At 36.1% G+C, this 72,089-nt stretch overlaps 3 protein-coding genes and 1 long non-coding RNA gene across 10 annotated transcripts; 1 reads left to right on the forward strand and 3 right to left on the reverse strand.

Moving 5' to 3' along the window:
* Positions 1-29,938: 29,938 nt before the first annotated feature.
* LOC141641321 (ethylene-responsive transcription factor ERF021-like) lies at positions 29,939-30,541 on the forward strand. The gene has a single exon (XM_074449991.1). It carries the CDS (start codon positions 29,939-29,941, stop codon positions 30,539-30,541), a length of 603 nt encoding a protein of 200 aa, XP_074306092.1.
* Positions 30,542-31,085: 544 nt separating this feature from the next.
* On the reverse strand, positions 31,086-47,222 carry LOC141642995 (putative cytosolic oligopeptidase A). Its single transcript, XM_074452008.1, has 18 exons — positions 46,781-47,222; positions 46,496-46,663; positions 45,988-46,111; positions 45,557-45,633; positions 44,712-44,855; positions 43,965-44,195; positions 43,795-43,885; positions 40,006-40,127; positions 38,237-38,344; positions 37,911-38,156; positions 35,452-35,504; positions 35,187-35,279; positions 34,977-35,094; positions 33,529-33,688; positions 33,398-33,429; positions 32,791-32,856; positions 31,553-31,624; positions 31,086-31,449 (listed from the first exon to the last, which is right to left on the reverse strand). The coding sequence occupies exons 1-18, from the start codon at positions 47,207-47,209 to the stop codon at positions 31,363-31,365; spliced, it is 2,421 nt and encodes an 806-aa protein (XP_074308109.1). The 5' UTR covers positions 47,210-47,222; the 3' UTR covers positions 31,086-31,362.
* A 2,670-nt stretch (positions 47,223-49,892) lies between these two features.
* On the reverse strand, positions 49,893-51,301 carry LOC141642996 (GATA transcription factor 4-like). 6 transcript variants are annotated; one of them, XM_074452009.1, is made up of 4 exons: positions 51,167-51,301; positions 50,984-51,041; positions 50,724-50,869; positions 49,893-50,628 (listed from the first exon to the last, which is right to left on the reverse strand). In XM_074452009.1, the coding sequence occupies exons 2-4, from the start codon at positions 51,015-51,017 to the stop codon at positions 50,176-50,178; spliced, it is 633 nt and encodes a 210-aa protein (XP_074308110.1). In that variant the 5' UTR covers positions 51,018-51,041; positions 51,167-51,301; the 3' UTR covers positions 49,893-50,175. The 6 variants fall into 6 exon arrangements, with proteins under 6 accessions (XP_074308110.1, XP_074308113.1, XP_074308114.1 ...); XM_074452012.1 differs by having other exon boundaries at positions 50,990-51,041; positions 51,167-51,247; XM_074452013.1 differs by having other exon boundaries at positions 50,990-51,041; positions 51,160-51,242.
* A 16,230-nt stretch (positions 51,302-67,531) lies between these two features.
* Positions 67,532-71,178, reverse strand: LOC141642998 (uncharacterized). Of its 2 annotated transcripts, XR_012543575.1 has the most exons (8): positions 70,885-71,178; positions 70,395-70,536; positions 69,578-69,721; positions 69,071-69,162; positions 68,853-68,984; positions 68,691-68,759; positions 68,503-68,565; positions 67,532-67,724 (listed from the first exon to the last, which is right to left on the reverse strand). It is a non-coding gene; the product is annotated as an uncharacterized LOC141642998 (long non-coding RNA). The 2 variants fall into 2 exon arrangements; XR_012543576.1 differs by lacking the exon at positions 70,395-70,536 and having other exon boundaries at positions 70,885-71,174.
* Positions 71,179-72,089: the final 911 nt, after the last annotated feature.

A 72,089-nucleotide genomic window follows, 5' to 3' on the forward strand; every position in this document is an offset into this window, starting at 1 on the left:
CTTGGGGAGTAAGAAACATTATTTATGGGTTACATTTTGTTCTGGATAATATTGCCTTGAAATCGGGGATTGACTCAAATCTAAACGCCAGGAGTACAAGATGGGTTAATATAGGAATACCGGATCCGGCTAATGGTTTACTTGAGCCAGAATTTAACTTCATGAAAGATCTCCGGGTAAAGGACCTTTGTTATAATGGTGGCAGTTGGAATGAAGGGATGATCAATTTGGTCTTTAGTAAAGAAAGTGCAAATAAAATCTTGGCTATCCCTCTCAGAATCTCCCGGAAAAAGGATGAGTTCCTTTGGCCCTTTTAAAATGAAGGGAGTTATGCAGTAAAAAGTGGATATGGGGTGATTTTTGGGGACCTCTTTGAGGAAAAGGGGTTCATGAAGGATAAGGAAAGGTTAAATGAGAAGAAGAAACGGTTCTACAAAACAAAACTATGGAAGCTACCCGGGCCTCAATTTTGGAAGATCCTGGTATGGAATATCATCACGGGGTCTCTTCCGATTGTAAGTGAGTTTGCCAATCGAAACATAGGATGAGACTTATCCCGTCCCATGTGCCATAAGGAAAATGAGATACATGAGACTTTGGAGCATCTCTTTGTAGACTGCGAGATTATTTCGAGGATATGGTTTGGCTCCTTCTTAGGCATCAATCCGGGGCAGGCCACACACTTGGGGATCAGAGATTGGATTATAAATTAGATCCTTTACTTGAGTAATCTTGGGGATAGTAAGGCTTGTATCATGAAGTTCCTGGCACTTCTGAATAGCATCCGAACAATGCGCAATAACTCTATCTTCCGAGGAGAAGTGCTTATTCCGAAGGTTTTATTTAATCGCTGGTCGCAATTGGTTTTCTTGGCTATGAAGGACACAAGAAAGGAACAAGGGAATAGAGTGGAAACCCAAAATGATTCATAGGGGACTCAAGGACTCGACACAGAGATGAAGTTGCTTAAGGAATGAAGGCCATTCTTTATTATTGGTGGGTTTGGCTCATACCGGATGGTGAGAGTAACGGTGGACACAAGCTGGGAGGTTTCTGGTGCAGCAGCTTTTGGGTGGGTTGCTATTGGAGACTTAGAGTATTTGTGCTATGAAGGGAGTTTGAAAGGACGAGCTTAATCCCCACTACAAGCTGAGGCAATAGGGGTGATGAAGGTGCTTGAATGGGCTACGTGTAGGGGCATCCTGCACTTAGAAGTTTCATCTGATTGCCTTAATTTACTGACACAATGGGCGGGAAAGGAACGCAAGCATCATCACATTAAAGGCATCCTTGATGATATGACTACTTGATAAGTGCATAATTTACATACTTTTACCCCTTAGATTAGCTCCATTTTATATGTATTATGCACTACCTTTAGTGTTTATGAGCTAATATTTGCTTTCTAGTTCCATTTGTATGTTTTCTCATGCTTTGTAGGAAAATGAGATAAAATGAGCCCAATTCTACTCAAGTACAAATACTAGAAGCATGAGCTAAGCTAAAGAAGAGATGGTGGACTAACATGGAATATTTGCATGGACTTGCATGGATAAAATGATGGATTAATTTGAAGATTTACAAATGCAAAGTCAAGCCCATAATTCACAAGCCAACAAATGCCTGGGATGCTAAAATCACATAGAAATCCTTTCTAAGATGCCAAACATTGCATTTAACCGGGTGATTAAAGGAGCATTAAAACATGACCATGGGATTCTCTAGGCAATTACTCAAGCAATTAAAAGAAAATATTTGAGGTTGACCCCTTGTATTTGCTCTAATTTTCACCCCTCATTTCTTATATAAAAGGGTGTAGACTTCACCTTTTCCACACACCATTTTTCACACCATTCTCATACACAATTTCTCATAATTCTCTCTAAGTTTAGTAGTTAGATTAGTTTAGTTATTAGCTTAGCTTAGTTTAGATTTAATTTATGTTATAAACATTTCAATATAATTTTCATTCAAGTTATATTCCAAAGTTTCATTTCAAGTTATTTCATTACAAGCATTGTTCTTCCTTTTCTAGTTCGTTTCCATATTGCAAGGTAATTTCTATTTATATTTCCATTATGTTTATGTTTTAATTTATAATTAATTTAATTTACATTTCCACCATGCTAGAGTAGTTTTATTTGTCTAAGGACTAAGGGAAGCCATGCATGATTAAGTAATATGTCAATGTCAAAATGAGGATAAATTAATATTGTCTAATTGTTTCTATCACATGTTTGCACCTTAATGTTTAATCTATGTTTAAAAGGCCTTATTCATTGATTAAGTTTGTTCATTCGTTCTAAAAGTCGAGAGGCATGGAATTGAATTAGATTAAGCATGTGTAGTAGGACGAACTAGTCATGGATGAGAGTTTCTCTAGGACCCGGTCTATGATTGACACTAATATCGTAAGGTGGGTGTCTCTAAGCCTAAATATTTACCATAAAATCAACTTCCTAACTTGACATAAGCATTGACGTAATTAGCATGTGTGACCCGACCTCCCTAGATATTTTATTTATTATTGTTTTATCACTTCAACCCAATCAATCAATCGATAATCTACCAAGGTGAAATTAAATCCATAACAATTAATTAATAACTCCCGTCTCCTTTGGGTTCGACCCCTAAGTACTACATTCATTTGTTGTCTAGGGTATAAATATTATCTTTGTATAGGTGTGCGATAGTCTATCACTACTCTTTCTGCACATTTTCACTGTTTCTGTTTTAGTTTTGTGCGTAGGAACCTTAACAGAAGAGCTCATGACCTTGCTCAAAGGGCTATGAGTGATCACTAAGAATCTTCTTTTTCGGTTGCCAAAAAAAATCTACAAATTTACAATAACAAATACCCTTTATTCATATTTTGGTCCCACCTTTTTTCTACATTTATCAAAAAAAATGAGAGAAATACAAATTTCCCCAATCACAAACTCGAATACGACGTACACTTGACAATGCCCGATCATAGAACGATTGAGAACCTCCGTAATGATTAGCCTCAACTTCGCCATCTTTCTTTCCTCCCTTTTTATTGATCTTTGTTTGAGCCGACTTCTCCTTAAGTTCTTTGGTATATCTTTTGTTTATCCATTCTTGATATGTATTTCCTATAATCAATTTTTTTTAAAATATTAGCGACTAATTAAATAGATAAATTTTACGATAATTTGAACTAATTAAATACAACCATCCAAAGTAACTAAATACCTTGCATAAACTGAGGCGTTTTCTTCCTTCTAGCAATCTTATACATGTTATCTCTTAACCGCTTTTTATCGATTTCATTGTACCTCTCACAAACTGCACACTTTTGCTCCTTAGGCCAATGAAAGTTTTGCTACACAAAATAAAATTAAAGTTAGGTTACTAATTGAAATATACTAGTAATAACGTATACCTTATGTATGTGATCAAGTGTGGATGTGGTAGTGATGAATGAGTTTTGTCGTCAATGCTCACACCAAAAAAATTTATAAATACCCAATTAAAAACAAGTAGTAATCAGGTTCGAACGCAAGAATGGCGGGGATTTGTACTTGGTTGGTTGCAAATCTTATTCTAGTCTAATAAATGAGATGTAGATGTGATTAACTTAACTATAACTTCAATCAAAAGAGAGTAAGATTAATTAAAGTATGAAACGTAATCAATTGATGGAAAATAGGGTATTCGGGTTCACCCAAGCAAGGTAGACTAGAAACGGTGTTAATAAGTTATGGGCAATTAATGGTCTAGAATTAAGGGACTAATTTTTTAGCCTCTCCTAAAATTGAACACAAAATTTTCACATTGATTATCAACTCCTCACAAACACACTATCAAGCATCCCTAAGAACTCTCATTCAAGGAAATACTAAGCATATATTGATAAAATATGTAAAGTTTCACTCACACATTTCATCAAACACCTTCTATGCATTTTTATGAAGACCAATAAATCACCCAAAACATAAATGTTAACAACCCATTTACAACATCTAACCTTTACTTATGATCCCCCTAAATCCTAAGGAGTACTACTCACATATGCTAACAAGAGAAATGTAACCAATTGAAGAGAACATCATCATCATTGCAATAAACATTAAATGGATTCAAACAACAATTAAAGATAAAATAAAAATGTAAACAATTGAAAACTAAAGTAAACAAGGAAGGGAAATATACCAACACTTAAGAAAGATGGAAACTTTGGATTAATAAATTGAAGAATTTCTTCAAAATCTTCACTTATAAACCCAAGTAACAAAGGTAAACAATTAAACTAAACTAGATCTACACTAAAATGCTAAGTAATTAAAGTTTGATTAAGAAAAGATTAGTGCTTGATTATGGAAAGTTTAACATAAATTGGAAAATAATTAGTAGTCTAGGGTTATGTGTACAAGTGAGTTATGAGCGAGGGAGTATATATAGTCTTCCATAAAATTAGGTCACAAATGTGGGGTAGGTGCTGAAATGCGTATTGCTGCTCTGTAAAGGGCTGACCGCCTGCTGGCTGCGAGCCCTTTTCATTTTTTACTTCCTTTTGCCTTCAATTGTTTTCAAAACAAGTTTCAATTGCAAATTTATCGACCCTTTATTGGACACAAATACAACATTCTTTTCATTTTGTTTTTCATTTCATTTTTCTCTTTTCTATTTGATTTTCTTTCTTCCACTTTTCCTTACATGTAATCTTCTTGAATTTGCACAAATAACCAAAGTTTAGGCACAAATATCACTTGTGTGATACTACGATCATACTCCTTGACAAGAATCAAATTTCCAATCCAAATATACTCCACAAAATAAAATAAAAAAACCACAAAGACGAACTACTCAGCAAAGGTGAGTTGTTTATAATGGAATGTAGTTGTTTTATTTGCAAATGAAATGACAAGGCTAGGCTCAAAATGAGTTAACAAAAGGGAAAAAATGACTCAAGGGCACAACATAGTCTTATTTGGCTATTGTGAGGTTACTTTATTGAACAAAATCGTCTTAATATGCACTTCAACACTTCTACGGAATCAAGGAACGAGCTCCATACTTATGCGTTTTGTCATGACACACAACGTAAGAAGAACTACTCACAATACCTAACGGGACCAGTTTGATGGGCTGGCCATATGGAGGCTCTAACCTCACATTTGAGTAGCTATGTCGGTCCTAGGTCGAGTCTCGGGCCTAATACGGTCTCACAGGGTGGACGCAAATGGTTGTTAAGCTAGACTTCCGGGTTTTTGCAAGCAAGAACCCTAACCACGTGTCGTCGAAAGGCACAAGCTATTAAGAAGGGAATGACACGGGCAAAAAAATTATCATCGTTGGCGACATATACCCTCCACATTTAGACCATCTATGCAACTATTTACAAATAAAATGCAACGTGTATGAGATACAACTAAACATATCAACAAGCTACGTGAATGCAAGAGTGAACATATATACATATCTACTCTAAATGCACACAATATCTAGTCCCAACAGCACACCAACAACACACGCATATCCAAAAAGTTCCCAAAAGGAACATCCACACCAAATATCCCGTCCTCCTCCATTCTAATATATACAAGAAGAAAAGGAATGATAGAGGAGAAAGGTTAATATTTTGGAACCTTGTCTTGGATAGGTTATTATTTGGATCCGATGTGGCAAGGTGTTCAAGGTAATATATTATAAGGTGTTATAGAATACAATATAGTTCGTATTCTTTGGTTGGCGGAATGATGAGTAGAATGTTTAAGGCGAGTATTTGGTTAATATATAGCCAAGTTTGGTGGTAATAAAGATAATCATTGAGGGTCTTATTGCTTGTATGGTATTTGAGGTTACGAGGACGTAACCATTGTCTTAAGAAGGGCAGAATGTCACAATGCTGTTATAGTTTGCATATTGTCGTGTATTATAGTGATAGGGGTCGTGAAGCATGGAGAGTGTTGTGGTGTGATAGCATTAAAAGATTGACTCAGTGGATTTTTGTTGTGAATTTTGTATGGAGTTTGATGTGAGTTTTGTTAAGAACCTTTTGTGTTGGGAAGAACAAAGATTAGTTTTATGTTATTGGTTGGAGCAGCATTGTCTATGAATGTGGTGGAAAGTGTTGGGTATTTGGTTTAGCGAAGGGACTAAGAACTTTGGGGACGAAATTCATTTTAAGGGTGGTAGACTGTAATACTTCATTTTGGTAGTTGTCCTTGCATGGTGAATTGTATTGGTTGTGGATATGTTAGTGAGTAGTATGTTAGTGCACTACGTCAAATCTGACCATCAATAACAAGCGTATCACAACGGTTTCATGCATATAATAACGACACTTAGATTATCATTTTCCAAATATTGGCGGAAACCTAGACCGCGCTAATAAGAATAACGGTTTTCCTCGAAAACCGTTGTTATTATAATGTGACAACTGTTGTTTAACAAACCGTTATAAAACACATTTAACAGTTTCCAAAAACTCATTATAGAATCACTCTTATCAACGGTTGTTAGACAACCATTACCAGTTTAAGAAAAAGACATTTTGAAAATCGTTACTAAATTAACACCAGTAACGGTTTGTGGTACCCGTTGTTATGTTATAGCTATGGGTTCCTTGTAACCGTTATTATTTTCAATTATGAAAGAACGGTTTTTCAATTCAACCGTTGTCACTATTTGATTAGATTTCTCAGTTTGACCACTGCATGCAAAACTTTATCAGAACATTAATAAATATTCAATTTGACCAATAATATTCAATTTGACCAAAATAATTCTATAAATATGTCTTCATATGTTTTAGGTCAAAATCAAAATTATCAAACATTTACTCTTTAATTTCTCTCTAAATTTCTCTCCAAATAAAATATGGTTGGTGTATCGGAGCTATAATCACGTTCTCGTTACACACAGCCTTTCACTTGCATTCTCCATATTCTCCCGGTTCATTATGATGATAATGGAAAGGGTTTAAACCCTGATTTTGGGTGGTTGACGCAAATGCTTTATGACTCCGGTTTCACCGCGGTTAAAAAAGTGCACCTTGTGTCGACAAATAAGTAAGGTTTTGTAGGCTTCGATTTTATCAAGTTTGACGAAGCCAACTGTCATGATAATTTTCGTAAGGCAAGAAAATTAGGGCTATATTTGTGGGGGAAGATGCGGGGAAAGAGGACTTCTATTCGGATGATAGACAAAAAGGGCCTTATCTATGGGTTGTGACCCATCTTGATCATCATTTGCTGAGACATTACAGGAGGCATCACATTCTTGTCACCGTGCCTATGTCATGAGAGAAAGAGGCCATTCCACCTGCGCTGTCCGGTGATAATGAAGGGCCGCTCTACGACTTGCTCTATACCGAAATTCATGATGAGTATCCTAATACTTCATCAGATTCTAATAATTAAGTCTTTAATTATTATATGGCATTATAAGTTGTATTTGGATTATGGTGGTTCTTTGAATTAAAGTTTAATTATTTATGTTTTTTTGTTACCCTATCCTCTGGAATTCAGAGACAATATCACCAAAAATTTTTTTGTGTCTTGCGGGAGTACGATACTCCTTACACTCAAAGGCAATCCACCAAATAAAATATTATAATGACTTAGGTTATTAGGAGTACATTAAAAATATCTAACTTTTATAATGTTTGCAAATACGTAGCTAAAGATATTTATCGCATAAAACAAGCGTTGACAAACGTCAAAAAGCAAATGTGTAGTGGAGTTGAATGGAGAGAGTGTGTTTTTTGTTACCCCATCCTCCGGAATTTAGAGACAATATCACCATATATGTCTCTTTCACCTTCAGCCCAATCCACAGAGTTGTTTTCACATTCCAACGGCACTGTCCCCTGCTCGGCACTGCGGGCGGTGCAGAATCAGAAGTAGTAGGAGACGGTCAGATTCATTCGCAACCCATAAATATGGGCCTACCCGCTGATCATCGTGATCAAACCAGAGTCTAGAAGAGTCATTGTTATAGGATGCTTGCTCAAGTTTGCGAGCCTGACGAAAGCATACCCGCTCCCCACCCCTGCCAAACTCGATGAGGGCGCACCGCCCGAAGCCATCATGCGCATCATTGTCCGGGTAGATAGTTTGAACCAAATGCAATCCGGCTAACCGAATCAAACCTATTAACGAGTCAAGGGTATACGAGAGTATAGCCTTTTCATGCCCGTCCTCTGTGTACGGGAGATTATGAATGATGCACGTAAAGGGTTTATCGTACATAATTCTACTTGGGGGGTCCTGCAAAAGGTTTATATGATGCTTCATCATCATCATCAGCAGATGAATAATATGAACCACTATAAGTTGATGAATTTGACGACATAATCATGTGAAAAATTAATGGAGGACTAGTTATTTTTTTTTAAAGAGGGAGGGACTAACTTTCTACTTATAATAATAAAAAAGAATGAAAAAATGTATGTATATATAAATATATGTATATATATATATATATATATATATATATATATATATATATATATATATATATATATATATATATATATATATATATATAGAATCGGGATCCTGTACGAACTAAATTAAGATACAAACTGTACGAACTAAATATACACCATTGGATACAACAAATCTACGGTCAAACTAAAACTCCTAACTACTCTCCACTGTAAGAATATTACGCATACACCAAACCCAATCTTCAAACCCCTGACATATTCCACCCCTAACATATTCCTCTTATTTTCTCCCTCATCTCTCTTCCGCCATCTCCGACAAATCTCCTACAATTCTCAAGCCAACTCCGCCGTCAATTTCGCCGGAAAATATTCTCTCTCTCCTTCTTCTTCATTTTTCCCTCATTTTCTCCCCCAAACACCTTCCCTAACCTCAACCTCTTCGAACACTGTCACTGACCCTATAGGGTTGAATAATAACCACCTTTTTCATGTAGATCTTTAAACAATATGGAAATTTTGATAATTTATTTTGATAATTTATTAATCCGGCGAGTGTTGAGAAGCCGGCAATCAATACGGTGGTACACAATCTGAGAAATGAAAGGAGAGGTGGGAGAAGAGTCAATGGACGCGACATAGGCGACGACAACGACCATTCTATCACCGGTGTCGTTAGGTTTGTTCGGAGATGTGTAGATCTAGAAATTTTCGATTTGAAACTTGAAAAAAATAGATTGAGGGGGCGACATCGGTGCTCAGTTAGGTAAATAATGTGGTTGTCGGCTACGGTTCGTGGCGATGACGGAGGTTGGGTTAATGCAAGCCGCCGTTTATATTTGTTTCTGCTAGTGACGGCCAGCAATGGTGGTTAATCGTGGTCTAATTTTGTTTGTCCAGGCGGTGGCTGTTGATGTCATCACCGTCGTCGAGGGGTTATTAATGATGTCACCGGCGTGATTGGAGGGGTCTAGAACTGTGTATCTGGACTTGGTGTTTGTGTATTTGGATTGTGGTGAGACGTGGGGTGACGGATATGTATTGATATATAGAGTTTTGGTGAGTTTGAGGAATAGATTGAAAGGATTAGAGAGCTTGAAACGAATGTTGGACTTAAACTAGTGGCTTTAAGAGCTTGAATCGAGTTTGTGATCAGGATAATACAGTGTTCTTGCTACATTCTTTTGCTAAACTTGGTCATTTGATGATGATTGATTCTGCAAGGAGTCTTAGATTTTTTGGACTTTGGTTTTTTTATTTATCAAATGTTATTTGAGTTTTTACGATGATAAGCGAAATCAGTGACATTTTTAAATTTGTGGTGGTGGTGGCGACGACGGTATGCTAGTGGTGGTAGTGGCATTGGTGGCGGCAGTGGGTGTGGCGATGGAGGTGACAGTGGTGGCGGTGGTGGTGGTTGGAGGTGGGTCCATAAAGCAATGCTCCCAGATACACAACCTACTGTATCGAGATACACAAATATCCGGGTGTACGAACTTGTGTGGTGGTCGTGGTGGTAGTGATGGTAGTGGTGTGATGTTAGTTGGGATCAGCTCGGTGGTGACGGTGACGGTGACGGAGATGGTGGTGGTGGTGGTGGTGGTGGTGGTGATGGTGGTGGTGGGGGTAGTGGGGGTAGTGGGGATGGTGGTAGGCGCCAGTGGTGGTGGTTGTGGTAATAGTTGATACACAATATACCAGTTCGGATACATACGGTATTACAACCGGATACGCATGGTAATGGTGGTGACGGTAGTGGCAGCGGTGGTGGGGATGGTGGGGTAGTGCTGATGGCGGTGGGGGTGGTGGGGCAGTGCTGATGGCGGTGGTGGGCTGTGGTAGTATGGTAGGAGGGTGGATACACAAAATATCAACCCAGATACACACGGTATTAATACGGGATACATGTGTATCCGGTAGTATAACCATGTGTATCTGGTATTAATACGATGTGTATCCGGAAGTATGAACTTATGTATCAAGAAGTATTATAATGTGTATTTGGCTTTATTGTCATGTGTATCCGCAAAAAATATAAAATGTATCCGCAAAAAATATAAAACGTATCCGAGAGTTAGTGTTAAAACTTGTAACAATTTCCACAAAGTGTATCCGCTAATAATATAAAATGCACAAATAGTATAAAATGTATCTCGAAGTTAGTTTTAAAACTCTCAAAAAAAAGGTGTAAAAGTGCATCTAGAATTTTAGTGTGGAAAAAGTGTATCTACATGTGTTATAAAATATATCTAAATTAAGTGGTGTATTGGTAAGGAAATAAAGTGTACCAAAAAAAATGGTTTTAAGCTAGTTCGTACGTCAAGGTAGTTCGTACCTGAACCCGCCCCTATAGACACACACACACACACACACACACACACACACACACACACACACACACACACACACACACACACACACACACACACACATATATATATATATATGAGCTTGTGTTGTATTGGAAACGGTATAATAAGATAAAAATTGGAAACTTAACAAGTTAAGAATTGGAAAGTGAAAACGGTACAAGTTAAATAAGAATCGGTTCATTGTACCGTGTTAAACATATAATCTTACAATGGTTATCCAAAAAACCATTTTCCAATGAGTAAAAACACAATGGTTGGACAAAACCTGTTTTAAACTAAATTATCAAACAATGTCATCATATTATCAATTTAATTATTTGTGATTTTCCAGTGTTTGTGATTTGACTAATGCATGCCCTGTAATTTTTATTTTTCTTATTCAAAGTTGCATTATTGATTGTTTGACCATATGTATAACACAAAATGATAACGGTTCTTTGTTAAGCCGTTGTCATATCACACCAATAAACAACGGTCTTTCTTAAAACCATTATTGTAAACACAGATCCAATGTGAAAACTGAAAAGTTTGTGGTTTTACCAATGCATGCCCTATTATTATTGATTGTTTGACCATTATTCACCCCATGCATGCATGCACAATTAATACTAGTTTGAATGTAACGTATGGATGAAATTAATCTAGTTAATTATAGCTTTATACTATAAATAGCATCATATTTGCAGTAATAATAAGAATCACTTTATTATTACTAACATATCTACTTCACTTTTAAAATAATATATATACATACATATCATAATTAAAATGTCGTCGTCTTTATCATCCGCAGCCGCACCTCCTCAGCAATTGGTAACCCGCTATCGATCCGATTACGTGCATAATTCACAATCTCCCAGTCATACGCGATGCTGTTGGGAAGCCAGCTTTTAAGAGCCTTACCCCGTTGAGGGACATCCTTATTGAGAATGGGTTTTCAAATGTTAGGGCAATCCACCCGGCTTGGATTTCGAGTCGTGGGTTTCTTGGATATGCTCTGATCGAGTTTCGAGGGGATGGTCTTGACGATTTTCGCCAAGCAAAACAACTCGTTGCAAGGTATGCATCACATGACCATCAAAGGGACAAACGCGATTTTTATGCCGACGACGCTAAGGATTGTTATGTACACGTTGGGCCTTACTTATGGGTTGCCACTGCTGAAGACGCTCATCTGCTGAGAAGGTTTTTTGGTACAGTTTTATTACTGTACCGAAATCATGGGAAGACGAAGAAGTGCCTCATTTTGATCACCGTCTTTATGTCGATGTAGTAATCTTGATTTATAATCAAGTTTATCCTAATTACCCACCCCTTAGTCAAACTCCTATTAGGGTGTTTAATTAATTTACTTAGCAAGCTGTTTGTTTTTGTGGAGTTTTTTTTTATTGTGTTTTTTTTCCTTGTTGTACTGTTTTTTTTTTTTTTTTGCCATTGTATGATATACTCGTTTTAATATATAGTTCTATTCTTAATTACATGCAAATGCTTATTAACATAGATTTTAAATAACTTGCGAACAGACAAATGAATAAAATAACAATAATGATTTAGGTTACATGAATTACAATAACATATAAATATTCAATCAAAAATTAAACAATCAAAATAAACATTTTCATACTTTTATTAATGAGTTTATAAACAACTCTAATAACAAAAGGAAATCGAAAGATAAGGAGTATTAATAATATAATGACAACGGTTCTCATAAGAACTGTGTTAGAATATAAACACCTCTAAAAACAAATGGAAATTGGAAGATATTAATAATATAATTGCAACGATTCCTATAAGAACTGTGTTAGATTATGCAATTGCTGAATAGCTACTGGTTTATATATGGATCGTACTTGGATGATTGATGGTGAAATTGGTGATCCCATTTATAATGATGGAATTGCTGAATTTTACAATTCGTTAGTGAAAATTTTCATCTCCACTCATCAATCCCCTACCCTTGTAATAGATGTCGTAATATTAGGGTTTTGCCTATCCCAGATGTCAAAATACACTTAGAAAAGAATAGTTTCAGTAGAGATTATAGGCGTTGGATTTTTCATGGAGAATTAGAGGATGAGAATCGAGAATCTGATGTAGAGGCAAATAATCATACACCTAAAACTGCTAGTTTAGATATAGGGGATGAGGGATATTAGAGGCGTTGTATTTTTCATGGAGAAATGCCTACTGGTTTTCCTCCACTTTTTTCCCTCTTTTTGTTTCTCCCTTAAAAACTCTTTCTTTCCTCTTTATTAACCACAATTCTTTTTTTTCATTCACCCTTCTTTCTTTCTTTCTTTCTTTCTTTCTTTCTTTCTTTCTTTCTCTTATTACTCAAATTATGTCAAGTGGTAGCCTTCTTCCTCTATTTCAACATGGACATGTAATTGCTCAGTTCCAGCAGCATTGTGGACTTCTTGGACTTTGCAAAATCCGGGAATAAAGTTTCTTACTTGGAAATTCTATAGTCCCGAGACTAAAATGCGTGGATGCAATTAATTCAAGTGAGTTGATGAACCAATGACTGAGTGGCAGAGGAAGGTTATAAACAGGTTAGTGAATGAGAAAAAGAGCATGGATATCGAGATTACTCAAGTGAGAAGTATACTACATCAACTTGAAGAAGCGAAGCGGGGAAATGACAATGAAATATTGAAGGCAAAAGAGGCATTGCTATCGTAGAACTCAAAAATAATGAGGCATGGCTTAAGTTAATTGTCAAATTTCTTTTTCTAATTGTTATTTACCTAGTTTATTATGTATGGTGGTAGTTTGTACTCTTTATGTGCAAACTTGTAATCTTTTAAATTAATGGAAATAAACAAGATTTTCTGAGAAATATATTGTGATTAGCTGGCATATATCAAACTGTTGTTGTAAACTTTTTCTGCTGTTGCAGCAGGTTAGAGAAAAATCATACCATAATTCAAGTCAAAGGTGTAAAATACATATCTCAACAATGATGCTTTATTTCTTGGCGGTAAAATCAAATAAAATGAAATATAAAATACAACGGTTATACCTAAACCGTTGTTCAGAACGTATACAGTTAAAACGGTCCAGACCGTTGTTATCTATATAAAAATGATGCTTTATTTCTTGGCGGTAAAATCAAACAAAATGAAAAGCTTTAGGACAACGGTTATTTCTAACCCGTTGTAGATAATACTAATCAATTACGGTTTCAAACAAAACCGTTGTCTGTTTGGAAACAAAATACAACGGTTTTTCTTATATCGTGTTTATTACTTTCCGTTGAACAAGGTCTTGAAAGTGTTGTATTATTCATACATATATACTCTAATCTTCCCCTCCCCCACATAATATCCTCAAACAATGAGCTTCCGCTCAACCGCCAGCCTACTCCATCGTCGTCGCAGTCATCATCGTCATCGCTATTGTCGCCGCCAGATCAACCCGGATTCTCCTCTTTAAAGAAGTAATAAAACCTCCTCTCTAGAGATTCGTTTTTTATTATAAGTATGCATTGTTATTATTTGTTTATTAATTTCTGCTTTAGATATGGTCGAAAAGCGGAAAAGAAACAATGGAAATGCGTCAGGCGATGACTCAGGTGATGAGAATAATTTGGAACACACTGCGGGTCGAATGCGCCACAGGTTTCCCTAGAAGCAATAAATTCAAAGATACCTAATCCTTTACAATGGGATAAAGACACGGTGCTGCCATTTGGTGAGAATGCCGAGTATTTTGTGAGTTGAATTGGTTGTTGTGTAAGATAATATGTGCCTCTCGGTACACCGCGTATTAGTGAACTGAGTAAAATACGGAACACCATGCTAATTGATGAGTCATAATTATATGCATATTTATGTCTCCCCTTAATTACTTTTGATACGGTTTCGTGCTAATTTATATTAATTACATGTCTTTTATGTTAGAATGTTGTTACTTCCGCTATTTGACGTTTAATGCAGGAATGATGCATTTGAGGAGCAAAGGAATGAAATGGGCATCGCGGAGTGGGCATGAAGGAATAGACGAAGCATGGCACGGGAACCTAGAAGAATAAAGGAAGAGAAGTTAAGAAGACAACACGAAGAAAAGAGCTGAAACAGAGTGGATACTCGATCAATCCCACCTAGGCTCGATTGAGAAAGTAGTGTACTCGATCGAGTACAACTAGGCTCGATCGAGGATCCTATATTCTCAGGGATTTTCTGCAATTTCCATAAGTCGGTTTTGTTTTACTATAAATACCCAATTAGTACCCTATGTCTATTTACGCATTATTTTACCTAGATACGCTTTATATTACCCTAGAAACTCTCAAATACTCTTAGTTTTAGTGTTATTGTTATTGTTCGGATCTTCTAAGCTTGTTCTTCATTATTATTACGGTATTGTTTCTAATCTTTCCTCAATTATTAATAATTCAATTGCTTGTTCATCTTCTATGCTTTTAGTTACGTTTTCCTTTATTATTATTATTGTTGTTGTTGTTCCCTCTATTATGCGTAGCTAAACCTTTAATCTAGGGTGAATGGGGATCTAGGTTGTTAGAAGGGGGGTTATATTGATGAATCTATAAAATATTATTAAAAGGCTAGCCTAAAAATGCCACGTAGACAATGCCACATAAGATGAAAAAAAGCCACGTACACAATAGCGATGTGACTTGGCAAACTAATATGACATGGATTATCCAATTTATTATTATATTTCATTAATTTAATTCACTTATTTCCTTTAAAAATCCATCCATATTCCGTTAGCTTTAAATTGAATTAACTCAAAAAAAATACAAAAAAAAATTACGCATTAACTATAAGTTAATAATTTCAAGATATTTCATATGGAGTAGTATTATATGTATTCAAAATAAAAAAATAAAAAAACTGAATACTTAAGAAATTAAGAACGAAGAAGATTAAATGAAGTTGAAAACAAAAAAAATTGTATTGTCACTAATTCACTACTTTTCTTTTTTTTGAAAGTCATTAATTCACTATTGTTGTTACTATAACTTTGTTGTATATAGAAGTTGTTTTACAGAACTAATTAATGGACAAATGAGTATTAAAAATCATATAAAATATTTTCTTAGGAAAATATAAAATATATGGAAAAGAAAATATTTATTTAATTTAAGTAATTTACAAACAAATTCCGTAAATACTTAAGTGAAATTAAACACTAATAATAAATTTTAAAAGGGTAGTAATACCGTGTATTTAGTTCATGAAATTATTTCACGTAAAGGATAAGGTTTTGAAAAATATAAAATATATGGAAAAGAAAATATTTATTTAATTTACGTAATTTACAAATAAATTATGTAAATACTTAAGTAAATCTATACAATATAGTTAAAAGGCTAGATTAAAGCATTTAATTTAATTCCAAATGACATTAGCATTTAATATTTTATACCCCATTAAGTTCTATTAATTTCTATTGATTATTTAATTATTATTTATTAATTATTATTAGATTATTGGTTATTTGATATAATTCTTAAAAAAATGAATGATTACTAAAAGCCCTTACAAAAATGTCATTACATATTGTGTAACATACAAATAAAGAAAATTAAAAGACATCATTAATATTCTTAAATTAAATGTATATATTAAAGATTTGATGAGCTAAAAAAACCAAAAAAAAAGATGTAACTTACCAAAATTCACATAAAAGTTTCATAATTTACAATTATATTTCACATTTTAATTGAAATTTTGGAAGAGAACAAAGATGTTAGTGAATCGATTAAATTGTTTCATATTAACACAACTCATAAAATTAAAGTATACATTTATTTATTTCTTTAAAATCTATATAATAAATAGTATAAAAAGGCTAACATTGAGTACATTTTTAAATGACATGTGATATAACCACATAATTTCAAGAAGCCATATTACAAGTCTCATCATATCATAATTATTCTCTTTTATGTCCCCTAATATTTATTCTTACAATTACAATATTAGAAAAAATTAAAGAAGACAATAAACTTTTTATCTTCTTCCACTTCAATACTTTATTCAATTCACCACAAGCATTTAACCATACTTTTTATCTTCTTTCTCCATAACTCATTTCTCAAGTTCCTTTATAATGATTCATATTTTTAGTTTACCTTGAAACTTTTGATGATATTATGTTTTCTTAATTACTACTTTTTTTTTTCTTGAGATGATAATGTTTATTCCATGAACACAACAATAGACATACATTTTTATTATAATTTTTTATCAGCCTACAACTCATTCGTTTTTCTTATGTTCTCTTTTCCATTATAAGATTTTACTATATTGGTCAAACTCATTTGATAATATTTTAAATATACTCGGTATATCTTATGCAATTTTGTATTTCGTGTACAATTGATTTTGGCATAATACTAATTTGTACAATTGATTGAATTTTCAGGAGCATGATATACTTGGAGATCAATACGTTCAAATGACAATCGACAAGTATGTGGATTTTTTAAGAGGTAGTATGATGTTTCTCATTTTTTTCTTGGAATGTTTTTTTTTTGGGAGATTTATCTATTTTAATTATTAATACAAACTCATTTGGTAATATTTTACATATACTCGGTATATCTTATGCAATTTTGTATTTCGTGTACAATTGATTTTGGCATAATATTAATTTGTACAATTGATTGAATTTTCAGGACCATGACATACTTGGAGATCAATACGTGCAAATGACAATCGACAAGTATGTGGATTTTTTAAGAGATAGCATGATGTTTCTCATTTTTTTTCTTGGAATTTCTTTTTTTCGGGAGATTTTCCTATTTTAATTATTAATACATGACAATCAGTGAGTACAGAACACAATTAAGAATTATTAATTTTTTAATTTCAGATATTAGTTCAATATCAGTTAACACGATATTTGATGTTGGAGGATGTGTTCATATGGATGATCAAATCTGAAGCTCTTGAATGGAGTAATCACCATATTGAGGATGCATTTTTATGTCGTTGATCAATTTAATTGATATTAGCCTATCTATTTTTGTTCCAATAATTATGCTAAGGTTTTTAGCCTATTAGTTATTCTTGGCCTTTTAGTTGTAGTGATATCGACACAACATTGACGGATAATTCTTACAAGAGAAAAAAAACCATCAAATGATAATTAAATTTGAAATGAAGAGACACGTATTGTCGTATTCAATGTATTCAATTACTATATTAGTTTTACTTCATTCACTTTGTTAGGCTATTTTTCTTTTACCTATTGAAGGAGAAAAACTTGACCGCCTTTGATAAATTGGCGGTTAAGAAACTCCTCAATCTCCGGAGCACCAATGTCTTAAAGTTATATAATACATAACCCATGTATAAGTATTAATCATTGATTTCTATATAAACAACTTATGTCTATATACATGTAATTAGACTATTTAATTTGAGTATGATGAGTTGAGAATGCAAATCATTACTAATTTACGAGTTAACATAAATCATGAATCATCAAAGCAATGAGCAACGTCATACGTTCAACATATACATTCAAAAAAAACTATCTATTAAAAGCCTAAATCCCATTAATTTACTAGGTTGTTAATAGAGGAAAAGAAGAGTTACTCGTGATTAGATTTTTTTTTGTATCTTTTACAAAGACCAACATTTTAACGACAAATTCAATGCCTCTATTCCCCAATAATCTCATATTTATTATTATTGTTTATATTACCGTGTTATTATGTTCAATCTCATAATTTTCATCCTATCTTATCGTCTACAATGTTTCCCACAATATCTGTTTTATACAAGTAGTATTAAAAAAAAAAGAAAATTTGTATAGGACCCCTGATTTTTCACGGGTTTTAAAACTAGTTGATAGTTAAATTGCTCTTTTTTGTTGTTCAGTTTGTTGGTTTGAATCTAATTGATTAGCTTCTGCAGGGTTAATTAATTAGTATTGCATAAACTAGGATTTTCACCGACCGGGTTAAGACTAGTATAGGCCACGACAACTGAATAGAATTAACTTAATGATAGCAATCGCATGTTAAGTTAGATCTAAACGACATATTAGAATCGACCGATCTTATGACCCTAAACAACATAAGTTGCTCTATCAATGAATTAAATCACACCCCGAAAAACTACCTAGTGAACCTAATCCCTAGACCTTTTAATATTATTTGAATTTGTCTTTATTTACATCGCAATTAGTTATTAGAAATCAAACAATCAAACCCTATAAAACTGTTACCATTAAGAGGAACATAAATATAAACAAACTAGATTAATTAACTCGCCTCCCTGTGGATTCAACTCTTTCTTACTGCTAGCTACTAGTTAGTTGAGAATATGATTTATTTTAATATGCCAACGACTGAAATTAACGTTATCACTAATAAACAGAATACAGGTATGTATATACAATAATAAATGCTTTAGCTGAAATTAAGTTATTACTTGATATGTGTAGTAGCCGAAACAAACCAACTATGCTCATCATATATGCAGTTAGCTTAGGTTGTCCCTGAGAAGTATGATAAGTACCTTAATAAAAAGACAGGGGAAGCCCTCATATCTTGGAAGTTAAAGATTGCTGAGAACCACTTGTTCAACAAGGAAACCGGGGAGATGAACAAGAAACCACCAACAAAGAAGTATCCGCATGTCAGTTAGGACCATTGGGATAGTTATATCGTTTATAGAGAGTCTGACAAGTTTAAAGTAACTTAATAAGTAAAGAAGTATACTTAGTTTAGTGTTTGGTCATTCTTACGTTTCTCGATACAATTTATTTGATAAAGGTTATGAGTGAGAGGAACAAGCCGAACATTTCAAAGAAAAAGACCGTCTTTTACGGCTCCCGCGGTGGTTATAGATTGATTAAGACGAAACTTTTAAGTACATAATTCTTATAGTATTAGACTATTAGGTGTTTTAGTCGAATGTTATATATGTTCATAGTAATCATACATATTTTGAGAGGATATCAATGTGATGAATGAATTATAGGCAAAGCTTGGAAAATTCAGTTGTCACGACGCTTGGGTGGAAGGTCACACTCCTAAGAATGGAAAATGGAAACTGAATATGATAAGGACATCAAAGAGAAAATTGTAAGTTTGACTTAATATGTCACTCCTACCACTGGTGGTCGGAGTTATATAATTGTGAGTTTAAACAAAATTTATTTGTTTAATGGTTTTTTTGTGTATGTAGAGGATCTGTGAGAAGGAGGTATATAGGAAGGAAAATGGAAGCCTCAAGAACGTGATGACATTATTGCTAGGGCGATCGGCAAAGAAGAGCATCCAGGTCGTGTGAGAGGGGTATCGACGCATGTTGGTATCACTAAGTATTTTGGGAAAACTCCTCGAAAAATGATGAGTGGTGATGATTCCAAGAAGGTAACCATATAAATACTGTATTTGATTCAATATAATTTATAACTATATATGCTGACATTAATTTCTACTACACAGCCCCAGAAAATGGCCAGGTTGATGCTGAGAATGGTGGAAGCTGAGGAAAATCCATCGGAAGAAGAGTTGGATATGGTTCAAGAAGTCGTAAAGGAAGCAGAGGAAGAGGAGGAGGAGGAGGAGGAGGAGTATATGATTTGGAAAATCGTTACATTTTATATGGACAAGTGTTAATGTACAGAAGAAAATCGAGGAGGACATGGCAAGGGAGAAGGAAATGGCAAAGGAGATTGAGGTGTGAGCCGAGGATCGATATCAGGCAGTTGGAGAGGAAGAGGAAGCCAGAAAGGCCGTGACACAGGATCAGATGGAGGTAGTTGATGATCAGACATTCTTCTCAACACCGAAAAAGGTAATAGCTGCTAGTTTATAATTATTCATATCATACACATTTTTTACTTATGAAAATTATTAAAGGTAGTGCATGTATGTGTACTAATTGATTAAAGCTGTCGTAAAGGGCGATTGCAAGGTGGCTTGTCGTATGTTCTATTTACAAGGGAAACAGAAAGTTGTTATTGACAGAGGATACGTGTTCGATTACAACCGATTTCAACAAGTTAAGGTTCATGGTATACCCCTTCGTGACAAATGCAGGAAAGTGGAAGTGTCCTAATTATATAAAGACGAGTATGGGGAAGTAAAAGTACCATTTCCTAATGAGGAGGTCACTTATTTGAAATAAGCCCTAAGTTCTTATGTGCAATGGCCTGACAACCTCATCATTGTTGTCATCCCCGAGGTACCTATATGCAGACGTTAATTATTAATTCTCCTTTAAATATATTAGGGTACGAATATTAAAATATCGTAAGTACTTTAATCTTTACATTTGCAGAAGTTAAGCAAAGCCATAGCGGCAGCTAAAGCTATTATTACTACGTCAACTGACAAAGTCACCGAAAGGACTACGTCTTCCCCAAAAACAAAACCACGCTACATACAATATAAGCCAGCTACTTTTGTTGCAGTCAAGCCCGCTTATGATTCTTATTATGAATCGTGTGCATATAAGAAAAAAAATGAAAACTACTTCACTGAAGGCTTTGCACAACCTGGCTGTAAAAAAGTCACCTAAAGGGGATGTAGTCATGATTAACATTGAAGAAGAAATTATGGGCGCAGCTGATATAGACGTACTGGACCCGAAGCAACTGATGGAATTTTTTGTCCTTGAAAATTTAGATGATGTTCACATTTTGATTTGGATGAAGTAAGTTTTATTAATAAAACTATTTAGTCATTTACATTTGCGAATAATGATGTTTGTTTAAATTATCAATTACAATAATATTCTTCGTTCCATGTGGCATAATAGGTATACCTGAATAATCGGATCGCTGAGAGGAAGTTCCCAATTCACGCTTACGGATTCTTGAGTCCTAAGACGTTATCTGTGCACAGAATTTCATACGAAGAACAAATCAATAGTATCGCTCGTCGGTTAATGTCGACCAAAAAACTATGGCTTGCCCCCTACAATGATAATATGTATGTTTAGTACGTGATTATTGTAATGAATCACGATTCTATAAATTTATTATTAACATGCTTACGTGCGTGTAAATGAACTAACTGTTCAATGTCCCAAATTGAATAGGAAGCATTGGGTGCTAATGGAAATCCAAGCGGAAACAAAATCAGTGTACTGGATTGACTCTCGCGAAGGCAAACCCTCTGACATTATAGTAAAGATGATAACTGAGTAAGTTTACAACCTTCAATAATGTCATTTGTTATTGTATGACTTGAGCCATATATATGCAAATAATAATGGCATGTGTGTATATTTATGAATTAGTGTTTTTGAAGCAAAAAGAAGATTATGTCCACTTGGAAAATATGAAAGCAACATCGATCCCAATTTTATCACGCCATTAGTAAGTGTATTCTTAATACTTACTCGTATCATTTAATTTATGTTTATGCGAGAGGTTGATTATCTAATTCAGTTGATTTGTGTGTGATTTATATAATAGTCTCCTAAAGCACCAGACGATAAACAATGCGCCTTTTAAGTTTGTCAGTTCAGATGAGAGGTTATCAACGGAAATTATTCTATCATTCCGACACGGGTTAGTGTGATTTAAAAACTATTTCAGACGTAAATTGAGTTCAATTCTGTATACTTCCATGTATTCTGTCTATTTTGATTATGTATATTTTGAATTGTAGTTTCCACTAATACTCAACAAAGCCCCAGACTATTCGCCAGATGACATCACCCAGTTGAAAAATATGTGGGCCAGTTATGTTGTTTCATTAGCGGAGTCTCAATAGTTTGCTCATGCTTTATGTACGTACGTGTATATATAGAGCCGTTATGTATTGGCTTCTTTTGTTTTTTGAAGAAGTTGTGTATTGGCTTTTGATCATCCTGTTTGTACTGTTTTTAAACTGGGCTTAATTGATCATGGGGTGTAATATTTTGATGCAGGATTTAATTTTTGCAGTGCATAGCTGCTGGAATGCTATTTTTCAGCAGCTGCTGAAAAAATAGCATTTCAGCAGCTACTAGAACAAGCTAAAACATTTTTTTAAAAAAATAATATAATTAAAAACGATAACGGTTAAAAACAATCCATTGTAAACAATTATTTGACAACGGTTTTATTTAGATAAATAACGCTGACATATTTTCCCTCTCATTCAAACCGCCAAAAATATAAGATAACGAACGATAACCGTTGTCGAATTCAAAACTTTTACAACGGTTTATTTAAACAGAACCGTTGTCAAAGTTTCATCAATAAAAATAGATGAGGGTTACATACCGTTGTCAATAGATAAATATAACACCGGTTTTGCATGCAATAAAGCCGTTGTTAAATTTTCACAATCAATTAAATAAGATAACGAAATGAATCATTATCATATATAATATTTAACAACGGTTTTGGTACCACTAAACCGTTGTCAATAGTAAACTACAACAATGGATTTGAAACCATTATTAAGATTTAATAACGGTTTCTCAAAAGTATACCCGTTGCCATAAACATATTTAACAACAGTTTTATAACCATTCTTGAGTTGTGATAACGGTATTATAGATCCGTTATTGATGTTATATAATGGTCGCGTGTTTTTACAGCCGTGGTATATATTTAACAACCGTAGTTGCAATAACGGTTCCATGTTTCTATTTAAAAATGGTAATTGCATTATCTGACCGTTATTGAAGGACTTATTTGCATAGTGGTGAGACGGTGTCAGTGGTGCGTTGGTATTAGTGTTATTCGATGACATGTGGTATTAATAGGTCTGGTGATATACATTATACACCGTGATGGTTGTGGTACTTTAGCGAAGGCATTGAGTCAGTTGAGTTCGTGTTGATGGTAGTGTCAATATTGATGGCATGATAAGGACTTGGTGTTGGTGGCAATTTTGGAAGGGTGGTGTATGGGCGAACTTCGGGGACGAAGTACATTTAAGGAGGGAAGACTGTAATACTCCGTATTTTAGTAGGTTACTCGATCGAGTACTGGGAGTGTACTTGGTCGAGTGGTGTTTACTCCGTTGACTTGGTCGAGTGGTGCTTACTCTGTTGAGTGAATTGACCAAGTGAGTTGCCATTTCAGACCTAGTTCTGTTTGTGGTTACTCGACCGAGCATCTTGGCACTCGGTCAAGTAGGCTTGTGTTTCTAGACCGAGTAAGGAGGTCTGGATATTCAGTCGGTTCAGCTATTCGTGTTTAGAGGTGGTGATTATATATGCATTAATCAATTCTTTAACGTCATTTTAACCCTAAACTCTTTCTAAACTCCTCTTAGTCACATTTTTAATCCTCCTAATCAATTTGTGATTAGACTGGTTGTGATTATTGGATTAGGGCTTTATTCCTCTTATTCACTTGTTTCTCTGTTGCGTAAGTCTTTAACCTATCTTTGTTAATCAGTTTCATTTGTGATAAAAGTCTAAAATTTGGGGAAATTTGGAGAATTAGTAATTGGGTATTATAGATTGATTAATGAAGGGTAGTTAGTAACTGCTATGTAATTATTGCTTGCAGTTAATGGATTCATAAAAAGATAAGTTGTGATTACCTGGTTATTGATTCTTGGGATGCTTTTGATTATGCTTGGATTGTTAAAAGGTAGGGTTTTCCTACTAAACTTCGGTTTATATGCATGATCTTGTTGTATGGCAAATATGATTAGTGATGACGATGTTCGTTGTGACATTGCTATGATGTTGAGCTGGTTTGTGATGTTGTATAGTGATGGTTGATGAGAAGTCCAATTGAGGAGATTGGCTCCGCTCGAGGTCGTTTCTTCTGGTTTCCCACCCACAAGAAGGATGTGCACATTAATGATGTGAGTTTGGACGGTCAAGCAGGTGCGCCCTGTGAGTGAAGTACCATCGTGGCCGAGCAGGTTCGCCCTGTAATTAGAATGGCATTGTGGCCGAGCAGGTTCGCCTTGTGAGTGGAGTGCCACTGATTGTTGGGTGGTAGAGCAGGTTCACCCTGTGAGCAGAGTACCACCGAGGCCGAGCAGGTGCCCCATGTGAGCAGAGTGCCTCAGTTGTGATTGGGGTTGATTTTGGCATGATCGGTTGTTGTGTGGTGATTGATGTTGTACTTCCTTACGCGCATGATTACTTGTATATACTATGGTTGACGTGTGCTTTTCCTTTGCTGAATGCTTCTAAAACTACCCGCGGTGATCCATTTGATATTTTCGGCAAATGGTGAGCAGTGAGTTCAGACAGGTGAAATGTTGATTACTATGAATGCTAGTGGGGTTGGATGGTGGCATTTTCATGCGAGCTCGTATTTATTTAGCAATATTTATTTGTATAGAAATTGGTTTCATTATTCACTTACTACTTTGGAATTTCGTATTGATTATAATCGGTTCTTCATTTAGAGTTTATTAAAATTATTTAAAATATTCTATAATGTTGATTTGATGTATACTACCTTAGGCAACCGAGATGGTAACCCTCCTATTCACTTGTGAATGTCTTGCTAAAGGCTCCTAGGTAAATGAGAGTGTTACACAAGTAGTGCGTAATGATGAGTCATGACGTTTCATGACATCATGTGACATTTTTTGTCATTTTTAATTGTCTAAATCGGTGGAAAACGAAGACATATAGTGCTATTTGTTTTTGGAACATACTGACATGTTCATTTAGAGAATTAAAAAATTACTCTCTTGATTATTCGCCTTTGAAAGATAATATAATTCTAATACTCCATTTTATCCTGCTCTCTTTTTATAGTGTCGAAACAAGTGTGTGATTGATTTGTAATCGTATCCCACAAGAGAATCTTATAACTCGGGACACATATAGGTCGATTATTCTAGTCGATAATTTTATGAACAATTAAATGGTAAACTCTAAGCCGATAATGGAACAATATAATTAGTTATTCCGCATTTTGTGTCATTTTTCTCAACACAACATGGAAATGCATGAACTATATCGTTGTCTAGCATTATTGATAAGGTGCCTTCATCTTGGAAAGATTGTAAGCATATGTTGTAATATAAGAAGGATGAATTGAGCCTTGTTCAACTTGGTTGTCACTTCTGTATAGAGGAGCCTCTAAGTGCCCAATGGTGCGGTAACAGGTTGAAAGGTAAAGATGTTGTGGATCTGTATTCCATTAATATGAAGAAAGGTTCTTCAAAGAATAAGAGGAAAAAGAGGTCATTCTCTAATGTTAGCAGTGATATCAACTTGACACCAAAGGCTGCATGTTAGATTTGCAGAAAGTGTGGTCATTTCAAAGCAAATTGTACCGTGAAAAGGAACAAGAAAGTAACATCTAAAACGTTTTGGGCATCGGTCTAAGGGCCAAGGGCAAGGGTCTAACGACCAACGGCCACCTAAACATCAAGATCGGAATCTTACTTGTGGTTTTAATTCATATGTGAATTACGTACCAATGATTTATGAGGCATTTTATGTGCAAGATGATGATGTTTGTTGGTGGATTGACTCGGGTGCTACCAAGCATATGTGTAAGGATTGTCGTTGGTTTAAAGACTAAAAACCGGTGAATGATGGGTTCGTTATGATATAGGAAACGAATCAAAGGTTGTCATATTTGGTGTATGAACGGTGGTGTTGTATTTTAGTTCCGGAAAATGTATTTGTTTAAACAATGTTTTACATGTGCTTTGTATTAGGAAGAACTTGGTATCCGGTAACTTAATTCTAAAGATATTTATAAGCAAGTATATAAATCAAACAAATTTGTACTCCGTATTAAATAAACATGGTTTGTTTATTGAATTTGATTATCTATGTAATGGCATGTTTATGTTAAATATACAACACATGATCGATATTGTTGGTAATAATGTCTTAGCTTGTTCGGATGTTGAGATTCGATTTTGTGGCATATTAGATTAGGCCTTGTTCATCATAAAAGAATGATGCTTATGTCAAAGAATGATTTGATCCCATCTTTTGACATGAATATGAGTAAGTGTGATGCTTGTAAGTTAACAAAAATTATTAGACAACCTTCTCATGGCCTTGAAAGATCATCTACAATTATTGAACTCATTCATAGTGACCTCTGTGATTATAATTCCAGGCCATCTTTATCTAATAATAAGTATGTGATGACATTTATTGATGATTACACTCTGTTTTGTTATGTTTATTTACTTTACACAAAAGACGAGGCAATGGAAATTTACTATGTTTAAAAATGAAATTGAACTTCAATTGTCATCTAAGATTAAGAAAATATGTACCGATGAGGTGGTAAATTTTATGATCCATCCTTTTTTTTGGGTAATGTGGTATAATACATGAGGTCACGGCACCGTATACGTCATGGCAAAATGGCATTGTAGAGAGGAAAAATTGCACTCTTATAGAGATGCTGAATTCCATGCTTTATACTCGGGATTGAGTGAAGATTTTTGGGGGGAAGTAATGCTAGAGGCTTTTTACTTGCTTAATAGGATATCCAACAAAAGGAATCCTACAACCCGATATGAAATTTGGCATAAAAGGAAACCAAACTTGAATTATTTGCGAGTATGGGGTTGTAAAGCGGTGTTTAGATTATCGGCACCTAAGATTAAAACCTTAGGTGAAAGAGGCATTGATTTTATCTTTATTGGATATTTTATGCATTTCAAGGCTTATAGGTTTTATATCATTGAACCTAATTATTCAGTAGCGGTACACACCGTCATTGAAAGAGAGATGCAATTTTTTAATGAAACTCGGTTTACATCTGTGCAAAGGACAAAGGATGTGATCTCAAGATGATATTGTGCTTAGAAGGAGTATACGGGCTAGAAAAGAAAAGTCTTTTGGACCCAATTTTCAAACCTATTTGGTAGAAGGGAAAAGATATGAGGTGGGATTCAAATATTCCTATTGTTATAATGTGGATGAGGATCCTAGGACTTACAAGGAGGCTATGGAGTCTGCAGATATTTCATTTTGGAAAGAATTCATCAATGATAAGATGGATTCCATTATGGGGAACAACACGTGGGTTCTTACGGATCTTCCAGGTGGTCGCAAACCATTAGGTTGCGATTAGCAATTGGATCTTCAAAAGGAAGATGAGAGTCGATGGTAAAATCGACAAATATAAATTCCGGTTAGTCATCCAAGGACTTGGGTAAAAGGAAGGTATTAATTATTTCAATACTTATGCGCGATTGTTAGAATCTCCACTATTAGGTTGTTGATTGTCTTGGCTGCAATTAACAATCTAGTGTTTCATGAAAAGGATGTCAAGACCGCGTTCTTGATTGGAGATTTGGATGAGGAAATTTACATGAAGCAACCGGAGGAATTCAGTATGTTGGATCATGAGAATAAGGTGTGTAAGCTTATGAAATCATTGTATGGACATAAACAAGCTTCTAAACAAAGGCATCAACTACCATTTAAATATCTTGGTGTTCCCATTTCCTCAAAGAAAATAACTACTCCCTCCGATCCACACCAAAGGTAACACTTACCTAAAACGGACGATCCACACCAAAGGTAACATACCTTGTTTGGTCCACAACATTACCAAATTGTCCTTATACCAATTTCATATTTACACAAAATGTCATTACATACCTCACATACCATCCCACACTTAAATCCACAATTACATGGCCCACCTATTTTTCCCCTCTTTATCCTTACTTTTTCTACCTTTTTCTTAAATACTCCATTTTTCCCCATGTTACATTTGGTGTGGATCGGAGGGAATAAGTTTGAAGGCTAGAAACATACTGAAAGAATTGTAGCCAAAATCAGAACCTTGGGAGCAAGACAACTCTCCTATGCTGGCAGACTGATCTTAGTGAATTCTGTCCTTGCAAAAATGCATTCTTACTGGGCTTCAATTTTCTTAATTCCTTCTGGAATTATGAACAAAGTGGACTCAATTTGCAAGAATTTTGTATGGGGAGGCAAGGATTCCTATCTTAGAGCACCTAATATCAGTCGGGAGAAATGTTGCACACCAAAAGAGGAAGGTGGTTTGGGGCTGAAAAATGCTAAATTGTGGAATAAAGCTATGTTATGAATTAAGTGGGTCAATCATGTGTATATGAAAGGATATGAATGGAAGGATTTCTCAGTTCCCTATGATTGTAGTTGGTTTTGGAAGAAAATTGTCCATGTTAGGGACAATTTTAAGAGTGGTTATGTTAATAATCTGTAGCAGAATAAAGACAACGAATATTCTGTTTCTGTTGGTCATCAATGGTTAAGGAATACTACTAATACAAAGGTACCATGAAGATACTTGTGTTCAAATATCATGAATGTGCCTAAAACTTCATTTATCTATTGGGCTAGCCAGCACAAAAGACTGTTAACTCGTGATAGAATGCAAAGAATGGGCATGGGACAGGATACTACTTGCTACATATGTGGTGTTGAACCTGAAAATCATGAGCATTTGTTCTATAAATGTGAATATAGTAAGAGACTTTTGTGACAAGTGTTTATATAACAAGTTGATGAAATCGATAATGGTGGTATCATTTGCTTGTATGTTGATAAAAGAGTCGCCTATGTAGAGCATGACATTTGGCCGCTTCAAGAATTCAAAATGGGTATTAGGGTTCAAATTTTTGAGACACCCCAATACTACGAATATTTGGAATGTGCACTTTGGTGACTCTTAGGGTTGGCGATGATGTCATAAGATGTCAGGAAGTTGTTAGTTTAGTAAACATAAGGACTGTTGACATTCATAAGGTAGTAAGAGATAAATGACACCTAAATCAATCAAGTTAGTAAGTAAGCAGATTCTATGAATTCAACGAGTCGGTGATTCTTAGGATTGGGTATGTAATTGTAGGCCCAACCCGATGTTTATAACGAGTTATGATCCTGACACTTATAAAGATTAAACCGCGTGTAAACAGGGAAATCCGTTTTGATGCTCCAATACAAAACAACAAACTAATCACTTTCTAAACTTGATTTTTATTATTATTAGTCAAGAACCTTATTTAGATCAACAACACACTAACATCAAAGTACTTCAGGCGTCAATGTTACCCAATTAAAAACACCATAACAATAACAATGGATTACAGTCATGTAATCCATACTTGATTAATAAATGATTTTAATATAATCTCGTGTGCACTTGCTACGAAGGCCCTCTCTTTTTGGAGCACTTCATTCAAGTACCCCCGACTGTATTTAAACTCACCCATCACCACTGCTATTTTTCAACATCATTTCATAAAAACATTAATTTAAAAATGGATAACACTAATGCTAACCATAATGTTCGTCAGGGCGGCGGCATTGGTTCCAGTTACAGGGGTGTCAGGAAGAGGAAATGGGGCAAGTGGGTGTCCGAAATACGTGAGCCAGGAACAAAAACCAGGATATGGTTAGGTAGCTTTGACACCCAAGAAATGGCAGCCATTGCATATGATGTAGCTGCATTTCATTTCCGTGGGTCTAACGCGCACTTAAACTTCCCTGATCAGATAAGTAGCATGTCCCGCCCTGCCAGCTCCAGTGCTGATGATGTTCGCAGGGCGGCTCAGGCAGCTGCAGCTTATATGCAGACCAACTGCTCTACAGCATTTCATCAGTCTGCCAATTCATCAGCTCATGTTCACACGGAGGTCGCAGCTCAACCCTCGGTCGCCTCTGGGTATGACTCGATGAGGATTGGTCTGACACCCTGGCAAATTCAGGCTATCAATGACTCCCCTTTAGACTCCCCCCAAATGAGGTCGGGAATGGTCGACCCACTCATGCTTAACGACCCATTCCTGTATGATTACACTGATGCTTATGAGATGAGCGGGTGGGGTGATGAGGAGGTACCTGACGACTCCTTGTGGAATTAACTGCTGCTGCTTACTATGCCCTCCCTCAACACTTTACTCCTTATCAATTATATTTATCGACATATAATATAGATTCGATTGATTATCCTAACTACATGTTCAACAAGGAGTTGGAACATGAACTTAGATTGCAGGGTGCTAACACAGCTAAGCTCTGCTCATCATATAATGTGTGAATGTGCTGTAGTCTATTAACCATCTACAGTACTTACAAGTGCCTCTACTACTGTATTTGTAGAAGATACTGATCCATTTTTAAATCTTATTCTTTGGTTCTTAATGAGGCGCGCAAAGCACGTACATTAAAGGACGATAGGTGATTTTTTTTTTTTCAAGGGCGGACAATAGTTGATACAAAATTGGTAAAAATGTATCGTCCTCCGCCATAGCCAATAGGTCAGTCAAGCCTTCCTTGGCTATAACCTGTGTTCCATTTCATCATATTCTGGTAATACAATTATAACTTTGTATTCAACATTTCTCGAACTATGTTGCTCTTAGATGCTCAGTTTCAACTACTATAGAAGCAAAAAAACAGGATACGTATCCAAACCTGTGCTTCATTCAGATAAAAGAGGGTATATAATTTATTGAAGTTAAACAAAGTAACCCTGTGAATGTGATTGTTAATCATTCTACCATTAAAGGACATTCTATCACGGTCACAAATGTTTCAACTGATGAATGAATCGGAAAAGGGCATTATTGTTACTAAAAGCCTGACCAATGTAACATTCTTGTACCATGTCAATTTAGTAACAAACCTCATCAACTGCCAGATACAACCATCTAAGCACCATCATGGAACAGACCACACATTATTAAGCTGAAGCTGTTGCTGCCAATAGACCATTATGACGTAAGAGTGGTTCTGGAGAGGGCTCGCGGCCACGGAATTCCACAAACACCTACAATGGAAGCGTATATGTTTTTAGTCTTTAGAAACGATAGTTGAGGGGATACATAAATGAAAGAAAGCAAGGACTTCAAGCTGTTTTCAGAGAAACTCACCTCTAATGGAGCTTTGCCGCCACCTAGAGCAAGAATAGTTTCTCGGAACCTGCGTCCAGTTTCTATGACAGCCTGACAAATACAATGCAAATTAGATTAAATAACAAATCCATGTTTCTAATATAACGGCATAGCAATAATATAGCAATGACCAACAAGCATTCCGTCGATGTGTTTCATACAGATACATCATATACGGAAGAACAAAGCTCAACACACCCATGACATTAAATATTGGCCGCTATGCGACTGTATCCGCCTTTACATAAAGGATTTCAGCTTCCTGTGCTAATGTTTTCCAATACATAAAGGGCTGCCAAAATAGCTGATATGGTAGATATCTGACCGATAAATAGTCAATTTGCCGCTATTTGGCTGAACATGACCAATAACGCCGATACTGGAATACTGGACCGATATGGCTTATTTGCTATGTTACTCCGACACTTCACTTAAGTGCCGTGTCGCGTGTTAAACATGTGTCGGTGTCCGACACGACACGACACAACACTTCGACACTTCAATTTAGACCACAAAACAGGAAAATTCACCCCAAATAGCCGTGTCCGACACGCCGACACGTGTCGGTGTGTCTGAGTAACACAGCTTATTTGATCTATATAAAAAGAACAACGATAAGCCAAGACATTGAATGCGACACTGCATCATAGGATGCAATCGCATTTTGTACCCCGCGACCGTGATTGCGACCTATACCACAGTTTTATACCATGCGTAGACCCCCACAATAAGTTTACAACCAGTACCACCCACAATGGAGTATATGGACTTACAATATGTGGGTCTTATCGAAATTCATATCGGTCCTCACATATTCAATAAAATTACTTCGAGTATAGATTGTTAAAATAAATAAACTAAAAAGAAGGCCTGCGAAGACATGTACATTCGCCCCATTACGCTGCCATAGGCCGAAGCCTCTGAGGGTATCAGGTAAAATATTGAATAGATGTCGTTGCTTGAAATACATCAGGTGATGTAAATCATAGGTCATTGAAGACAACTTTATCACCCTTAAAATATTAATGCTGCAGACGATATCATTTTAACCGTACCAACCAGCCTGCCACTATTTCAGTTTGTTGAATACTTGAATGGCATCTTGATCAAACAGAAAAGTAGAAATCCTTAACCCTAACATCTCATGGTAAAATAAGATCAGACAGAGCCCCGCGCCCGCACAAGCACAAATTAGAAATGCACTTGTTGGACATTACCTTATCATTATCCAATCCGACATCCTCAAATGCCGAGAAGGCATCAGCAGAGAGTACTTCGGCCCACTGTAAAACGTGAAAACTATTAGAAGTACCACGATGTTATCAGAAAAATACAAAGCAACAATAATGTCTTTGTCATACAAGCAAGAGATAACCCACTCAAAATGCAACCACATCAGAAGAGATTGACATGTCCACTTAGAGTTAAGAACATGAAAATAAAGAGAGTAACATCCATCACTGGCTTCACTGCTAATTAAGCCATTAAGGATCTCAAGGTAGATATATGAAAGAAACCACTTTTCTAAGCAAAAACAATGTATAGATGAATTTTAATAACGAAAGAAATGACCATTACCATTACCGATTGACTGTCTACATCTCGGTCTATCGTTTTCTTTTTGTTTATTTCAATTTTTGAGAGTGCAGAAAGGGGCAGAGTCACGGAGGTTTTATCAAGTAACTTCAAGAATTTGTTCATGTTTCAGTATACACATGCTTTTTTATTTAAACGGGTGAGGGGGTGTCTAGTGCTTCAACCAGAAAAGGTAACAAAATATAAATACACCTATCATATGAATTTGAAAGGACAGCTATCAAGTACCTTGTAACTGTAGTATCCAGCTGCATAACCACCTGTCCCCCAAAATATACGGAGTTAAATAACCTGAAAGCACTTGCAGTCTCCACTGCATACCTATTACGAAGTACTATGTCAGGGCACTAGAGATGAACCTGCGAATATATGGCTGAAACCACAAAGGAACCGATCCTCAGGGAGCGGAGGAATGACTTGTGTGCGCTTGCTGACACGTTGATCAACATCATAAATGGATTCTGTACCTCCTGGAACATACCTTGAGTGCAACTCCAAGTCCAAAGTAGCAAATCTTAGCTGTAAAGGAAACCAAGACAGCCATAGATGTAATTGGTATCTTATTTACTTATTCCATAAACCTAGATAACTCGACCAGTTTAGCATTGACAATAAGCCACACAAAAGTCACAACTCATAAGCCAACTAGTCTCCATTAATAGTATTAGACAGCTAGTTTGGGCCTGATAAAATAAATATAAAACATAACAAAATGAAAACATTACAGCTCAAGGGGGTAGGAATAAGACAGCAGGAAAGGGGGATTGAAAATGCATACTTAAAAAGCCTAGAAGTGGCAGCTCATGGGTGATAACAAAAATACCGTAAGAGGCAAGAGCAACACGTTATAGGTCTTAGGAACTGCATGTGTTTTCTTAGTTTACTTCCTCCTAAAGAAAACGTAGACATGAAGTCAAATAGCCCTATCGCCCCTATGGATATTGGATGGGAGGTCGGGTATGTTGATATTATGGCATTTACTGAGTTGAATGTCCTGGTTTATCGTGGCAACTTTTGTATCGGTCTTGTTGACTATATAGGACTAGTACTGGTATTAACTTTGAATCTTCTGACAAATATCGGCCATAGGCAGTATACCCTCTACGCACAATGATCATTATGTTACATAACCTCATACATTTAGTACCATGCCTAGGACATTGCACCAGAATCCCATCAGAGATTTTGAGCAGAAGGTATGAGGGAGAAACAACGGGTAAAGATCAGCCAATCATAGCCATGGGGAAGAGACATAACCTTCAGCAAGTTTACAGCCTCACAGATGATTGGCTTAGCTGGGGTACAAGGGCGGTTGGATATAACCATATAGGCCCGATATTAATGTAAATGGATATGGTTGGACTCGAAACAGATAGCTCTGGATACGATTGGACTCTAAACAATACACACAGTACAATAAATCTCCTTCTTAGAACTGTGTCATTGAACTCAGATTTATACGTTTACTGGCTTGAACACCTTGTAAACTGCAAGGTCACTCGATCTAAACTGATGATATAAATAAAGGTCAAACCTCGAACAATAACAAAGGACCCCTAAATGTATCATACACACAGCTTGACAATCCTTAGCTATTGCTGGATTACAAGATACGGCATTACTCAAAATAGCATTTTTCCACATCAGGCAATTGTTAGCGTTGAGGATCTTGCGTGCAGAACCACAAGATCAAGAAAAAGAGCCTTACTGTTGCAAAGAGGAATAACAGAGGAGAGCACTACACAGACTAGTGCGAGTGTACAAGTAAACTAAACGGAAGAAGATGAGCATCACAATTCACTCTTACCTGTCTAAGGCTCAAAGAACCAGCACGAAAAGTCCTCGCTGCAAGGAGTTTCTTGTAAACATCCTCATGAAGAATCTCACCACTCTCATAGTGTTTTGCAATTCCCATTAAAGTGTCTCTGCAGCAAACACAAAAAAAAAAATGTCAATGATGACTGAAACATGTAGAATGAAAAAAAATTCTGCCAATATTAGACAGAATAACTTTTACCTATGGTAACACCAGTTCTCCATAAATTGGGAAGGAAGCTCAACAGCATCCCACTCTATACCTCGAATGCCAGCCACAAGACCCTCGTCCTCCCTAAATGCGTCAATTTTTAACAAAGATTAGTTTTTATGTCTTAAGACAGCTTAGTGGCACAATTTATATGCTAATATATACTTGGATTAAAAAAGTATACTTGATAGTTGATACCAATTAACTGAAATGAAAAAAAACAAAGAGCTCATCCAATATTGCATGGGAGATATACCTGGTAAGCATATGTTGAAGTGCATGACCAAATTCATGGAAAACAGTCTCAACCTGTAATACCAAAATTAGCATTAATTCACCAAAGACGGTATCTAAAGAGATCACCAAGCACGCAGTTCAGGATCTTATTTTCACACCCAATACGAACGTGTCAAACTGGTATTAGAACCACGAAGCACACTCAAAAGATCTATCTCTTTACTTTGGTCTAGTGACATGAGCAGTCTACATGCAGTAGAAAGACATTAGACATGCTATCCACAACAACAAATGAAAGTTCATGTCCGTTCCCTCAAAAACCTAATATGACCATTTTAAGGACACCCAAAATATTTCGAAATTTAAATATAATACTATTTTACTGAAGGAATGGCGAATTTAAAGACACAAAAATGTGGTTCAAATATTATACTACTTTATTCAAGGATTCCGCTATTTTTAAGGAGCTTGAAATACTATATAGCAATATCCTGCTAAATTTGAACACACCGGTCTACTGTTGAAACAATACGCACATTTACCATGCATGTCCAACGCTAACACTTTCCAGTAAGTACAATTTTGAAAACAACTATAATAGATGAGTCATGACGTTAATATGATCTTGCTTATTCCAAGGTATGACTTAAGCATTAGAAGGCGCAAATCGTGGCGCAAGACACAAGCTTCATGCAAATGAGCAATGACTCAATGAGGCATGTGGTTTTGCAGCAAATTTGAATTTCAATATTCCCCTTAAGTTCCGTCTCGCTTTCAAATTACTATACTTCTTTTTGCACAGGGAATATAAAGTTTATTAACAATTCTATACGTAAGAAGTGGGTGTAAAATCAGAATATGGTAATTGGCTTCATCGTTAACCACACATACAAGTTGTATTAGGACAATTTGGTCATTTCCTTTCCTAAACATGTGCATTGTCCTAAAATGAATTGGGCATTTAATATGAGGTGTCAAATAAACGAAAGGAGGTTTGATGAAGGAGGTATTATAAACTCCATCTATTTCATATTAAGTCTTTTAGACTAAACCAAAAAAAAATTATTTATCTGTTGTTTTCCTTGTACCTATGTGTTACATGTCCCTGCAATTTCCAAAACACTATTCTTACCACTTATGCGGATAGAATTATTAATGGGGAGCATTGGCAGAGGAAATAACTAGGAAAACGAGTCATTCCCATTCACCGGACTGATGTAAAAAGGTTTACTTTCCTATTTTCAAAGGCCAAATACACATAATTAATAGTACAACTTTTCCTAGGACTTCGTTTATTCTTGTGCAACATCTCAAAAAGAATTGTAAGAACGGAGAGAGTTATGCACAAAAACACCTTTCTGAATTTTAAGGTGGCCTAACATGTAATGTAGAAATAATGCAAGAAACTGGAGTGCAAAATAAACAATTAGAAGGCGCAAAAACGTAATTTATGAGCACTATGTATCCTTATTGCACCTTATACACAAGGTGTGGCTAAGGTGCCCAAAGGCGGTTTGGCTAGAGCCTCATTGAGCCTTGAGCTTAAGAATGCCCGAATCGCGCTTTTTCAAACTAAGAACAGGACTGATTCCCTCAAAGATGAAATCTAACAATCCCTCCTCCCTTTTATTTTTTTCCCACGTTTCTTTTTAGGAAGTTTTATTATCTTCTTGCTTCCCTTTAATTCTATTTTTGGTAAGTTATGCTACAAAATTACAAGAGGTCCTAATAATACCCATATAATTACAAGATATGTCATTGCTAAACCAATTTAACTCTTGTTCTTAACCCACATTATTAACCTCACTTCCACCACCACCTATCATCTCCCTCTTCCCTTCTTAATCAATTGACCACCACCAATTATTTTCCGTATCAACCTGGATGACCATGTCCAGCCAGGCACCCAGTTCACCGGGCGTCTCCCCAAATTTATACGTAGATTTATATCCCTCAATCTTGTCTCATTTCTCCTCCACCCTCGTGACAGTGCTCCTCCCTTATCCACTGCTCGAGTTCTGTTTCAGACTTCTGGGCCTCTGTTATCAACATCCCACACACCATTTTTGTCGAGAATATAAAGGTGTCCGATATCTGCTCATCTCTACGCTTCTTACTTCATTGAAATTTCAATTTAGTTTTCATGATCTACAAGTAACTAAGTGTTCTTCATAAAGAAGAATATTGCCAAAGTTCTACTGATGTTTTAGGTGACTAGTACTTTTGTCGGTGAAGAAGATTCATTAGTGGTAGAGTTCAATGGTAATGGTGATGGTGATGGATGCTCCTGAAGGACCTAATCTAGTTAAACATGGTTACATTTAACACTAGAGCCCACGTGCTGTTTTCCAACAAACTGTGCGAAAGGGAATTGGGAAGGAGTAAAGAAAGGAGGACGTAACAAATGAAGATAATAAACCTAAAGCCAGATTAAATTGGAGACAACAAATTTGAGTGAAGCAGAGAAGTTAAGCTTACTTCGCGGAATGTCATGAGACTAGGCTTCTCGCCAACTGGAGGAGTTTGATTGCAAACCATATGTGCCACAGGAAGCCTAACAGGGGACCCACCACGTGATAGCACGCGACTTCGAGAGACAACCTCATCCATCCATGCACCACCTCGTTTTTCTGATGGACGGGAGTATGGATCAAAATAGAAGTAAGCAATAGGAGCTCCAGATGAATCCTTGACACAATAAAACCGAACATCTTTGTTCCACACCTAAAATGGGCAAATAAATTTGACATCAAAACAGGAACATTTGTAAGGTAGAAAGCGAGTATAGCAAAGGTTTAACTTACAGGAGCTAGGCCATCAGCAGGCTCAATTTCAATTCCAAATAGCTTCTTCGCTAGAGAAAACAAACCATCCATAACCTTCGGCAATGAAAAATATGGGCGCAGTTCCTCCTAAACAAAACAAAAGCAATGAGTAATATGTCGATAAATTTCCTCCATTTGATAGGTAAAGGTGTTTACTTCTGATTATAGCTTGCATTAAATTGAGCAATGTATTGAAGTAACCATTTTCTAAATATAATCCGAATAAAAAATCCAATAAAGTCTACTTTACTAGGCACGACAAATGGATAAATTAAAGGGTTATTTCATGTGAATAATCCAAACTATGTCCGCCATTCTCATATTAATCCGTACTAATGTTTAACTGATAAAAATCCAATTTATTGACTCATTTATCTTTCACTAAACTTGTGGAAGGGTGACCTATACAACCGGTTACCTACACATGAATATCAGATCACTCCATCCCTCACTCTAAACAAAAACAAAACCATTTACCTCAATCAAATTAAAATAAAATAAAACCCCAGAAAATATTTTCAGCACCACCGTCAAATGTCCAGCATATTTGCGATTTCGAAGGTAAAAGAACCAACTTCGTCCTCTACGATTTTGATGTTAGCTGTGTATGCATGGAGTTACAAGATTGTACCACCATTGGTGACCAGCATATTTGCGATTTCGGTACGCAATGATTGGTGCCTCACCAATCATTTCAAGTTGTAAAAGAACCGTCTTCTTCTTCTACCATTAATAGCTGATTTTGAAGGTTGACTAAAAAACCCCCAAAGTTATTCATATTTGCGATTTGGGCTTGGCTAATGTGTTCCATCATATTGGACAATTAATGAGAAGTGATAAAACCAGGAGACAAATATACGGAAAAAAAATCCCAATTTCAAATGCTTAGAGAACACACATATTGAATCCCCATATAATGACTTTCCCACCCTCATTTAGTTGTTTAATTAGGTTTTTCTGGGATTTTTATTGTAGTTTCTGGGTTTTTTTTTGCAAAATTTGAGATTAGAGTGTCGATTTTTGCTAAAATTTGAGAATATAATGTTTGATTGATGGCTTCGTTAATTTACGTGTTGTGTAATTAGGTTATTCAATTAGGATTTTCTGAATTTCCGACGAACTTTGGGTTTTATTTTTCATTTGGGAAAGTTATACATGTAAGAACAATAATAAAAAAATGGGACCCAGGCCTTATGACCTGAAAGCTTACCTGTTGTAAGAGGTAAAAAATAGGCTTAGTTCATTAAAAGATAAATGAGGCAATCATTTAGATTTTTCTCAGTTAAACTAAAGTATGGATTAATATGAGAATGAGAGGTATAGTTTGGATTATTCACGTGAAATAACCCTAAATTAAATGGTCACAAATAGAGTATAAGTTACAAGACAATAAGTCAAAACCTACACTATAGCAAACATGTTAACAAGTTACTATGCTACGCCCAAGATTTATAAAATAAAATAAAAATATAAAAAAAAAAATCTAGCAAAGGCCTTAGCCTTATTACAAGCATTAGGGTAATTAAACTAAAAAAATAAAACTATACGGTTTCTTTCACACAGAAACAATACTATTAAACCAACAACTTCATTCAAGGCCTGCTTCACTGTAAAAAAGAATTACCCCTTTCACAAAATATAACAGCTCACTATCAATGACATACACTTTGAAACACATAAGAAAAGAAAGGCATGGAGATAAAAACCCGGCACAAGAAAATTAGAAGTAAAAGAAACAGCTGTGTGACCTCATTTATGTCATACTTAGACTCCCGAAGCCTCTCACTCCAGAAGGTAGTATCCCAGTGCGTCAAATTGTCAGCCTCAGCTGCACCTTGCTGCGTGGCGAAACTTTTAATTTCTTCCATATCTGCAAGGTTAAACAACAATGAATTTCTCTTAGAAAAATATTTAGCAAGACCCCATTGAGATAGCAGCACAAAAGTAAACAGGCATTAATGAAGAACTGAATGACGAGATGCACCCGATAAGCACAAGTGATAACTTTTTATCACATGTAATAAGGTAGTTACTCGACGATAAAAAATTGCGGTCCATTTTTGTTACTAATATGAATATTTATTATGTTATATCAGGATTCCGGATTCGTATAAATTGCATATTACAATCAGACAATCACAAATAAAAACCTTGAGCATGGCTGATTCTAATTAAAAAAAATCAAAATTTCACATTGTTCCATAATCTCCACACACACACACACACACAAACAAACCAAAAAAAAAAAAAAAAAAAAAAAAAAAAAAAACAATTAATACACCATGTACTCATGTAGCAATTCCAACTTTGGTTTTTAGTTTTTACCAATTTGCACAACTGTTCACTCGTGTATGAGGGAGCTTCATTATGTCAATGTTTAAAAGGTTTCATATGTTACTGTCGCAGTTGCTTAATGCAATTCGAAATGATAATGTAGGACACATTTTGTTATGTTCAGTCATGACAGATGGCGCTCTGGCTCTAGAAAGAAGCTATGAAGCAAGAGTTAGGGCGTTCACAATAGTGGGAACCCTTTCACGACTCTTATCAGTGCCAAATCATCCAACGTTATCATATGAAAAACCAACTAAAAACCTATATTCATCCATGGAAGGAACCACAAACAATTATTAAATGGACCCTTATTCTCTCACTGTTATACCTTTCACAAAAACCAAAGAAGGAATTTCAATTGCAAGGACCTACTCCTTTGTAAGGAGTGGCCATCAATTGACACTTTTTTTCAAAGAAGCTTCTAAATAAAGACCAATTTGCTTGAGAAGCAACCGTTGTGGTTACTCTTAAAACCTCCATTCCATAGAAGCTGCCATTCAAGACAAATGAGGTTGTCCAACCATATTTGTCACTTATTGAATCTCAATGAATAAATTATCTTACAACCCTCAAAACATATCAAACACCATCTCCCAACAAACAACACAATTTAACGTGCAAGTGAGAATGACACACAAGATATTTTAGCTTTGTCATAATGATTTCTCTTATTCACAATATGTTTGTATTAACTGACAGATAACTACACATCAAAGTTCAAACACCATCTCTCAACAAAAACTACAATTTAATGTGCAAGTGAGAATGAAAGACATTCTAGCTTTGTCATAATGATTTCTCTTATTAGCAGTTCGTTTGTATTAAGTGACGGATAAATATGGACAATGGGAATAAGTCGTTACGTTGGTACAAAACGAGACATGGAGATACATGACAAACTCCATATTTGACTGTAAATCACAAATGAGCAGGATTGAGTGTTATAGAATGAGACACAACTAACTGCAGTTGATGGTTCATACACTATCTATGCAACGCACATCTAAGCATCCACATGAAACATAACATAACTTGCCTTGGTCTTGCAATAAATATCACCTCTATTTTTCTGGAAATGCCCCATATAGTTTTGGCACAAATAAAGGAACGTAAGGGTGGTGAATTTCACCATTACAATACGTACATTCTACCCACAAAAAAAAAAAAAAAGATAAAATACGAACGGGCCAATTCCAAGTATAGGTCAAAACTAGATGATGGGGGCAATTCCAGAGAATTAGATGCAAAATAATAATTAAGAAAAATTGCAAAGTACACCATACTACCTAACAAGTACCACTTATTTTGAACTATCACCTAAACATTTTTGGCAAACAACCACCTTATAAGGTACTTTTGTATTCATTCTGCTACCTAAATGACTTTTCCGGCCCGAGAAAAGAACAATCCGGTGAATCTGTCTTTTTAATCTCCTAATTTTTGCTCCTTTAATATCAATTAAGAAAGCGAAAAAGTTCTATGATTCTTAATTTCTTATACTCAATTCTTATACACTGCCATCCACTAACACACACTTAAGTTTACTTCTTCTCTTATCAATGTAGGTAGAGACCTCAATGCCTATCTTCTCTCCTTTCATTCCAAGTTTTCCAATTATACACAATCCTTAATTTTGAATATCTTTCTATAAGCAATTTTAATAGTAGTTTCTTTGAGTCAGGGGCGGACCTAGGGGTGCGCACAGCACTCCACGTGCGCACCCTTGGTTGGTTTAAATTTTTTTTCCGTAAAAAACAGGCCAAGTAAATATATATATACAATCCGCGTAGTAGAAGAATCTGTATTGGGAGAGTGGTTCAGTGGATAGAACAACTGCCTTTTGTGTAAGTGATCGCGTGTTCTACTCCTACTAAACACAATTTTTTTTTGTTAATACTAGTTTCCATAATACACATCTAATATCTTTATCTTTCCTTGTTTATTTTTTCTTCCTAATTTTTTCTTGTTTATCTTTACCTAATTTTTTTTTTAATATCTAGTTTCCATTATATAGGCATCTAATAATATCTTCCCTTATTTATTTTTTCTTCCCAATTTTGTAATTTAGGTTGTTAGTTTGAAATTCTCTTTAATAAATTATTTCTATGAATGTTTTGTGATTTGATTTTGAATGTTTGTTGTCTACTTATGATTTTAACGGTGGTAGTGCTAATAATCAAGTTAGAGATTCGAGAGTAATAGACTTTCTTCATTAATAAAAACCTCAATGGTTCAAAAGATTGAGAAGGTGAGCATACAAATTAAACAAAAAACCTATATAAATCCCGATTGATATATTTTCTTCAATATTTAATAAGATATATTTTAACACAAGGATTAATCTTTTGTGGACATAATGAAACGATTTCAAGACATGAGATCTCATCAGGTTAGTATATGTAAGTTTTTTTTAGTATTATGTATTTTTTTTGCCGCATTGTTTAATATTTATACATTTTATTATATTATTCGGATTATTTTTCAGTTGTGCACTCCCATTCTAAAACTTTTGGGTCCGCCACTGCTTTGAGTGACAGAGAGATAAACCTTCTTCAATCAAAGAAGATTTTGAGCAATAGAGACGTACAACCCTATAATCAACTAATATTTATTGATACGGAAATAAAACCAACCAAGTGCATGCAAGAGAGAAATTAGTGCATAAGGGAAAACTCTTGTGTATGTATGTGAATGAAAAAAAAGTCCTGTGTTTAATTTCAATCGAACATAAACCCTCGGTCATAATACATTATGAGTTAATTGTTCAACAAACTCACCGTTCCACAAACAGAATCCATTTCCAGCACAAAGAAACCTATTTGATTGGAGATCTTATGGTTCTTATTTAATACTCCTAGAAAACAGGACTGATAATAATTAATTTGATGTAAGATTGGTGATGCAGATATGAGAGAAGAATTTGGGCGTTTGCCAAGGAAAAAAGACAAATAAAGATATTATCCTCGAGGACTTGATGACGCCCCATCGAATTGATGTTGCATTATGTACAAGTGAATCACACTATTCATATTAAGATTAAACCTAAAGAATTCAATGTGTTTGAAAGATTCCATGATTGAAAATATAAAAGGCAGACAAAGGGTGTTTGAAAACCAAAGGCAAAATAAAGTCATCGACTCTCTGGCAGTGATTGTAAAGATAACTTAGGCGCCTTTAAAGAGAAACTCCATTCTATATATTACCTTGAACAGCAGGATCCCAAGATGCAACACGAAGCTTTTCTAAAAGTTCTTCTGCTTTATCAACAGTCGCCATTTTCATTGCCATGCTCACCTACAGGAAAGGACCTTGTTGACATCAAGCTTTAAAATTTGCAAAAACTGTGTCAGTAAGAAATAGGAGTATCAAATACCTCAGCATAGTTTTTGTATCCAAGTAGGTTTGCCGTCTCTAATCGAAGTTTTAATATTTGATTGATGATTTCAGTGTTATCCAGATCGCCACTTGAAGCACGGGTCACATAAGCACGGTATACTTCTTCACGTAAAGACCGGTTTTTCGCATGTTGCATAACAGACATATAGCTTGGACCATCTAATGTTATGATCCATGGTCCATCTTCAGCATTAGCATTTTCATGTCCCTAATGTACAAGAGTAGCAATGACAGAGGTGATCAGAAGCGAAATCTTTTTTGTGGTTTTTTAATGACAGACTAAAGGCGAACGGAAGAAACTCCAGCATGAAAAAAATTTCCAACATCAAAGAAAGCTAGTTTTTACTTTTTTACCAAAAACTTTCTTATATATTAATACTTGGTTCACTTTTAAGGTATTCCGGACCCTTGAGTTTTACTTCGGTTTACAAAATTGGTTTAATCTTTATTCTCGATTTAAATTCTAAGTTTTTATAAAAGAAATCCGGACTTCGATTTTAAAACCTATAAGTTTACCTGGCTTTTGTATTATGTTTCACTCCCCTTTTGTTTTTCACTTTTTCTTTTCTATTTTTTTCGCATTTCTGAGGTGCGCGTTCACCCATGGACGGTTCTAAAGGATGATTAATGTCAGCCGACCCCAAATCATTTTGGAATTAAGGCTCTGATGTTGTTGTTGTAAAGAAAGCTAGTTAAAGCAACTTGAGTAAAAGACAGTAATTACCTTAGATGCAGCTGTTTGTGCGGCCAACCCTAGAGCAGTTGCAGGCAGTCCTTCAATTTCTTTCTTGTCAGTTACTAATTTTTCAAATTTCTTTGTCGCATCCAGCACATTCTCCTCAAACTTTTCAGTAAGTTTTTTTAACTCCTGCAATAATAAAAATAACAAAATGAATCTCTCCCTGAAAATACCAGAGGTGATACTAGATCAACTTTTGTCGTATATCAATTCCTATCAGGTACAAATGAATCGAATGGGAAAAAGACAAGGAGGGAACACGATAAAAAGCGCGACTTCCTTCTATACCAACGATAATTTTCGATTTCCAAATGCATAATAAGCACGTGAATTCTATGCTTCATTTCTGCTCTTCGCTATTTTTTCAATGGTAAGATCATGCCATCAGCTCAACCCATCTCTCTTAAGCCTCGGAGATTGTGGTCATTGTCTACGGCAGTTGGGTAAAACGTAGGCTGCTAGGGGCAGAAAGGACTCCCACTCAGGCACTCCCAAGTCCCAAATTCCTGTGAAGGCTGTTATTTAATCTGATAGCCGCCTCACATCTTAAAAGAAATTAAAGGATCGGTGACCAAGCACTACCAGGTTGAAGTTCCTATAAGTTAATATACTAAACAGCACTCTAATCTCTTCGGTGGTACATCTAGAGTTCTATAATCCTGATCCAAGACAAATTGATCAATGGGCCACTATTCACAAACAAAAAAGAAGACTGAGACTGAGATAGTGAGATTTGCATTTGGGGAGTCTGATGGAGAACGATAGATGATCCTTGATGAAAATTGTGGAGAATGAAATAAAATGAAAATAAAAATAAAAAGAGAACCAACCTGCTGAACTTTATTAAATTGGTCTCTCTTGTCATCCTCGAGAGAAACACCACTGAGAACAGCCTCCTTAAGTTGATCTGAAACATAACAAAACAAGTTAGAGGTGCAAGCCATTTCAACCAAGATCCAAACCATAGAATACCATACGTTAATTAACTCAATTATTCTCAATATGTACTTCATGAAGTAAAATTGCAATTGCAATCAGTCTTCTATCCTTGTAGTATTTCCCAAAGAATTATGGCCGCAATGCACAAATTTTACAAATTTCATAGTCAACCATATTGTATATCCTAAGAAAGGTAAAATCCAATTATTTTGCAATCCGTGTTCTCTCGGATGCCTTTTCCTGGTTTCAACACTTTCCAGCATGTGTGCATCAAGTTCAAGTACTAAATCGACAATAAACAAAGATAAATTAGGAGTCTCACTTTCAACAATCCGTTTTCGAGCCTGGCTCAACTGTGGCCAGTTAGAGGATTCACGGATAGCTCTAAATGCTTCATAAAGGGGCTTACTTTGGCCCAGCCTAAGATCAAATTTCACCTTCTCCGGCTGCACAAAGAAAACGAAAATTTATAAGCACGAACAGGAATACAGTAAACTAATCTATGTCGAAGCCTACAAGTTATCTGTAGTCTGTAGTCTGTATAAACTAATGTATGAATAAAGCACATAAACTCATGGATCAACAAACCATGTATTACAATCGCAAGTAAAAATCAATACAAAAGCAAAACGCCAGAAATAATAAAATTAATCAACGACTCAAGAGAAGTCAACTTGTGTACACTTGGAAGCCTAAAAGTAGTGGAGCAATCAAGATTAACAGACTATGCACGCACCTAAGAGAATGCTACTAATGGAAGCGGCTGAGCAAATGCGGATCAGAGTGAGATTCAATTGTTAAATTAAAAAGGGAAAGAAGAATAGTGATACCTGGACTTCCTCGATAGCAGCGCGAAGTTGAGGAGAGTCTTGAACAGACTTAAGGTGGTTAACCATCCCCCAAGCGACGGTTAGCTTATCAACCATCTTCTCTAATGGCTCCACTAGCTTCTCCCATTTCGGCTCAACCGTCTTCTCCAACTCATCTAAATCACTTTCCTACACATAATTTCATTTCCGATCTATTAAACTACTACAGTACCTCTTTTTCACTATCATCTTCCTTCCTGATTGACTTTGAAAACGAAAATAAGATTAAAGTATAAAAAAACTTACAAGTTGTTTGAGCAGCGCGCGGACGCCGGGGCGAACATGATCGGCGGAGACGGAATCGAAAGGCGGGAAGTAGAAGTCGGACAAGAGAGGGTTGGAAGAGACGTCAGCATCAGCGACGGCGACGGCGGCGGAGGAAGCCATGTGAGAGGCACGTGAGGGGAGGAGTGACGTGGATGACAAGGAAGGGATTGTTGTTGCGGTGCGGCGGTGAGGGCGTTGGAGACAGGTGACGTAGGCGGCGGACCAGAGAGGACAAGGGAGGGATTTACGAGGAATGCGGCGAGGGCAGCGGCGGAGAGAGAGTGAGAGAGGAGAGAGGAGGGAACGAGAGAGAGTCAAGGAGGAAGAAGCCATTAAAATTACTAGGAACAAGAGTTTTAAGTAGAATGGTGCTATCCCTGAGGTTGTGTTTTTTGGGTTTGGGTGCATTTTTTCTACGGGTGGGTTCGGTTCGCTTCAGAGCTTATCTCGTTGGTTTTGGACGCTTCTTCTCTCAGCTTATCAACATCACTATTTTTCATCCCGTGCAAAATTACACAGGTATGTTTTTAAAAACATTGATATAATGATTAAAATTGCACGGGTATAATATAAGATATTAACTTATAAAAATAATTTTTTTTATTAATTTTTAATTAATTTTACTGAGGTTTTGTTAATGGGCTAATCTTATGAATAATATATAACATGGTCTTATGTAATAATTTGGATCGATATTAATTCTTATAAAGTTTGGCCCAAAATTATATTTTTACTAAGAATTCATACGCATATTGGTGAATGTTTTATTGATAATGTCATTGATGAATCTTTTTTGAAGAGACATGTCTCTTTATCCCGTTTTTAATTCGTTTTTCTCTTTTTCTTTTTCAAATCATTTTTTTCCCAATATTAATTAGAGTTTTAACTATTATTAGTATTTCATTGTTAGCATTTTCTTAATTTTCTTTATATATAATTGTTGCTTTTAATATCCTGCTATTAATTAAATACAACATTTTTAAGGAATTTTTTGCTCTTTTTTGTTGTTAAAATTGTTCTTCATTTTTATTTTCTATATTATATGAGTATTATAGATGGTGCTCATTATTTTTTGGGATTTAAATAATTAATATTCATGATGAACAATTTTCACAGTTTTGTTATTTTTTCTTTTTATTACAAAAAATGTTAATATTAAAATTGGACATATTTAGTAATATATAATGTTTAGTATATTTAATATTGGTAAATTGAAAATATACTAATCAACATATTATCAAATCAACGTATAAACACGGTAAAACACACTGAAATTAATTCAGTTGTACGTACAAAAGGGTCCACCATTACAACTTTTTTAGAAAAAAAAAAGAAACTTGTTAGTGATGACGTGGACACACCAAATTGCTTGAAATGTTTCTGTATTTATATAGATAAGATTACGGAAATGCATTCAAAAATTCCCGCACACTTCAATGCTACCCCTATGCTCCAACCTCAATTTCTTCCCATAACAAAAATTCTTGTTTTAGATGAAAATATTTCTATCTAAAACAATAGGACGGGATTTTGTTACTATTTTATGGTTAAATAAATGTAACAATAATAATACAGTCGGTGGTATAGCTATGGTAACTTGTTTTCTAGAAATTATCACATTTGGCTGTCAAATGGTTACAAAACTCCGTCTTATTACTTCAAACTAAATAGTCTGTCTGAAGCAAGACCAACTAACTATTCACATAATTGTGTTCTTTCCATATTTCCCCGCTCATTTTCACTTTGAGATAAAAATAAAAAAATAAAAATAATTTGTCTAAATCAATCCGGATTCGAGCTACTCTGTTGTTATCATATTGGAGTATGTGTTTTTCTTACAATTCTTGAAAATTCATAAATTTACACACATTGATAATTTATAACACTCGTCATTGAAGATGCCATGTTTGGTTTCTTGGTGTCTGCTGCCTTTTTGTTGATCTTGAAGTGTCCCTTGAATCCGCTGTTTAGTGTTTCCTTAGTTTGGATGAGTTCGTGATTTGGCGTGGCCTTTTATGTTTGAGATGTAATTAGGTAGGGGTGAGTAGGGTTTCGGCGGTGGTGTTCGTTAGGTTGGATGCGACGGTTTGCAGCTCAATCTAATGTAGTTTCATCCTTTTTTTTATTGTGCTTTTTGTTCTTCAAAATAATGACATCCTCTAGATTTGTCTTAGGCTTTGTTTGGTAAAACTAGCTGAAAAGGTAACTGAAAACTGAAAAGTTAACTGAAACCTGAAAAGTTAACTGAAACCTGAAAAGGTAACTGATAAGGTAGCTGAAAATTAGGAACTGATAAGGTAACTGATTATATAAAAAAAATGTTTGCCAAACTAACTGAAAAATAGCTGATTTTGGTGAAATGATGTAAAAGGATATGATAATTATTTAATAGTATAGATTTAAGGGGTAAAAAAGACAAATCAAATCAAATCAGGTACCTTATTTCTCAAATGCTACTCTTGGTAGCATTTCATTTCAGGTAGCTTATTTAACTTATTTAGTTAAATAAGCTATTTGCCAAACACTTACAAAAAAATAAGCTACCTGAAATTTTGGTCAAATAAGCTATTTTGACTAAATCAAGTACCTGAAATAACTTGCCAAACGGAGCCTTAGTGGTTTTATCATGGATAATTATATTGCATTCGATTTGTGTTGTGCCCATATCGATTTGGCCTTGTGAGATGGTGTTGGTTAGTGCCTTAGAGGGTTGTTTGAGGCGGTTTCTCTTTCGCAATCTTACTTACTTTTCTTGGCTATGAGTTTCTTGTCCACAAAGATTGTTTTTCAAGGTGTTTGAGATCCTCTCCATTGGAGACAAAGCATCATGGTCGGCTTTCATTCATTTCTATGTCCTAATGGCGTAAGTACACTTGGCTCATTCTCGACGGTCTAGGAGAGTAATTGGTTATCGGAAGTTGAAGTTCGTGTTTAACACTCTTTACGCCATCAACACACTTTTGTTTATCATTGTAGTTGCTATGTTGCTCTAGTTTCCAATTTTGCTGAAGTTAGTGCATTTGATCAAATGAGCCAAATGTCAGTCAACCGACTACACTAATCAAATTTACAAATTTAAGGGCAGATGACGGGATGAAAACGTTGTTCCTAAACATTAATCAAACACCAGCCGGCTACACTAATAAAATTTACACATTTAACGACAGATGACGGGATGAAGATGTCGTTCCTAAACATCAATCAAGCATTAATCCAACTAACTCTAAAATTAAAATCAATACTTAACTACGAAGCTTGCTATTCACCTAAAAGCGAACCCTTCAATTCCTAACATTACTAGACATACACAGCATAGGCGGTGTAGCAGGGTTGTATCCAAAAGTTGATACGAGGGATGAAACAATCCAAGCTAACTAAGGTCCAGTTTCCTCCTTGTTCTTAACCATCCTCATCTCCATCACCTTCCTATGACTACTGGAGTGCAACTCCCTGGAGTAACTCGGACTTGAAGCGGGCCGATATTCAGGCCATAAACGACCCTTCTTGTACTGCACCCCACACGCATTACACAGGGTTTTCGGGCCGTTTGGGCCACCCCGCCATTGTGGTGTCTTCTGTGTTCCGCAGTGGCTGCAAGTCTTCTTACAATTAATCTTATGTGAGCCCTTCCGGACCGGGTTGTTGGGCGGTGGAGATGAGTCCGTGGCCCAGACCCTCCTGGCCCGCTTCCTCTCTGGTTCCCTCTCATGATTAACAGTTTCAGGTTCGGGTTTGGGGGCGTAGCCAGATGGAAATGGGGTTGAATATGGAGAGAAAGAGTCGTCTACAAAGTGAGATAACCACTCTAATTCTGCTGCTTCTTCTGCCTGCAGTAGTAATAAGAAAATATATTAAACTGATTGATTAATTAAGAAGGGAATGCAACAAAATTAAATTAAAAAGGTGTAGTAAAAGTAATTACAGGGTGAATTGGAAGGGAGAGAAAGAAAGGATCTTTATCTTTGTCTTCAGCAACATCATGTTGGGAATTGTTGTTCAACTGTTGTTGTTGGTGTTGGAATTGAGGAGGTTGAATTTGGTGAATGTTGTTGAAATTAAGAAGTTGGTCTACAAAAGATTCATCAGGAGTAGGAGTAAGAGTAAGAGGAGAAGAATGAATAGGAGTGGGGAAATTGAAATTACATAAAACATCATCCAAAATCATTTTAGGAGTAAGACCACCTCCACCTTTGACTATACCATTACCACCACCCATCTTTCCTGGAAAACAATTCTCAACCTGCAACATTTTATCATATTACCAAATTAAGTCAAAATAATGAGGGTTTATGTATATGTATGACTAATTTCAGCTGCAAAAGAATCAAACTTGACATTAAAAGAGAGTTATTACCTACCACTTACCAGTTACCAGGGAGGAACAACAGAAGAGACTACTAGTGACTAGTGAGGGTTTGTGTTGGACTGTTGGATGATTCGGATATATATGCTCCAAGGGTTTTGCCCACTTTCTTTTACCCTTTTCCCATTTCCTTTTTCATTTCACCCTTTTTAAATTTTAAACTAATTATGGAGCCCGTGTAAATCACGGCATCGTTAATAATTTATTGTTTTAAGAGTTATTTCATGGGAATAATCCATCCTATACCCCCCTCTTCTCAAATTAATCTATCCTCGTGTTTAACTGAGAATAATCTCATCTTTGACGTCATTTAACTTATACTGATCTCTTGAAAGGGATACCTGTAAAACCCGTTACTTTCCTCTTGAACTCTTTTGAGAAACAAAAATATCACTGAACAACTTCATCCCCTTCATCAGCCAATTCTTTATTCTACAATTTCACCCACCCAATTTCCCACTACCACCCACCACAACAGGGTTCACCAAACCCCCAAAAAAATTTGGGTTCACTCATAATCGATTTGGGTTCATTGATAATTAAACCCTCAAAAATCTGGGTTTCTTCCGTTCAAAATTATGTTTCCAATCGATTTGGTTTTTTTTTTTTTTTTTTTTTTTTTATAAATCCCTAACAAATCTGGGCTCATTAAAAGATTTCTGGGTTCGCCCCTCCAAAAAATCGTTTGAAATCGATTAAAGATGGTGGGCTCATAAACAACAAATGCAACAACTACCCACCTCGTGATTCCATGAATTCTCACTTATCAAGGTCAATTTTCATTGCAATCTACAGTATTACAGCTGCATCACTCAAACCCTAAACATAAAATTAAGTATAGAAATCAGCACCACAAGTCAACAACTAATAAAGATCAATATCGGTGCTTTGCTTTCTGGGTAAGCTATACTTACAACATTAAGCAATTTATTTGGGTTTGTTGAAATTAATCGATATGAGTTTCTTAATTGATTTTGGGTTTCTTTTGGGAGGATTATTTGGGTTTGTTAATGATTAAAGTAGTAGGATGATTATACTAAAGATTGATAGCAATGAAGATGATGGCTATTATGAAGGTCTATAAGATTGGTTATGGAGGTCTGATTATTTCATGTGAATTGAGATGAAGAAAGTCTAAAGAAGAACCAGAAGAAAGAAAAAAAAGAAAAAAAAGGGTTGACCTGTTTGGAAACCGGTATTAACAGGTCAATTATGGCTCGGTTCATTACAAGTTAAATGACGTCAAAGATGAAATTATTCTCAGTTAAACACGAGTATAGATTAATATGAGAAGAAGGGGCATAGGGTGGATTATTGTCATGAAATAACCCTTGTTTTAATCGGCTTAAAGATTAGGGTAAATTGATTATTACTCCCTTATATAATTCACTTTTTGAAACTTACTCCCTTATATTGTTGTAGAATAACATAAAAGAAGGAAATGTAGAGAGATAATAGAAGGAGAGATTCAATCTCATCATCTTATTCATCTTAATAGAGGCGTATATATAGTACATCTCATGAGGGAAACCTAATTACATAAGTATTATAATGGACTACAAAGCCCAATGGACATCCACATTAGACATTTCATAACACTTCCTCTTGGATGTACATTACTGAAGAACATGCCTCGTTAAAAACATTCATAGAAAAACCCGGTAGGAAATTAAAAACACTAGTGAAGGAAAAAAGTACAATAATCTTCAAATATGCATAATCAACTGCCTTGTTAAAACCTTTCCATGGAAAACCCAGTGGGACAAAACCATGGATAAGGAAAAAGAGTACAGCGCGTGCACACTCCCCCTGATGGTTACATCACTTGAATTAATGTCAATGCAAACTCATGGTGTAGCAACGTTTCTCGATCTTGAAAAGCTATCTTCGTATTTGACCAACTTTATAGGTGCCTTCGATTAATAGGTGTCGTTGATTGCTTCAAATTTCATAATATGAAGATAGTAAATCATAACGATTTTCACATCTTCACTTCAAATAATCTTGTCACTTTTGTAATGTTGCACCTTTCTTTGATTGATCATATCATCGACAATAATGTGCATGCATATGATATGTGACTAAGTTCTAAACTATATTATATGAAGTAATGCAATGATGTAATATGAAAACAATATGAAAATGTTTAAATTAGTCTCTATATATGCACATGCATGATGACTCGATAATGCAAACTGTACAGTTTTATTTTCAATATCCATAATTTGGATGGATTTCAGGTTTATGAGCTCATTAATAACCATAAATATGTCGACTGTTAAACGGACATATAAAGTCCTAATCCAATTGGCAATTGAATAGTACACGCAAATGTGTATCCGTTTCATATGGATATATATTTATGATCATATACTAGAATTTCTAGAATCGATATTCTTCATATATTACACTGTAGGTATAATTTAATATGATAAAACTTCTTTTGTTTTACCAACTTTTCACTTACTTTCTCCCCCTAAGGTGGTAAAAACTATATTCAAGAAAGATTGCAATCATTTACATAACCACCTTAGAATCCGATTTCTCATATAATATATAAATGAGATACAATAGTGGGCATTTTGTAAGATCATAAAATATTTTAGGGAGTAGTGAACGTAATTGGCTCTTAGTATGCTGAATCAAGATGCCCAATTTAGAAGATCAAACTTGTTCACATGGTAATAATCAAACTGTGAAATGTAATTGCACAATTACTCGTATTTTGTTATGTGGTTTTCAAGCCACTAAAAGCAATATCAATTTGTAAAATTGAATTTATTAAGTCTTTTCAACCTCGAGTATTAATGTGGAACGCCAATGTTTAGATCTTCAAACATCAATCATACTCAAATTTAGTGTAGTCTCCTGTTGTAATACGGAGTAATATTTATATACTACACATAAGAGTTTCAGCACATTATAAGCTTTATGTTTATAATAAATGGGTATAGTAAAACCCACATGAACTCAGTGTTACATCAAAGTTCTTTAAGCACTTGTTGATCATATATGATCATTTCATGTCAACTTTTGATATTTATTCGCAATTCTCCATACAAAGTCGACTATGTCTCAATATATGTGCAATTTGTACTTACATGCCCAACTTGTTGGATGCTAAATTTATGTTTAGCTATTATATGACATGTGCTCGAAAAAGAATTATTTCCATTTGACCAAATATATATGATTTGATATAGCCATATAGGACACATCTAGTGTTTCATGTAAATTGGCAAGATTGATCATATAGTAATATCCCATTTGAGAAATATGATGGACAAATTAAGACTTAAGAAATAGGATAATTTTGATTTCTCATTGAGGCAATACAAAAATATGGGTAAATTACCCCATAAATAAATTAGTCTCACAATAAATTTATATGAAACCAAAATGAACTTTTAGTTTAGTCCATTGATTATACGGATAATTAACCGATAGATATTGTGCTTTTAAAGATTTATCAAGGCGATGACGGAGAAAAATTAAGGCCTTTGAACGAACCTCAATGGATTCTTTGTTTGCCTTCATAATAGTTTTCTCAAGATATGTAGCGCTAAGGTGCACTTTAGGGTCTAGAATCGACATATAAAATTAATAATAATAAAATGGAAGAGAAAAATATAACATTAGATTAAAGAGGGAAGAAAAATTTGATAAGAGTAACAGTTCTAAATTCCGCTATTTACTCCATTTAAAAAGGTCAAAACTCTCATGTCTACGCACATCAAATTCTAAATATGAATTTCTAAATCAAATTCCATTACTTAATACGTACGATAAAAATCAATTTTAAAATAAACTCCATATCATGATTCATGAACAATTAACAACCTCAATCAACAATGGTAAGTTCACAAATAAATAATCTGAGCGAAAAAAGTTACAGAGTAGATTAGTGATTGAACTATGAATTGAATAATAATGGAGGAAGAATAATACCTCTGTCGATAGTGGTGAAAACTTACATGGTAGAGGAGAGGGCTCTCATATTATTCAAATAAAATTCATCTCTTGTTATATAGATAGGAGACCAATTCAATTAAAAACGATAATAGGAGAAGGTCTCACATGATAATGATAAGAGATTAACTTACATTAATTTGATAGCAGATTGTCTTGCATAATTTGTCTTGCTTAAATTGATAAAAGATCACTGTCTTAAAATATAATGACAGGAGACTATCGTGCATTAGATAGATAGAAGATCGTCTCACGTTAAACAGATATGAGATCGTCTCGAAATAGATATATGAGAGACTGTCTCACATTAGATAGATAGGATACCGTCTCAAATGAAAATAATAGGAGAAGATCTCATATTAAATGATAAGAAATTTTCTCCATTATATTGATAGGAGACGGTTGACAATAAATCGAATTTTATGGTGGTGATGAAGTTAAACCTCCAATGAAATTAGTAAATACATGTTCAATTCCTTCATGAAAACATGTATCCGTTCTAATTTGAGAGAAAACGATCATTGTCAGATGAAGTTATGCATAACAAACAATATGTAAAATTATCATCACACATGGCGGCTGAATATTAGGGCTTTACAAATTGATCAAATTTTATATAAATAAATCTTCTTATATAGAACGTACCTTGAAATTATAGTCTATGACCTACTCAGTAAGGTAAGGCTCGTGCTGATAACGTCTTATAGAATAACATAAAAGAAGGAAATGTAGAGAGATAATAAAAGGAGAGATTCAATCTCATCATCTTATTCATCTTAATAGGGGCATATATATAGTACATCTCATGAGGGAAACCTAATTACATAAGTATTATAATGGACTACAAAGCCCAATGGACATCCACATAAGACATTTTGTAATACTACGGTTTTATGAGTCTCTGAGTACTCTATCGAGTGGGCCTTACTCTGTCGAGTAAGGGTGTTTTGGTTTTTAAAACAGTAGTCTGCCTGTAGGATACTCGATCGAGCATCCTGGGTACTCGATCGAGTAAGTGGCACTCGATCGAGTACGTCAGCTACTCGATCGAGTAGCTCGGTTTACAGGTAATGTTTTGTCGGGTTTTGTTAATAATGCGAAGAGGTATATAAAGCTTTCCGTCATTATCACTAAACACTTTTATCAAACCTAATTACTTCAAAAGAGATTTCAACCTACGTACTTCGCATCTTTCACATTATTGACAAATCCCGGAGCTTGGGAGGTCGGAATCTACTGTTCTTTACATCCTTGTGATCCTTGCGTCGAGGGTAAGATCTGCGTACCGATTTATAATATTTTATTAAGTTTGCTTAAACCCTAATTTGGGGATTTGGAGGTTTTTGTTGGTTTTTATGATTATTAGTAATTATGTGATCATATGTTAGGAGGAGAATTCGTATAGGAGGCTTTTTGATAACAGCTGTTGAGATCGTTTGATTGTTTTGCGTTCTAGGTAGGGTTTCCCTACTCAGTATTATTCATATATGTGTTGGTTGTGATCTATGTTTGTTGAGTATTATCATACGAGTATTGTGGAATTGTTTACTGCTAGTAGTTACGATTGATTGCGTCTGTCTGTGGTATTCAGGGTGCATCCCTGGCTGAGTGGGGTCACATGCGGGAGTGGCTTCACGCCCATTATTCGCCTTCTGTGGAACCCACCACAGAAGGGATGTGCATATTAATGAATTTGGGTTATTCGCTCTATGGTATGAGCGAGGCTTAGGTGGGAACAGCTGCGGTCTCCCACTGACGGAGTGGAGTAACCTGTTGCGACGGGTACTCTGGCAGGGCTACACACTTTAGTGTGTAGTCAGTGATGAGGAGTTGATTGTGGAGTTTGGGTTATGTGACGGTTGAGATATGTTGGTTTCTGTCTTATAGTAATTGTATATGTATGATTGTGTGAATAGTACTGACCCCGTTTTATTGTTTTAAAAACTGTGGTGATCCATTCGAGGATGGTGAGCAGTTGTTGAGTAGGTATGAGTCGAGACATATGGGATAGCTGGGATGTGTCACCTTCAGATGATAGAGTCTTCCGCTGTAGTTTGGGTAGTTTATTAGACATTCGTTTAGTTGTTTAGACAGTTGGCTTACGAACATGTAATCCGTATTTGGCAGTTTGGTTTTTGGGTTGTATTCACTTTAAACTTTATACTATTTAAATGTTGTTTCTTTATTGTCTTTTGATTATCATTGCCTCGGGAAACCGAGATAGTAACAGCTTTATACCTGAGTGGTCCTGGTAAGGCACTTGGAGTATGGGGGTGTTACAAAATGGTATCAGAGCGACGATCCTGAAACCTGTAACAAATGAATCTAATGAACATAGGGAGTCAAATAAAATGAACTCGGGGTAAAGGTTGTAGGAGCTAATGCAAAGGCTTGGGAGACGTCCTAAAGTCGCGAACTCGCCCTACGATTTTGAACCGGTCACATGGGGGGGGGGGGTATGTGTCAGAGTCGTGTGTGTTGTCTTTTGGTTTGTGTGTGTACGTAATGATATATGTTGAGAATCATTGAATGTTGGAAATGGAGGATTGGGTGTGTGGTTAAAAACTTAGGGGGTGTTTGGTTGGCTCTCTTGGAATGGATTTGCTCCATTCCAATGTTTGGTTGGAGTGTTTGGGAATGGAGTTAGATACCCAATGGATTCTAACTCCATTCCAACCCCCTAGAATCTCATACCCAACTTCTACTCTTGGTATCAAACTCCATTCCACCCTTGTACAATTTTAAGATGAACCAAACAAGTTTATGAAGGAATGGATTTAGAACCCCATACCATTATGGATTCATATTCCAATCCATTCCATTCCATGCTAATGAACCAAACACCCCCTTAAAGAGGTGTGTTTTATATGTGGAATTGAATGAAAGGCATGTTAGCTGTTTATAATGTGGCACTTGATAACATGAAGTAGATTATTTTGTTGATTGTATAAGGAATTGCGTAGATTTGCATGCATAGTTGTAATTATAATGTTGAGATACTAATGAATGCATAGTACGTTGGGGTATGTGAGATAACATGCGGGTAGTTTTCACGAGTCTGCATGACTCGATCGAGTGGGGGGCACTCGATCGAGTAGGTGAGGTGCTCGATCGAGTGGTTAAGTTGACGTTTTTATGATCAGAACTGTGTTTTTGGGTACTCGATCGAGTACGTAGGGGCACTCAATCGAGTAGGGGGCACTCGATCGAGTGGCCTGCAGCTCGATCGAGTATGTTAGAGATCAGAAGGTCTGTTTGGGGTCTGGAGTCGGGGCACTCGACCGAGTATGTTGGGCACTCGATCGAGTAGCCTCCAATCGATCGAGTAGGTTTGGGCACTCGATCGAGTGGGTTCTGGGTAGGCTATTTTCGTGTTTTGAGTTCTAGTACGTATGTGTGGACATGGGCCACGGGGGCGCTTGGGAAACAAGCGTTTGCATTTATGGAGTCGCCACCAATTTATTGTGGAAAATTGGAAACCGTTCGAATACCTCGTGTCATGTCAAGACACAAAGTAGTGACATGAACACCAAGAATTCGTTACCCTTAGCATTCTATGTCTAGAATGACTCTCGTGGATGCCAATGAACACGGATGTTCACAGAGATCTGGAGTAAGGGGTGAGGGTACGTATTAGGAAGCTCTTTTGATCGAACACCTAATCCCGCCCGCCTCGATAGCAACCTCTACTAATGATTAGGGAAATTATCTATACTCGATATGTTGTCGATTTATATGCATGCAATGCAACATCCATTATTTTAATCCTAACATGTGAGAATTAACTAAGTCGGTTAAACACGTAATTTAATCATACAATTGGGTCGAAGTGAATGTTAGATTAATTACATGTGAATGCCAAGTAAATAAATCATACATAATAAATACGAAATAAAGAAATAAATTACAATTGATAAACTTGAATTTACGTCATAAACATGCCCAAAAGAGTTTTAGAAATAAAATAAAAGAATAAATGAAAATTAGAAAATTGGAAAAAATTAGAAAATTGGAAATTGATTTAAATTAGGAAAATTGGAAAATAAGGAAAATATGAAGAAAAGGAAAATTTGGGAAAATAAGGAAAATATGAAAAACATGGAAATTTGGAAAATATGGAAAATAAGGAAAACAAGGAAAATATGGAAATAAGGAAAATATGGAAAATATGAAAATATGGAAAATATGGATATTAAGAAAATATGTCGAATTATGGTGATAATAAGAATAATGGTTAATTAAAATCCTAATTAGAAACCCTACGTCAAAACGAGAAGAGTTCAGAGGCAGAAACAACCTCAGAACAGGCGCAGGATCTGCTGCGTCCTCTGGAAGAGGCGCAAAGACTTCCCGCGTCTTTTTGAGTTGGGTTCCGACCGTGAAAGTCGACTCGCGGTTTTTTAATGTTCGTTGGTTAATTTACATTGATTTATTGATTGGTAACTCGAGTAGAAGTGATTAATCGATTTACATGCATCTGGGATCGTCATGAAGTGAAAGAAAACAATTTAAAACGAATTATTATAAGTTAGATATTATTTACGATGTTGGAATTGATTTATTTACAAACTTGAAGTTAATGGTGAAAACAAAAGATTACGAATTGATGAAGAAAACAGATTTAAAACATGTATTAAAGACGAAATCAAGGGACTTGATATGAACGAATCGAGTCTCTAAAATCCGAGTTTGAATTTGTGACGAAAACCCACAAATATTAATTATAAGGGATTTTAGTCGAAAATTATTGAAAAGGATTCTTAAAAATTAATTTGAAAATTATTAGGTGAAATAAGGGAAAGAACGAAGAAAAATAAAAGACGAAAGGAACAAAAACCCGAGAAAGAAGAAGAAGTGCATCAACTGAAAGCAGCCCCTGGAAGAGGCGCAGCAGATGCTGTGCCCTTTTTTCCGAAGGCGCATCGATTGATGCGATTCTTCCCCACGTCAGATCTGTGTTACTTCCGTTAAAAGGATTTAAAAAAAGGTGATTTTAAAAGACGGTTTCGAGCATGCTTATGACATAAATTCTTACATTAATTATAATACAGAAAATAAATACATTAAATAAAATTGGGATTTTACACCCTCAGACTTACATGTTAGCGTCGCGAGATTTAACTAAATCGGCTTTTAGTGGTAACTCGACTCGATCTATAATGCAAATATGAAAGTGCCCTTGAAAAAGGATTTAAAAGCAAATTGAATTGATTAATTGATTATGGTGTAGTGGTCAAATTGGTCGGTCATGCAAACGAGACTGGTACTCAGAAGGATCCGAGCTTACGTGGTCGAAAGTTCAAGCACGTAGACGTCAATAAGTAAGAACGTGGTCTAGAATGCAAAGGGAGAAGAGAAGGGCGGACACTCGCGTGAGAAATATGTGAGACCGAAGGTCTCTATTTATACTAATCACACGGCGGAAATATGGAAAGGAGAGAAAGATCCGGGAACAACCGACTTAGGTTAAACACAGAAACTTGGACAAAAAGAAAACCTTGAGGAAAAGGCGCAGCAGGTGCTGCGTCCCTTGGAAGAGGCGTAGCACTTGCTGCGTCCTTTCCTCAGCGGGTTCCTCTTGCGCAAGAAAGCCCGTTTGACAGCCTGTCGTATTTTAGGCATAATTTTCTCTACAAGATTCGGAATAAGGTAATTTCGGTGGCGTTGGAAAGCTAAGAAAGAGATCTAGAACTTTCTGTGAAATAGGCCTGACCCAAAAAAGTCGTTGTCACCTCGTAAAACGGGCCTAAAAGTCGGATTATCAATTTAACTAAATGAAATGCACATTTTGTAATGTAAACTTTTAGTTTAGCCTAATGAAGTGACATGAAACTCAAAATGAGATATAATCTCAACATTTTATGACATCCTAACCTTAGGTAGACAAGCACATTGCTTTGACTCGGGATTTGACGGTTTTAGGAAATGAAGACGGTTTTTGACCCGGACTCCAAATGAACTCTAATTACTGCCAAAACGACCGTAATGACACCTAGATGATGACCATGAAGTAGACACAAGTGTATGAGTTACCTTTTATTAACCGATTTACGAAACGTCATAAAATCGCGACATATGCTAAACATGCGGCCGATCATCACTGGGTGTTTGGCGGGAGGTGCAGAAACGAGGTGTCTACAGAGCCCCCACTTTGACTGAGGCTTGGACAAGGCGAAAGTCAAAGTATAGCCATCAGGTCAATCGAAGATTATAACCTGACGACTATGGCGACGCGAGGCGGCTCAAGGGGTCTGATCCAAGGACCTATCGTCGGGAACATTTTAGAGTCTATCGACTATCGGGGAGGGTCGTTTAAAGTCCATTATACTACGTAAGGAAGCTCGCCAGCCATAAGAAGAGACCATACCTGAAATACCCCTGGGTGAAATGGGACTGAAGACGCTTCGGCAAAACTCTTTGGTCTGAAGATAACTTGGTGTCTGAAGGCATTAGGGGGTCACAGGGATTCTGAAGAAACTTCTTAACACTTCTGAAGGCTAACTCTGAAGGCTACCTCTCACTAAAGGAAAGGCTGAAGGACAACTCTCTCTAAAGGACTGAAAGGGGACTTAATCGAAAAGGGGTTATCTGAAGGTTACTGAAGGGATCAACTTATGAAGGATTATCTTGAAGGGATGAGGCTGAAGGAAGGATTATCCTGAAAAGGTCATCTAAGGGTTATCTGAAGGGTATCTGAAGGTTATCTGAATATACGAAGGTTACCTGAAGGTTACTGAAAGGATTATCCTGAAGTGTCCGAAGAAATAAAGGATTATCTGAAGGGAGGAAGGCTGAAGGAAGGATTATCCCAAAGGTTATCTAAAGGGTTGTCTGAAAGATTAAGGTAAGTTTCTGAAAGATCTGAAGGGTTTATCCTGAAAAGGGCTATCTGAAAGATATGAAGGTTTATCCTGAAAAGGGTTACCTAAAGGATAGGAAGGTTTATCCTGAAAAGGGTTACCTAAAGGATATGAAGGTTTATCCTGAAAAGGGTTATATGAAGGTTTATCCTGAAAAGGGTTATATGAAGGTTTATCCTGAAAAGGGTTAACTAAAAGATATGAAGGTTTATCCTGAAAAGGGTTACCTAAAAGATATGAAGGATCGCCTGGGGGTATCTGCCTGTCTCTGTCCTCAAGCAAAATCTCATTGGGGAATAAAACGATGATTTTGGGGAATATGCCTGTCTCTATCCTCAAGCAAACTCTCGTTGGGTGATTATTGTGGTTGAATCTCCATGTCTCGAAAAGAACAACGAACTCTTGCTGGGGGATTGTTGAGGTGTGTCGAAACATCGTCAGATAAAATCCGCTCGTTGTTGCAAGCGAAGTCTTGATAAAGTACTGCTTCTGATACTTACCTGCATGGTTAGTAGCCATACAAGAATGCAATCTAATATATGAACGTAAGCAATTATCACATGGACCTCGAATGAGGGAACACATAGGCTTTCCAAAAGTCGTTTCTTTAAAAGTCGTTTAAAACTTGTTCAAAGAAATTTGTTGTTTGTAATGCGTTATGCATATTCAATGGGCTTTAGACATAGGACTTGACATGACACAGACCTATTAGGACGCGACGCGAAACGTAGACTTAGGTTTGACTGATACGACACTAACTTAGATTTGACGCGACACAGGGATGACTTTGACAGACTTTGTTTAAGTATGCGCAACCCTTAGCCAAGTGTGGGTGACAATGCGTATCAGTTCCAAAGGTAGAAGAATTGCAAAAAATGATGAAGGCATATTAAAGGCAAGGCATGAGCCATGAATCAGCTGTCTATTTGAACGTCTTTTGCTGCCGCTTGCTATAAAAGAGACCCCTCTTGAGGCACGATGACTTGGAGAATTGATCTAAGATCTTTGTCATTATCCGGATCGAGTACTAGCTAGACTTAGAGGAATAAAGGAAGGGTGGCATCTTGGAAGAGAAGCCCCCAGGATGAGAAGATGACTCTGGAATTTTTGTAAAGGAGAAGCTGGGCGACAATAAGGAGCCCCCAGTATAGAGGTGTTGGTTGTGGAAGGGAGGTTGAAAGTTGGGATGGTTGTGTCCTTGAGGACTTCCTACGTATTCACGTGAAGTGAAATCAAACCAGATCGTAGTTCTGAGGTTTGGTTAATTTTATTTGGGTGTTGTGGTTGTATCCTTCTTGTGTAAGAAAGGACTGCCTACGTATCCACCTGAAGAGGTGAAATCAAACCATGCTCGTAGTTCTGGTGTGTGCCTAAACTTATGTTGTCAGGACCTTAAAGCGCATGGGTTAAGGGAGTATTCCTTTGGTGACTTGAAGAATCGATTTGAGATAACTCCCTCTGATCAGAGACCAAAGAGGTATAATTAATTTTGTAAAAAATTTCCTTGTCATGTGTGCACACTTAGTGGACCCTAAGGATGATACGGGTATGTCCCGTCCTAGGTAGCAAAGTATTTGAAGACTCCGTGTATGGGTCAAAGTGAAACTGGATTGGATGTTTGGAATGCGGAGCTCGGACATAAGAAGCTTTGATGAACAAATCTCTAGAGCTTGATTTTGTGGAGTTAAGGCTTCATGGGGTTATGGCTTGTAATATGGCTTGGAAATGGAGTCTCCTGGCTTGATGTAGCCTGAGCACATAAAGGTAGGTTAAAATGAAGTGGGTTCAAGTTTCCATGTCTTGGCCCTAAAGGATGGGTATACTTGACAAGCTTGAGAGGATTCTCAAAATTCATAACTATCTCCCTGTAACGGTCTCGAGAAGGACTTAGGGTGTGTAATGTATGAAAGGCTAAGTGAGGGTGCTAGCTAACCATCTTGATTGGTGTCTTGATTCTATACTGCAACTTGATTCTATATAGACTTCAGGAGTATTCCGTATTTGATTTCATACTCGTTCTTGATTCTGACTCAGATTTTTGGTCTGGAACATATCTCGGATTTTTGCTCGAATTCTTGATTCAGGTTTTTGAAGATAACTTGACTTTTGATATCGACATTGACTTGCTTGATTGAGCCTTCTTCTTTTGACTCTTTTGTGTTGGATATTGATCTTGGGTTCTCTTGATTGAGCCTTTTGTCTTTGATCGTGGCTCGTATTGTCTTGGATTTGCTTGCTACCATGGATTTGGGTCAGACTAGCACCTTCGGTATGAAACGGGTTGGTTTTTAGTAACACGGGTTGTTTATTGTGGGGAAAGGGCTTGCCTTCCGTCATGGATCGTAAACAAGGGAGATGGTCTGGATTCGTCCTAGAATCTCTTGAGATAGGCTCGTCTAAACTGGGGTTATATTGTGGTTTCTATTGCCAGACATGGAATAGGTAAGAAAAATTAACACGGAGTTTCAGGTCCTCTACAACTTGGAATGGAACATCATCTAAGTGTACTCACATTGACTTGGCATGCGTTGTTGTTTGTTTTAAAATGTCTCAAATCAATTCTTGTTCTCACAGGATAAGGATAAAGGAAGAGATAGGATAGAATATGTGGAGTGAAAATTGTGCTTTTATTGAAATGAGTAATAAATATATTTAACATAGACTCGAAAAGACATGTGACTCGTTGGACAGCCCCCAGGTTGTCACTAGGAATGAAAATGGAGAAAGATACTAGAACAAATATGAGAAAGAAAGCCTAAGACTCGGACCCGGACTTTGACGCGATCTTAGACCTAGACTCGTAATCATCGGCCCATGCTTGAGCATTTTCTCTTCCAGCAACTGGCTTTGGCATCTGACTTTGAGCATTCACCCATTTGAGCACCTCGTCCTCATCATTGGGAACACTGAAAGGATAATAGTCAAGAAAAGTTTCCTGATAAGTTGCATATCCATGAGGATCACCTAAGTTACCTTGTGGGCTAAAGTTTGAGAGGGACAACTTCCCGTTTTCGATCATATCCTGAATGACATTTTTTAATTTGTAACATTTCTCTGTATCATGCCCTTTGCCTCTATGGTATTCGCAGTATGAGTTCTCGTCCCAGAACTTGGATTTCCTTTCTGGTTCGGGTGTAGGTCCTATAGGCTTCAACATTCGTCGCTCCATGAGTCTCTGAAGGGCATCAGTGTATGTAATATCAATGTTGGTAAATTTCTTAGGAGGTGTGCCCTTATTTTCGGAAGCTTTTGTAAATGACCTTGGAGGGTTGTTAGGTGTCTTTGACGAAGGATCCATGAGGATGCCTTTATTGATTTTGGTTCCTCGATGATAAGAACTAAGAATAGATTGTCCATTTGTTGCTTTCTCCTTAGGAATGTCAAGTTGAGGGTTTGTCTGGACATTTTTCATTTTGAGAGGTTGGGCATCAAGCTTCTTACCCATTTCGGCGAACTGGTTTTCTATGTTGGAAAGCCGAGAGTTTAGGCTATCAATAGCTTCCTCTATTTTGGAGAATTTGTTGTCGAAGGCCATGGAAAGCATGAGCATTCCATTTTGGATATCTTCGTCTTCGAGGACATTGATCTCTCCGTCATCATAAGGATCGAGGAGATGAGAACAGTCTAGGAACGATTCTTCATCATGTTTAATGATATTAGACCCAAGAGGGTCGGTTTTCTTGGATTTCTTGGCGGAAGGTGGCACAGGAAGTTTGCGATCCTCGATCATATCCTGAATAATATGCTTTAGACAAAAGCATTCCTCCATATCGTGTCCCCTACCTTGATGGTACTGACAATATGAATCGCCCTTCCATCTAGGGAATATCTTTTCAGGGTCTGGGGTTGGACCGATTGGATGAAGTTTTCCCTGGGAAACTAGTCTTCGTAGAGCTACTTCATATGTGGTTCCGAGGTCAACGAATTCCCTATAAGCTCGTCCCAGCCTTCTGGGTGGAGTTTGCGAGAGGTTAACTCCCTTGTCTTCATTGGCCTTCTTAGATGGGTGAGTTGTGTTGAAGCTATGCCCTGGCCTTAGGGTATGAGAAGATGGTAAAGGCTTCATCATATCTATCTTGTTTTCCATATTGATGACACGAGCGCTCAAGTCTTCGATGGTGGCCTGAAGCTTAATGACTGCAGTACTTAGTCCCTCGACGACGACAGATAAACGTTCTTGAACACTTTCATTGGAAATTGCAGAATTCCTACCGAAAAGAAAATGATGCGCATTACAACTTGATTTGACATGGGATCACGCATACTAGAGCAACAAACAAAGGATACACGACGAGACTAGATGGCTAGACTCTTGACTTGTGAATCAGGAAATGTCGTGAGTGACTTCTCGTGTTTGGATTCACGGTGTTTGACCTTGATTTTAGACTCGAGTGTTGACTCTGACAGAGTGACCCTAATATGATTGACTTTATTGACGGGATTGGTGACACGTGTTGATTCTAGTTTTTGTTGTTTAAAACAGACTTGACTCGAGGTTCGGGTATGTGTGTCCCGAACGTGTCATTAGGAGAATTCAAGAGACGGATTTTGGAATGACTCGATGTGTTAGCCTCGAGTGTATGAGTCGAGGTGTGGAAATGTTTAGCTCCTAACTGAATTGGGGTAGGGGGTCCAAAATGACGGCGTGACGCCTTAGGACTTGACTTGAATTTTGAAAAGACCCAAAATGTAAAGGAAGACGAGTTTATGACTCGACAGAGTTCCGACTAGGACATAGTCGGTTTGAATTTTGACTCTAACTTAGCCCAATTGAATTTACATATTTACATTTACCCGGTTTGAAAAAACTTTGGATAAAACGTTTTTTTTTTGGTTTTGTTTTTTTTTTTACGTTTTTTTTTTGGACTTTTTTTTTCGTTTTTTTTGTTTTTTGTTGTTTTGTATTTAGTTTTGAAATGGGTTTTAGGCCCGAAGTTTGACTCGATATTTGGACAGAGTTTTGACTCATTTTGCGCTATTTTGAAAATGTTTACATTTTGAAAAGGATTTTATTTTACAAAATTCGTCCTGGTTTGGTTTAGAAAATGGTGATCACATATGATACAAGTATACAAACATGCATTATAACGGTATGCTGAGTGCATTTAAAGGGTTTTGGTTTAAAGGGTGGGTTGCCATACCGAACGATTAAACCCGAAGTCTGTGGAGAGGCTCGTACCAAACAAGAGTAAGGCCGATTCCTAGTCCATTTCCTCAAGTAGTGAAAGTCCTTGATACAAACAAGAGTAAGTACCATGGTATCACTAGTACAAAAATATTTATTTGCGGCTCCAAAAAAGGGGTCATTTGCGGCGTTTTTGATGTAGCAGCAAATAAGGGGGCCGCAAATAACAAAGTTATTTGCGGCGTTCAAAAAACGCCGCAAATAAATGCCTATTTGCGGCGTTTTTTGAAAAAACGCCGCAAATAGCAAAAAAAAAAAAAAAAAAAAAAAAAATTTTTTTTTTTTTTTTTTTTTTGTTGAAGCAAAATGAATTTAATTTAATTTGCAAATATATTCTTCCATAATACTCGTACAATCTTAAATGATTTTAGTAAATATTCTAAATTCATACATCAAATAGAAATAAAACACATACATGATTCCAAAATAATACAAATGAAATCTAAAACTTAAAAGAATTTAACTAAATACTCTAGACGCCTAGCAACACCATCTCAACCGACCACGCGTAGTAGTAAAACCATCTCAGCCGCTAGGCCATTCCACCTGTTCATGCACAACAAAATCAAACATGGAACACAAAAGGGGATAGGGTAAAACATAAGATTATTTAATGACGGAATAAAAACAATTAAAGAGCTGGGATAAATATATAAAAAAGGGGGATAATTTTTATATGGTTTGCTTTAAAAGTTCACAGTCTGGCCTATCAAAATAAATTACTTTTACTAGTCTTATGTGCGCACATGCCCATTCAATTTGGGAACAATTGACTGGCAGGTTGCCTTCTTCTAGACGACCACAATTATTCGAGCAACTATGGTCATAAATTGTACCCCATCTACTATGCCTAATTTTGTGCCAGGCTGACAGTTGTGAAAGTAAGGAGCAGCTATGACAATTCATATGCTAACTTCCCCAGATATAATTACATTCTGAAAGTTAAAAACCAAACACTTCACAAAAGCAAGTTCATGAGACAAATACTACTAACCTTTGTTAATTATTCAATAGTCATTGAGTTAAGCACTAAGCATATATACAATTTTTTTTGTACTAGTGACTTCACTAGATTAAGGCAACATGAAACACAATATTTAATGAGTTGGATGTGAAGTGAGGTTACAAACTTATACGACATGAACCAACAAAGAGCCTTTTTTCAGAGCTTTATCAGGTATCTACAACAGAAAAATAAATGAATTGGAGATACAATAATCAATTGAAGATACTAATTAGGCTTCAACAACAGAAAATAAAAACAAGAGATTACTTGTGAGCTAAATCAAACAAAAGTTGAAAAGTGAAGAACGACCAAACTCACCATCCAATGTTTGCCAATTAGGAGATTTGGTAGTAGTATTCTGAGCTGATGTAGAGGTGATAGCTGAAGTAGAAGTACAATATATAATTATTCTACCACGTACAATTAGAGTATTTTCATGAGACAAACTTACACAAAAATTAGATACCACGGATAATAAAAATATGAGAACCGCAAGTAAAAAAAACCTTAGTACATGTAGCTTGTGACTGCAAAATGCATGAGACGGTCTATAAACAAGTTTATCAAATCTTATCCTGTTCCAAAACAACATAAAGTGAGTTCAAGATTAATGAACTTGACAGCATTTCTGAATTACTTTTTTTGTGAGAAGGAAAGAAAAGTTCTACTGTGTGGATACGGAAGCAGCTATTAGTTATCTCATGTATATGCTAAATCCAAATATTATTCTCCAACCACAATCGGCCTGTGTCGTATATCTCATAGATGACGCCCCAGTCCTTACTAGTCCTTACTATCACCTGCACGAAACCTTAACAAATTAACATTAAAAAAGAGAGAAGGCATGGAATAAAAATGTGGAATGCAGTCATGTAAGCACTGCCACCTTTAATGGAAGCCAATAATATCCTTAATAGAAGGACAGAAGGCAAACTAGCTTGAGCCCCAGAAGAAAACAGGCGATTCCCGAGTGTAAATCTTCAGGACAGAGAAAAGGAGTACATGTTAATATTGTTCATCAGAAACATAGAAATCAAAGAATAAATTTATCGGTCCACAGTGTTTCAGTATGAAGTGATTGAAACATATTTTCCGTCTCCAAGAAATCCTTACGAGAAAACACTATTAACTCTAGGCAAGGCCTAACGCCACGAGAGAATGTACTATGCCACAAACATCTTTACACAACTTCCAACATTGATGCAATATTTATTTGAGGGAAAGCCCGTGGACTAGTTGATATGAGCATTATCAGTCCCCTAACTTTAGTGTTGATGGTAGTCAGACCAATACAAAATCATTACTTAATTCCTTTCAAACTGGATTTTAAAAGGAGTAGACTTCATTCAAGCTAGCAAGTAATGTTCAGTGAAGTCATTTTTACACCTCTTACCTGAAACTAATACAGACTGATGACTGTTGAGCGGGAATATCTGCTGCCCCTCTATAGGTCGGTGTGTAATGTTTTCCTCCAACAACTTCTGCTTAGTGCCTTATAGATTTGGCACCTATGGCAGGGAGGAGTATAGCCTTTACACTGCAACAATATAAGAACTATTACAGAATAGAGACATGATTTGTATTTGTAGACATCGACATTAACAAAAGCAGCCTAATACTAATAAACTATATAAACTATAATATGAGGGAGGATCAAAGACCAACAATTGTATAGGTCACTCACTAATTTTAATAAAGCTCATGCAATGTCTGCTTTAGAACGAATCAATTTGAGGATACTAATAACAAACAGATGAAGCTAATCAAATTCACAGGAATGCATAAAGATTGAAATTTGAAGGCAGGTAGTACAATTTATCAAGAACACAAAACCTAAGAGTTGTGTTTAAGCGCTTGAGCAACTAGGGATACACAAAGTAAAGGATGAAATGAAGTAAGTAAGAGGAGCAGTGAGCACCATAATAAAGGCTCACGATTACTCACTATAAGAGCAAATACCCTCTTAAGTACTACTACCATAATCATCACAATGAATGGTGAAGGTTTGAGGGCTGTCACGAACTTGGACCAAGTGGTGGAGTTGGTATAAAACAACTCAAATCAAAGTTTATACACCCAAACAAAAATGCAAAATGATACGAACAAGGGTTACAATGGTTTCTCCACACCCAGTCAGACTTCATATAAAACATTAAAACCCACAGTCCCACATACAAAAACAAAGCATAGCTAGTTAAACAAGTCTATACCTTTTAGAATAGCGTCTTGTGCCTATTCTTTTATTCTAGTAGACTGAAGTATTAAGAAGTATATTAATATATTAATATATTATCACCACCACTCGCGAACAACTTGAGAGAAGCAAACATCTCCAGCTCTACACGGGAGATCCTAATTAGAAAAAGTAAAAATCCCATCACAAACTGTAGTATTGAGGCACAAACACAAGACATAAATGCATCCATGAGAATGAGACAAGTGAATGCGCAACTTCAAAAAGGAAAAATCAGAAACTCCTAATTTGTATTGAAGAGAAAATCCCTAATTTCATCAACCCTAATCATCAAATCTACCCAGTCTAGGCCAAATACTAATAATGCAACAAAAATTATGCTAAATTTAACTTCAAACCACAGTACAAACTTTACACAACAATCCAATTTTGTATAATTCGAATTAAATAAAAGGAATTACCTAAGAACCCTAATTAGTTAAATGTATTCAAATTAGAGATTATACCATGGGAAAGAGAAAGAATAATTGCAGAGAAGGGATGCGCCGACGTCAGACGTTCATCGTGTGTCATGGCGGTCGCGCCGGTTGTCGTCAGGGAACATAAGAGCGGTGTTTTACCTTGCGATACGGTGTCGTATATAAGCGCTTCTTGTTGTGGTGGTTATGAGTGAGTCGTACATCGATGGATGACTGGTTGTCGCGGTGGAGAAGTCAGCGGTCGATGGCAGGAGGAGTGAGTAGAGAGAGCAAAGGGAGTAGAGGCTGTGTATGTGGGAATTGGTAAGTGGGGGTAGAACGGAGTAGTATAGTTGGTCTTATTAGATTTATAGTCGTCTTTTTATTTGATGCGTTTTACAATGAAAACGCCGCATTTGAGTGATTTGAGGCGCTTTTCCTATAAAACGCCTCAAATAGATTATTTGTTTTTAAAGAAAAACATCCATTTTAATTTGTATTTGCTGCTATTTGAAAAAAACGCCTCAAATAGAGAGCCGCAAATAAATATTTTCTACTAGTGTATGGATGACGTCAATCGCTATCCATCCTTGGGCCCAAATAAGAATTAGGACCGTTTAGACGGGACGATTGGTCGAATGGGTTGGGTTGGGCCTAGGAAGGCCGAATAAACGATCTAGGAAGATCGAGTTATGAAAACCGACAATTGTCTTGTACAAACTATTCCCTAACCTTGTTCAAGTTTCACCCTTTTGGCTACACGTAAGTGTATTATCCCAAGCAGAGTCGCCAAACTGTGGACAGCGGGGGCCCACGGGGGCGCTTGGGAGGAAAAGAGAAACAAGCGTTTGTATTTTTGTATGGAGTCGCCACCAATTTTTATGGGAAATTGGAACCGTTCGAATACCTCGTGTCATGTCAAGACACAAAGTAGAGACATGAACACTAAGCAATCGTTACCCTTAGCATTCTATGTCTAGAATGACTCTCGTGGATGCCAATGAACACGGATGTTCACAGAGATCTGGAGTAAGGGGTGAGGGTACGTATTAGGAAGCTCTTTTGATCGAACACCTAATCCCGCCCGCCTCGATAGCAGCCTCTACTAATGATTAGGAAAATTATCTATACTCGATATGTTGTCGATTTATATGCATGCAATGCAACATCCATTATTTTAATCCTAGCATGTGAGAATTAACTAAGTCGGTTAAACACGTAATTTAATCATACAATTGGGTCGAAGTGAATGT

This window comes from Silene latifolia, chromosome 2 (genome assembly GCF_048544455.1).
Source record: "Silene latifolia isolate original U9 population chromosome 2, ASM4854445v1, whole genome shotgun sequence".
Classification (NCBI taxonomy): Eukaryota; Viridiplantae; Streptophyta; class Magnoliopsida; order Caryophyllales; family Caryophyllaceae; genus Silene; species Silene latifolia.

Bases quoted from the DNA above. Each gene is read 5' to 3' on its own strand.
- LOC141641321 (XM_074449991.1), top strand. From the start codon at position 29,939: ATGGATAACACTAATGCTAACCATAATGTTCGTCAGGGCGGCGGCATT.
- LOC141642995 (XM_074452008.1), bottom strand. From the start codon at position 47,209: ATGCACCCAAACCCAAAAAACACAACCTCAGGGATAGCACCATTCTAC. The intron at 44,196-44,711 runs GTAATTACTGTC...CTTGTACATTAG, and splicing joins CACAAACAGCTGCATCTAAG to GGACATGAAAATGCTAATGC. The intron at 33,689-34,976 runs GTAAGAGTGAAT...TTTCCTTTACAG, and splicing joins GTTCTTTGAGCCTTAGACAG to CTAAGATTTGCTACTTTGGA.
- LOC141642996 (XM_074452009.1), bottom strand. From the start codon at position 51,017: ATGGGTGGTGGTAATGGTATAGTCAAAGGTGGAG. The intron at 50,870-50,983 runs GTGGTCTTACTC...AATCTTTTGTAG, and splicing joins TGGTATAGTCAAAGGTGGAG to ACCAACTTCTTAATTTCAAC. The intron at 50,629-50,723 runs GTAATTACTTTT...TTACTACTGCAG, and splicing joins TCTCCCTTCCAATTCACCCT to GCAGAAGAAGCAGCAGAATT.